Source organism: Melospiza georgiana, chromosome Z (genome assembly GCF_028018845.1).
Source record: "Melospiza georgiana isolate bMelGeo1 chromosome Z, bMelGeo1.pri, whole genome shotgun sequence".
In the NCBI taxonomy this organism is placed as follows: Eukaryota; Metazoa; Chordata; class Aves; order Passeriformes; family Passerellidae; genus Melospiza; species Melospiza georgiana.
This window is the reverse complement of record NC_080465.1, coordinates 50,024,492-50,096,580: the sequence shown is the minus strand read 5'-3', so window position 1 is coordinate 50,096,580 and position 72,089 is coordinate 50,024,492. Positions and strand designations below refer to the sequence as shown.

Genomic DNA, 72,089 nt, shown 5'->3' with positions numbered 1-72,089 from the left:
AAGAAACACAAACAAATAAACCAACTAGCAAAACCAACTAACTAAAAAAAAAAAAAAAAATAAGTCCCAGCCCAAAACAAGAACTCAAAAATATTCAGAATTTAAGCCTCTTTAGAGTGTATTAATTTTGCTTACTGAATTTCTGACCAATTAACATCTAAACAAGAGAATATTTTCCCACATGCTTCACTATGTACCCTCTAGGTTCAAGAGACTGTCACTAGGCATATTTTAATTATTGTTTTATCATTCTTATATGTTCAGGTCATTACAGTAGATGGTCTAGATCCATTGCAGAAATCCTGTGATCAGTTTTAAAGTGTTTTTTTTTTCATTAAAATAAGAAAAGCCAGTGCTTAGAAATGGAAACCAGGATGCTAGAGAGAGATTTTTAAAAAGCTAAAATTTTCTATTTTGCAATAGAGTAACCAGGGTGCAGAGAACTTCCAGGATAAATATGGGAGGGAGGGAGGGAGGGAGGAAGGAAGGAAGTGTCGGAAGGAAGGAAGTGTCGGAAGGAAGGAAGTGTCGGAAGGAAGTGTCGGAAGGAAGGAAGGAAGTGTCGGAAGGAAGGAAGGAAGGAAGGAAGGAAGGAAGGAAGGAAGGAAGGAAGGAAGGAAGGAAGGAAGGAAGGAAGGAAGGAAGGAAGGAAGGAAGGAAGGAAGGAAGGAAGGAAGGAAGGAAGGAAGGAAGGAAGGAAGGAAGGAAGGAAGGAAGGAAGGAAGGAAGGAAGGAAGGAAGGAAGGAAGGAAGGAAGGAAGTGTCGGAAGGAAGGAAGTGTCGGAAGGAAGGAAGGAAGGAAGGAAGGAAGGAAGGAAGGAAGGAAGGAAGGAAGGAAGGAAGGAAGGAAGGAAGGAAGGAAGGAAGGAAGGAAGGAAGGAAGGAAGGAAGGAAGGAAGGAAGGAAGGAAGGAAGGAAGGAAGGAAGGAAGGAAGGAAGTGTCGGAAGGAAGTGTCGGAAGGAAGTGTCGGAAGGAAGGAAGGAAGGAAGGAAGGAAGTGTCGGAAGGAAGGAAGGAAGTGTCGGAAGGAAGGAAGGAAGTGTCGGAAGGAAGGAAGGAAGGAAGGAAGGAAGGAAGGAAGGAAGGAAGGAAGGAAGGAAGGAAGGAAGGAAGTGTCGGAAGTGTCAGAAGTGTCGGAAGTGTCGGAAGTGTCGGAAGGAAGGAAGGAAGGAAGGAAGGAAGGAAGGAAGGAAGGAAGGAAGGAAGGAAGGAAGGAAGGAAGGAAGGAAGGAAGGGCTACAGAGAGACCAGCAAAGCCAAATCTAGCATTGTAAAGAAATGAAACCCCAAGATTTGTCTATAGATTTGTATGATTTGTTTTAAATACAGCAACACATGTGTGAAGGCTCTACAACAGAGCTAGAAAATAACCATTTCAGCTTGTTCATTCCAAAAATGCCTCTAAATGGGACAGCCAAACAAGGTCTTTGTTTAGAATTGTCCTACTTACTTGCCCAAGCTGGAGCTTGACAGAGGAAGTCCAGCCATTCTGCTTGTAACATGCCCTTACTTCACTGATATTTCAGTGACTTGTTTTCTCCCTGCAGTTCAGACAGTATTTTTTTTAGCCTTGACAGAATGGCTAGACTAGGTAATCCACGCAAACAGCTGCTGCATGCAATGTGATCTTTTCTCCAAACCTTTTAAACAAAGACTTCTCAACTGTTCCTTAGTTTTGGATATGTTGGAAATATCCAGAAGCTAAAATCTCTCAATATGAATGTAATTGACATATCAACTGTCTGACCATACTGCTTTTAGCTTGAGAAGTGTCCCAAGGAGATTAACAAGAGCTGCATGTTCACAAAAGCACTCCCTAATCAGAAAGCATTCATCAGGAAAATAGTTCTTCTTCTTCAAACCATTTTCACAGAGGATTTGTTTTGAATATCAGTCTTCCTGTCTGTAGTGAGAAGAAACATCCTCCTGATTTTTGTAGCATGAGTTTAGCAAACTTTCAAACTTCATCAAAGATAACGTAACTAAGATTTTTCATTTCATTACATTCTATCACTTGAATTTTTTTTGGCCTTTATGATCAGTTCTGTCTAATGGATCTCGTATATAAGCCCAAATAATATTAAAGTAAGTGTTGCAAATACTGAAGATATAAAACAGCAGTAACAGATCCAAGGAGAGTTGAGAAAGGAACAAGAGCAAAGAAATAAAGTGTTAGTCTTTAACGAGGCAAATGAATTTAAGATAAAGCACATTCAGATGAATGGAGGAATTTGCAAAACAGTAATTTTAAAGAAGTCCAGAGGTGAGAGTGGACAGAAAGTGAGAAATGTATTAGGAACATGACATAACATCCAAAGGGTATTGCAGCTGTGAATTGCATAGGCAAGGGTTACATCCTCAGTGGGCAGGAAGGCAAAAGTCCTTTTCACAATGCTCCACTACATTTTAGGAGCTTATGTCCTGAATAAAAATCAATGTGTGGGAGATGATTGAAGGAACAATGAAATAAAAGTAGGGGAAAACAGAATTTATTTTAATATATAGATAAAGTACTAAATCTGTCATAACTGGGAAAAAGGAAAAGGGACCACATGGAAAAATATTTAAAATGTGTGTGATAAGAACAGAATTATTTTAGGAGAATGAAAATACTAAGAAAATGAAAGGAGGATGCATGTGAGAATGAGGTGTATCAGGTTGTGAAATGGTCCTCTGTGAGATTAGAGAAACAATATTCTTCTAGTGAGAACAACTTTAAACAAGATTGGATATTGTCTTAGTGACCAAAGGGGCATCTGGGAATATAAACTATTTTTGAGATTTTGTAGGCAAGGATCCAAATAAAATAATTTTATGAAGGCCTTATTTTTTGCTGAGCCACACACCCTTTCTTTTTCTGAGTAAGTTCTGTTGGCCAGTGCTCTGTGAGTTTGCTGGATAGAAGATGAATGGATGAACGCTTTGCCCTTGAAATCTCTGCCTGCCCAATACCCCAAAATAAAAGTAACAAGAACAGCTGTTGCATGGCAATAACATCACTCTGCATTCTGTATTTCCACATCCTGTGATTTTCCAGGTAGTCTGTCTACTGCAAGTACAAACCGCCAAGGAAAATGGAGAATCAGAACCACCTAGGTATTGCCAGTAAACTAAACCTTTAGGCATTTCTTTGCTTTGATCCAGAGAAATGCATGTGCTGTGCTGTTTGTACCCTCAGAACAAATGGCAGTCTTGGGAACTAGCATGGATATTTAGAGCTAGTATTTAAATAACATTACTTGGGAAATTCCCGCTGCTTAAGAAAAGACCAACTAAAACAAGAGTTTTCTTTCCCAGAAGGCTGAGACAGGTATAAGGATTATCAGGCATAATTGATATAATTTCTGTATCCTAGAGGATCAAATGACTCATCTTCGTAGTCACGTTCTCCCTGTTCTTAGTACTGATGAGACTGAAAATGTTGCTGTGAAGTGTAAAGAGGCAATATAAACATACTATCTGATACAAGCAACCAGTTGCAAACAAATAAATTCATTAAAATATGTCCATAATAATTCCATACTTTTATACAGCATATTTCCTCTCCATATCTAAAAGTGCTGTACAGATGGAAAAACTCAGGAGGCAAAATTACTTGTTTAAGGTTATTCAGGTAGACAATGGCAGAACTGGGAATAAACTATGCCACAGTGCCTCACTTTGCATTATAAATGCCCCTCCTGTGCAGTCCTGGAAAGGATCATGGCAGTGAGCCTTTGGAGAGGGAGCATATATAGCTGGAGCTGAAATAAGCTTGAGTCTGATCATAAGACCACTGCGAATTAGAAAGGCCAAATTCCACCCTAATGTGCAATCTCTCCTAAAATCAACTGGAGCTTTATATTTAAGTATTTCCAAGGTTTTCTTTCCCATGATGTCTGAGTACCAGCAAAATTACATCACTCTCGAACAATCTCTGAGGATGATTCCTTACTACTTTTTCCTATTAGCCCTAAGAACCACTATGGATTGTTTTATTTTTATCACTTTTTTTTTAAATTGATGATAGCACTGGTTCTAACTTACTATTCATGGTGGAAAATGAAGGAAATTATTATTTACTAGCTAAACTATAGTATTACAGGATGCCTCAGGCCTAGAAAATATAAGAAACATCAAGAAAAGGTTCCAGTCTTAACTATGTATATAATTTTTAAAGTACAGGAAAAAATATGCAGGCATTCTACATCCCTAGTTTACAGTAAGAGAAGTAGGCAGATAATATCCACAAACATTTCATATAATAAAAAAACAAAGGGCAGAATGTGAGAAGAATCAAAACTAAATATATCATAAATTCCAAAATTATAAATCCCATTATGCCTGAAATTTGGAAGGTAGAATACTTCCTACAAATTCTTGGACGGGAAGAGAAGGCACTGGTCCTGAAGCCAAAAGTCCAGAGTTCCTTGCTTGCTCAGCTGCAGGCTTCCTCTGTAATCTTGGGCATATTGCTTTACTTCTGTTTCCTCTCCCACATTGTGGGTGTGCCTACATTGCAGTCAAAGAGGGATATTAAAGCTTGACAGCCCAACTGAAGTGACTTTAACCAAGTCAGCTTACATGTACTCTCAGCATTGTAACTGTATTGTGGAGTTGGGCACAGACTAAATTTTTAAGGGTGTCTAAAGAAATTCAGATAATAGAATCTGAAAGCTATCAAACAAATCTCATTCAAATCTATATTTCCCATTATTCTTTATTTTCTAAAAGAATACTAGGGACAAAAATCTGATTAACAGTAGGAGCTGAGCCAGGACACATAAAAAAAAAAAACCAAAAAAAACCCCAAAAAAAGAAACAAACAGAAACCAAACCAAAACAAACAAACAAACAAACAAAAAAAAAAAAAAAAAAAAGAGAGAGGGAAAAGAGGGGGGGAAAAAAGTGGTTGATGTTTTCAGAGTCATTCAAGGGATTTAGCCACATGCTTCACATTAATGTAAGAGAGCTGCTCTGGGATATAGATCTTAAGAATGAGAAGCTGTTCCTGAACTCCTTCCAAATAGTATTGTAACCAGGGTATGAAATGAGATGAGCTAGTCTTCCACAGGGGTAACACCAGCTGAGAAAAAGTGTTTCAAAACTGTGAGGACATTTTAAAGGAAAGTTGCTTTTTTTGTTATCTGAAAGTTTGGCCAGATGGTAAACATAATTGTATTAGTCCGCAATTATAGACATTTTAAGAAAACACTTGTGTATTGTGCAAGAAAAAGATTTTTCTTTCTGTATGAAAGAATAGCAGAAAAATAACTTAAAGCTGTACATCAGTGTCAAAATCAATAACACAACATGATATGACACTTCTCTCCACCCAGGTAAATGACTCATGTACTCTTAGAAACATCTTGATAGTTAAAATTAAAATAATGGCTATTATATTGAAATGATAGCTGTAAAGTACAAACACATGTAAGGGAGTTGTTTTAGAAAGTATAGTGAGGGACAGGGTAAGAGGAAAAGCTTTATTAATGTCAGAAAGATATGGTGAAACATTTAGTGCACACATGTCTGGAACAATAGCTGGGATGAGGAGCCAGATGCTCAGCTAGTGAATGTTGATGCATCTCTGTTTAAATCGGTGGAATTATGCTGATTTACATCACCTACAGATTTTGCAGCTGGTTTTGACATGTGTATGCAAACTTTGAAAGTTAAGCAGACCTACCTGCCCTCAACTCTCTGGAAACAAGGCTGGAAGTCTGGTGGGATAAGGATTCTCATGGAGACCTCTTGCCTTTCTGTGGGCTAGAAACATGGTGAAGACAAGTATTATTGTGGTTAGGACAGTATTTCTACATTTTCTTAGCCTCGTGGGAAATCAAAATGCACACTAAAAGCGAATAATTAACCTAACTTTGTAAGCCTTCAAGAAGCATTCATTCTTGTATGATTCAAGCTGCATTTTATGTGAATCAGTGTTCCCCTCCCTTCTTAAATGTAGACATGTTATTTTTGTGGTCTGGAAGCAAAGATCAGATTTCATCCATAATGATTTTAGCTGCCACACAGCTCATCAAAATTGCAATTATGAATACCAGTGTTTTTCTTTTTCTGGAATGTAGACTGCATCATGCAAGATCCTGCCAAAAGATGCAAAATTAGCACTGTGATGGATATACTTGTGGAACCTCCAGGGAAGCACAATTAGAGAATGAGGAATAAGAGGAGAGAGGGAGTTGTCACTATATAAATGACCAAAAGTCTAAATCATCTTTATATCCATCTCTCCTGCAATGGGAGCTTTTGATTCAAGTGGGAATAGTTTTAAACAGAAGGAAGGTGGGTTTAGAATAGATATGGGGGAAAAAATTCTCTACTGTGTGAGTGATGAGGCACTGAAACAGGTTGCCCAGAGAAGTTCTGGAAGTGTTCAATGCCTGGCTGGATGGAGCTTTAAGGAACTTGAGCTAAGGAAAGGGGGCTTGGAACTAGATAATCTTTAAGGTCCCTTCCAACTCAAATCATTCTATGATGCTATACCCAGTAATTTTCATTGGTGTAATGAGCACAGTGCCAAAAAAGAGACAGAATTTTCTACATTCTTTTTCATTCTTTCCTAGACAATGTGTTGGTAATGTGTCGCTAATGAATTTTTCCTCTGAGTGGATCAGGCTTTAGTTAGGACAGCTATCCAAATTTACTTGGAGGCTGTCTGTCAACAAGAACCAGTTGTAATGTTTCTCTCCTGTTTACATTCTACCTGTGCTGGCTTGTATTAGAATTACATCTTCATTGAATCTATGACAGGTGTAGCAAACATATTGTAAATAATACCAGACTCCTTAGCACGCTCACTACAGATGGAGAAAAGATAGGGGAACCATAACTGGGTCAGACAGACATACCTGGAAGTGCAGTGCTATCGATCCTGTCTCCAAGCTTAGGGCTGGTCTAGGAACCATTCAGTTCCTCATTCCATTCCATGTGGAAATCAAATATACATTTCCCATCTGTTCTCTTTGAAGTAGTATCTTTACTTTGACAGTGCTTTGAACAGTCTCCCATTCTGCATGAAAAATTCCTTAGTGTGCTCTGTTTAATCATGCTCAGAGATTTTCGGGAAATATCTGTGATTAGTTCCAATATCATTAGGAATGATAGGGCTATGCTTCTACACGTAGATGATACAACTTTTCCAGATGCACAGACCTTATGAAAAGAACAACTACAACATCACCAGGGAAGACAAGAGAATGAGAAAGAATGTTTATAAAGATTTTAACCCCTAAAATAATAAAGATGTCTGTGAGTCCCCAAGTCACCTGCTTAGTTTTCAAGTCAGATGGAAGGCAGACCTACAGAACACTACCCAACTTTCCTGATTCAGGAAAGTTTTAGCCCTACTTGAAAGGCTGTGAGGATTTTGATTTAGTCACACTACAGCTAATGGAAATTAGAGTAATGGAATACAGTTTGTGGCATTTTAGGAAGAACAAGTCTGAACTGAAATTTGTCTGAAGACTTAAGATTCTCACTAAAATTATTTGCGTAATGTCTGGCTCGCCAAGTAGTTTCAGATGTTAATTGTATTCAGCAGCTCTATTAATGCAACCAGAAGGTAAAATAGTACAGAAGGAAGGGTTCAAATATATAATCTCAATGAACCAGAGGACTCAAGTTATCACAGATGAAGTAAAGTTGTGTTTACCATTACAATTTTACTCCTTGCTTTTTGGTGACTGTGCCAGCCAGACTGTGGAAATCTAACCAGCAGTTCCATTACCTGGATTTTGTCTGTGCTATAGTCTACACTATTTTGTATTTTCTATAATTGGATGCTATTAAGGGCTTTTTTAAGAGAAAAGGTAATTTGTATTCTAAAAGTCGCTGGACAGTTTCTTCTTCCAAATCAATGTAATTTTAAGAAAATGTGAATATTCTGTATGTCTGCCTACCTTCATAAGCAATTGCTTTAAAATTAGGAGCTCTATGTGATCATTCTGAAAGAGGTTTGATAGGCTGCCGCATAAAAACTTGTGATTGAGAAAACAAGTACGTCTGGAAGACAGTTTGGAAGGATGGTCTGGGGAACTTCAAGCCAGTCAATCTGGCCTCAGTGCAGGGAAAAGTTGTGGAGAAGATCATCATGAGCGCCATCACATGGCATGTCAGGACAACCAGGGGATCAGGCCTAGCCATTATGAGTTCAGGAAAGGCAGGTCCTGCCTAACCAACCTGATCTCCTTCTGTGACAACCTGAATCACATATGGAATGGGATGGAATATGGAAAAGTGGATGAGGGAAAGGCTGTTGACTATCCACACTTCAGTAAAACCTTTGACATAATTTCCCACAGCATTTTCTTGGAGAAATTAGCTTCTCATCGACTGGACAGGTGCACTGTATAAGGGGTAAAAACTGCCTGGATGGCCAGGGCCAGAGAGTGGTGGGGAGCGAAGTTATATCCTGGTGTGGTCACTCACCAGTGGTGTTCTTTGGGAGTCAGTATTTAGGATAGTTCTAATATCTTTATTAATGTCTTATATCTTTATTAATGAACTGGATGAGCGGTTTGAATGCATCCTCAGTTCACAGCTGAAACTAAACTGTATGAGAGTGTTGATCTGCTGGAGGGCAGGAAGTCCCTGCAGGGGGATCTGGGCAGGCTGGATCTCGGCTGAGGCCAGTGGTGTGAGGTTCAACAAGGCCCAATGCCAGGTCCTGCCCTTGGGTCACAACAGCCCCAGGCAGCTCCACAGGCTGGGGCAGAGTGGCTGGAAAGGAGCTGGGGGTGCTGGTGACAGCAGCTGGACATGAGCCAGGCTGTGCCCAGGGGGCCAAGAAGGCCAATGGCATCCTGGCCTGGATCAGCAGTGCTGTGGCCAGCAGGGCCAAGGCAGGGATTGTCCCCCTGTGCTGGGCCCTGCTGAGGCCACAGCTCCAGTGCTGTGTCCAGGGCCGGGCCCTCACTGCAGGAAAGGCCCTGAGGGGCTGGAGAGAGCCCAGAGAAGGGCAATGGAGCTGGGGCAGCTGAGGGAGCTGGGGGTGTTTGTCCTGGAGAAAAGGAGGCTCAGGGGGGACCTGATCACTCTACAGCTGCCTGAAAGGAGGCTGTGGCCAGGCGGGGGTCAGCCTCTTCTCCCAAGTAAGGAGAGATAGGACAAGAGGAAATGGCCTCACTTGCACCAGGGGAGATGTAGATTGGATTTTAGGAAAAATTTCTCCACAGAAAGACACTGAACCAGGTTTCCCAGGGGAGTGGCAAAATCACCATCCCAGCCAATGTTCAAAAATTTGTGGTCTTGGTGCTAAGAGCTGTGGTTTACTGGTGAACTAGGCAGTGCTAAGTCGATAATCTTACAGGTCGTTTCCAGCCTTAATGATTCTATGATTCCAAGTGTGGTCTGTACAGGTTAAAATAGCCTGACTGATAAGCCTTAACCTACAGCTGTAATCAGAGAGTCACTGTTCCTTCTAAAGTTGCTCTACAGCCTGTTCTTTGTTCCTCTCTATTTTAACTTCTTCTATCCACAACCTGAAGTGAAACATAAAATTCCTACCATTAAAATTTACAGTCCATGCAAATATTGGAGCTGTGACAGAAGACAGAAAAGAGAAATCACTGATTGTAAGTAAATTCTGAGCTCTTTGGTACTTCATGGGTTAGAAAACTGCATGTATACAAATACAAAATCAAGCATGTATGAGAAGAACAAAGGCCATATTTAAAGATCATGAAGGCTCAGTTTGGTAAGCAACAACTTAGAAAAGATACTCTGTGGTCTTGGAAGAAAATCAGCTGCTAGGATAGACAACAGCATCCAAGTTATCTGCCTGGACAGGCTGCATACCTTTTGAGGATGACAGAAAAGCAACACTACTATAGCTGCATTACCTGCCAAATGTCTGGGACAAGCATGCATGTGCACAGCAAGTAGGCTGAGACAAGTACACACGAGAGTTTGGAGTGCTGGGCAGCTGTGCATGCAGCAGAGCTGGGAGGCACTCACACACAGTAGCATTCTGCTTCTGTGTCTCCCTGGTTAAGTCTGGATGGATGACTTGTGCCAAAGGGCTGCATGGCTTCTGGGCTGCCCAAAGAGAAACTCATGAAGGTTTACTCACCTGACACAAGATCATCTGAACATTTGCTCAGCAGAGTATATAGTGAAGGTTTGTGTAATGAGGGGGAAAATCCTACAGCATGTGGTTGTCGTTCCAATTTGATGAAACATAAAAATTATAAACCTGCCATGGGTACACCAACAAACTGGAACAAAGACTGACTCTTGAAAGCTTTAATATCCTCCCACCAGGAAAGAAAAGAAGTCAAGCTAGATTAAACATAACAATCTAAATTCTGCTCCTGACTACATGCACGCAAATCTTAAATAACATAATTTAAAGACTCATTTTGGACTTAAATCGGTGTCTCTGTAAGCCTGAATTTTGGCCAGCTTTTATTTCAGCTGGGAAGAAGAAAACATGTTTATAAAATCTGAGCAGCCTACAGTTTATCTGCCTTTAAAAAGACACACTGTAAGCAAGCCAGTAATAGACTTCCAGCTGTAGTGAGATGCTGGACTGTACTGCATAACATATTACAGCATACAGTCTGCTGGCTGGAGAGTAGTTTATTATCTTCTAACCATGTATCAGTGCCAACTCAAAGGCATCTGGGTAAGTTGGTAATATGCATAGATTGTCCTGAGTTTCATAAGACAACATAAACTTTTCTCAGAAAACAGCTAGCAGAAGCAGCTAGGTCAGTGATATGGAACTACGAGGCTGCATGTTTTCATGGCCTGCTTCAAGCCTCTTGTCAGACTCTGGGCAAATCTCAGAGATTCACTTTCATCTCATCCAACTCATAGCACTTAGAGTCCTCCTGTATGTTGATAAAAGTCAGGTACGTCTCAGGCACCTTCTGGCAAGACCTGACATTCCCTCCTGAGTACAGGCATTCCTCACACAGGCTGAGTGTCTGACTTAGGTGCTGTAAATGGCATAAAAGCAGGGTAAATCCTCCCTGGGTTGCTGGCTGATTTGATTGCTCAGCTGTACAATGGAAATAATAGGATCTGACAAGGGAAATGTGAAGATAACAACAGAGACTGTGAGACACTCAAATGTTATGATAATAAATGTTGTACATGACCTTAAAGTAGATAAATATGAAATGAATTATTCACATATCTTTCATTAGTCCATGACAGATTCCAACACAGCTGCAATGACCTACACTGCTTTCAGCTGTTCCTTCTCCTTTATTTTTTTTTTTTTATCTTGCTTGCATTTAGCATGTTTTCAGGGCTAACTTTTTGCTAAATATGTTTTATTCAAGAGTAACAAATAAAAACTGTAATAACCTTTTATGTCCAATGAACCCCAAGAAATGTACAGTTCTCCCTCTCCCCACTATAAAACCTCCACCCTAGGAGTATATGCAGCACATGTGAAGAATATCTGGATAATGAGCAATTCTAAGTCACGAATAATGCTTCCAGATTTGCAATTTTGGCAGCTGAGAGTAGGATTCCCTGTTTGTACTGCCTCCAGTGCTTTCCTGAAGCTCTTCCCCCTCAGAGGCCCTGATTCTCTAGATATATTTAGCAAGAAGGTCCTCTCATTTACATGAAGTTCTACCATTATCTGAGGATCCTTCCCAGGAAGCCAGGACACCTGCTCATCACATCAGGATGAGAAAGTTTTGCCTTCTTCTTCAGTATTTTAGCTGCTAAAACACATACAGATGCCTAAGCACCTAATTTCTCCAGAAATCAATGAAGAACAAGTACTCAGGCAAGAGTGTAGAAGCCCATATGGGTTAAAAATTTACCTTTTCTATCCCTGAGATGGGATCCCTTGTACCTTTCCTGCTGAGGCTGTCTCATACATGCTGAGGAGTTCCAGCTGATATTGAGTCGTTTGCAGTGGCCTGTACCATACTCAAGGCAGCCATGGGGACTTAGGAGTGCTTGGCAGCTGCATTTCTATTTACACATTCACATAAGCTTTTGCAAATTTTGGATGATGAAGATAAATCATTGTTGTTTTTTATGAAATAAATTGGCAATCTAGGCCTACATATGACCATAGTACAAAGTCTTCCAGAGCATTTGCTGATACAATGAGAACACACCTTTTTCAGTCACACTGCTATGATTCACACAGATAGTTGTGCTATTGTTCACAGTTTCAGTGAACAGGTCACACCACAGGCTCATGAGGGCATAGGCTGAATGAAGTACCCCTAAGTCTTGCTCCTTCAAGTCAAGCTTCTGGTGAGGAAAGTATGGAGTGATTTGCATCCTACAGTTTGTGAGTGTGTCAATACACAGAAAATATATTTTTTATCAAGAGTCCAGAGCAGCCATAAGACCTTTAAAAGTCAGTCAGCAAAAGGTTTCAAAGATGCAAATATTGATATTGGTTTGGGTGAGGTTACTGAGGGAAAGACAGCTTCAATGTGTATTTTGTCTTTGCTAAAGGAAAGTACATAATCCTTCACAAGTGGGCAAGTCTTGCTTCAGGAGAAGTTATAACAGAACCACAGAATTAATAAGGTTTAAAAGGACCACAGTGAGTTACCAGGTCCCACCTTCCTGCTCAAGTAGGGCCATCCCACAGCACATGGCACAGGACTGCATCAGGATGGTTCTTGAGTATCTCTAGTGAGGCAGACCACAATTTTTCTGGGCAGTCTGTTCCAGTGCTTAGTCATCTGCACTGTAAACCAGCTCCTCCTCATATTCAGGAAAGTCCTGTGCATGTGTTTCTGCACATTGCCTCTTGTCTTATTGGTTGACACCACCAAAAAAGGCTTGGCTCCATTATCCTGACACCTTCCCTTCAGGAACTGACAGACCTCGATGAGGTCCCTGTTCAGCCACCTGTTCTTGAGGCTGAAAAAGTGTAACTCTCTCAGCCTTTCCTCATGAGAGCAATGCTACAGTCACCTGATCATGTCTGTTGCTCTTATTTGTGCTCACTCCAGCAGCTCCATGTCTCTGTTGTGCTGAGGAGCCTAGAACCGGACAGAGCCTTCCAGACTGCAGCCTCACTAGGGCTGAGCAGGTGGGCAGGATCAGCTCACCTAATGTACTCCAGGATTCTGTTGGCCTTCTTGGCCACAAGGCACACTGCTGGTTCATGGACAGCTTCCTGTCCACCAGAGCCCCCAGGTCCTTCTCTGTAGAGCTGCTTCCCATCAGGTCATCCCCTGGCCTGTACTGGTATGGGCGATTATTCCTCCTCAGGTGCAAAACCCTATGTTTGCCCTTGTAAAATTTCAGGTCATTCTTCTCAGCCCAAGATTTCAATCTATCAAGCTCCTTCCAAAGGACTGCACAGCTCTGCGTGGTGTTGCCCAGTCCTCTCAGCATTGTATCATTAGCAAACCTGCTGGGGAAGCACCTGTCCCTTCCTCCAAGCCACTGATGGACAGGTTAAACAATTCTGGGTCCAGCATTAAACTTTATGGGGCACCACTAGTGACAGGCCTCAAACTAGAGTCTGTGTCTCTGATTACAGCCCTCTGGGATCTGTCACTGAAGCAGTTCTCAGTCCACTGCACTGCCCTCTCACTTAGTCCACACCTCCTGAGTTTTCATATGAGGATGTGAGAGACAGTGCCAAAAGCCTTGCTGAAATCAAGGTAGACAAAATTCACTGCTCTCCTGTCATCCATCCAAGCAGTGATTTCATTGTAGAAGGCGATATGGCTGGTCAAATATGACATACATTTCGTAAATACATGTTGAGTACTCCTGATCAGCTTCTTGTCTTCCATGTGGATAGAGATGGCCTCCAGAATTAGGTGCTCATCCCCTCTCCAGGGGTTGAGGTGAGGCTGAGTGGCTGGTAGTTCCCTGGTCCTCCCTCTTAACCTTTTTGAAGAACTGGGTGATGTTTGCTTCCTTCCAGCCCACAAGAACCTCTCCTGTTTGCCACAGCCTTTGAAAGATGATCATGAGCGGCCTTGCTGTGTCAGCACTCATGGATGCATCTGGTTAGTACCCATGGACTTATATCAGGTTTGTCTAGGTATTCTTTAACCCCATCCTCCTGAACCCAGGGACAGTCTTCACTTCAATATTCCTTTACCTTGGACGTGATCCCTCCTTGATCCGTGACCACGGCTGGTCATGTCAGTGGTGACTGATACAAAGAAGGTATTCCGTAACTCTGCCTTCTCTTCATCCTCTGTTACCACAGTATTCCCTCCATTTAGTAATGAGCCCATATTATCTTTTGCTTTTCATTATTTATTGATGTATTTGAAGCAGTCCTTCCTGTTGTCCTTGACATTCTTGGACGTATTTATTGCAAATGGGCTTTGGCCTTCCTTGTCTCATTTCTACTTACTCTGACATGAGCTTCTACATTCAAGTTGCCTGATGCTGCTTCCATCTCCTTTGTATTTCTTGCTTATACTTGAGTAATGACTGGAGTTCTCTATTCATCCATGGAGGTTTCCTGCCCCTTTGGCCCAATTTCTTTCTCATTGGAATGCATTGTTCTTGAGCCTGGAGGAAGTAATCCTTGAATATCATAGACTCACAGAATCTTCTGAGTTGGAAAGGACCCATGAGGATCACTGAGTCCAGCTCTTAAGTGAATGACCCATATGGGATTGAACTGACAACCCTGGCATTATTAACACCACACTCTAATCAACTGAGCTAATCTCAGTGGCAATTTGCCACTCTTGTACTCTTCTCCCCTGCAGGGCGTGTTTCCATGGGATTGTTCCAAGAAGATCCCTGAAGAGGTTAAATGTAGCTCTCCTGAAGTCCACAGTTATGATCTTACATACTGCCATGCACCCTCCTCACCCACTACTGAACCCCACAATCTCACAGTCTCTACAGCCAAGGCTTCCCATCTCCGACAAGGCCTTTCCTGTTTGTTAGCATAAAGTCAAACTGCACACCATTTCTTGTGAGACCCTCCACTGCTCGTGACAGGAAGCTGTCGTCAGTGCTTTCCAGGAACCTCCTGGACTCTTTGTGTTTCTCTGTGTTGCTTCTCCAGCAGATGTCACAGAACCACAGAATATTCTGAGTTGGAAGGGACAAACAAGCATCATCAGGATGATGTCAGGACAGCTAAAGTCCCTCACAAAAACCACAGCGTGTGATTTGGAGGCTCCTTCTAGTTGGCTGTAGAAGGCCTCATCCACTTCTTCCTCCAGATCTGGTAGCCTGCAGCAAACACCCACAACAGTGTGTGTTCATTAGTCTGCTCTTTTATCTTAACCCATAAGTTCTTGATGCACTCATCATCCACTCCAAGACATTCCAAGTCTTGCTTCACATTAAAGGCAATTCCACCACCACACCTTCCTGCTCTGTCTTTCTGTCCTGGGTTGACTATATGATGCTTTTATCCCCAATCGTCTCCTTCTGTTTATGTTGAATAATAAGTTTTGCACCTTTAAGAGTGTTCCAGAGAGTGAAGGGGGAGAGAGAAGAAGCGCGCAATTTGTTTTCAGACACTGCACTCCACTCCCCCACATTCCTTCTCCTGGATTGTTGTTGTCTGCGGACAGACAGCGGGACAGAGAGCTCTTCTTTTGCTTTTTAGTTAGTGTTAGCTAGAAGAGGCAAAGAAGTTCCCTGGACTGTTTTTTTTCCTTTTCTTTGGACCTCTTGAAACCTGCTCTGGACTGAACACCCACGGGAGCAGCAGAGCTCACATCTCTGGCCCACCAGGCCAGGCCTGGCCTGCGACATTTCCAGCACCGGAGGGACTGATCAGAGACTGAGTGAGCTGAGCTTCAACCCGGGGTTTTCTCAGTTTGTCATCTCTTTTAGAGTGGCAAGGGGTCTCACTGTTTGATACTGTTTTAGATTTATTGTTTAATAAACAGGGGTTTTTTCCACCTTTCTCCAAGGAGGTAATTTTTCCCTCCCGGACCAGTTGCGGGGAGGGGCCGATTGGATCTGCTTTTCCCACCAGAGCTCCTTTGGGGGATTCTTCCCCAAATTTGCTCTAAACCTGGACACTTTCCTAAACAGGGTGTAGCCCTTCCTGACAACATTCCAGTCATGTGAGCTATCCCACCATGTCTCTGTAACTCTGCAACTCTGCAATGAGATCAAAATCCTGTGACTGCGCATAGATCTCTAGTTCATCTTGTCTGTTCCTTATACTCCATATGTTGTACAAAGAAATATACAGAGATATTTAATCAAGTAACTCAGTAGGGGTCTAAAGAGATGCTCTATAATTCTGTCTTGTTGTTACACCTTTGTCTGCTTGCACTTGCTCAAGGTATTCCATCATAAGTCTCCTTTTGATACTAGAGTGGTCACAATAGTCCTCCCCTTCCCACACATTATCTCTGTCAAGCCTGGTTATGTCTCCATCCCCCTTAAAACCTAGCTTAAATCTCTCTCAATAGGCCTAATAACTCCTGAGCTAAGATCTTTCTTCCCCTTTGAGACAGGTGGATCCTGTTATGTGCCACTCATTGATGCTAAGAGATATGACTTCCTTCATGTGATAATTACCCTTTTGTCTAGTTGTCTGACAAAACCAGTTCATCCATTCCCATACATGAGCTTCCTGAGAGTGTGGGATGCTCTTACCTGCCACCTCAATTCCCATGTAGGCAGAAGAGCTAGCATTTGATGCTCTCAGTCTCTCCATCCAACATGCTAAATTTCAACAGGAAGAAACTACAAAAATTCATATAAGAAACCTAAAGAAGAGCTGCAGCAAAGCAATGACTGTTATTCTCATTTCAATTTCCCTCAAGAGCAGGGAAAAAGCTTATACAGATTGTGAAAGAAGGACCTTTCACTACTTGTTTTAATAGTATAATTGTATCCCTCTCTTTAAAAAAAATGGTTCATGGCTTCTAAGTAAGATTAAGCAAAATAATAATTAGCAAACACAAATTAATAAACACTCTTCATATATGTTTTAGTTATTAACTATTTTCTTCAGACTGAGAACTAAAGGGTTACTGCAAAGTCAAACAATTTCTGAATCAGTCAATTTGTGCCATACAGCAGCCCATGTATCTGCTAAAGAAAGGCAAGGTAAAGGGGTTCTGCTTCAGTCCTCACTCACTGGATACAGGCATTTAAAATATGCAGTACCTATCTACATCAGTGGGTGATGCATCACACAGGGTGAATACAAAGGAATATTTTGCCCTAATTAAGAATTTTACAGATTCAGATCTGGAGGCTGGATGATGCATCTGGATGTTCTCCATAAAGAATTTCATGTTCCAGGGCAGATCAAAGGCAGCAGACAGTATGACAACACAATACATTGTGTGCTGTACAGCGCAGGGAAGGGATGTCATCAGACATCTTGTGGTGTTGTGCCCATCATCCAGTCACCACCTTACCTTCAAGAGAGGGGTTGGAAAAACATGCCATTTGAAGCACATGGACTATGCATTTTAAGTTTCAGAGCTCATTAAATGTCACTGCTGAAATCAGCTGAGGGATTTCCACCTCTGCTTTGCTCATTCAGAAAATTAAGCAGTAAATAATGAAATAAATAATTTTGAAAATCACCTAAACCAATACTAAACTGGAAAGCAGATTTTTGCTAGGCACAATTAAACATTTGCTGTTTGTGACTCAGTCATAATGATGCAATGTGTCATACTGAAATACCGCAAAAGCAGTGTTTGCTTCCTGTTCTATTAATGTTCTTAGAACTGGGTGGGATTCAGTGATGTGTGCCTGGCTTAGGAATTGCCTACATCTTCGTCACTCAGTTCCAGGAGGGGGGATCCTGTCCTTCTAGAAAAACTGCTCATATTCCCATAAAATCAGTTAAGAGAAGTTTGGGCCTTAATTAAATATTAAAAAGAAGAAAAACTCTGTCAAGTGTTGATATGATTGTCTTTTCCATGTGCATCAGCAGCTAGTCATGCATAATGGTTGGCCAGGAATTTTGGAGGTTTAGAGTGTGTGGCAGCTGTTACTCAGAGTGTAGGTTCACTAATACAGGTTGGCCTGGATAATGGAATGAGTTTACAGGATATTCATCCTCCTTTTAGCCCAGTATAATAGTTAGTGGGAGATTCAGGGCAGAATGCTGTAGATCAGGGGCAACCATTCATTGACAAGTAATTTTGTTTACTGCACTGGAAATTCTGAAGGCCCATACAGAATTATGAGGCTTTTTATTTTGCATTAGGGGCACATTGGTTCCTTCCACAATACCTTTTGCTTGTGGAATAAAATGCAGTGTGGAAGGGCCACTAAATTCCTTCCTCTCAGGCCAACTCCTGTACCGTCCCAGCAGTCAAATGATTTCTGTTGTCTGACTGGATAGACTTTGGTTTGGGCAGTCAACTGAACCTTAACTTTAGAGGTTTTGCAGTATTTTTTTACCATGGCTTGTCGCACAGTTTCAGCCAGAATTAGTCCTGATGTTAACTTGACCCCAAACAGTATGTATTGTTTTCCATTAGCAATTTGGAAGCAACCAGTATAGTCTACCTACCAAGCTCTTGTTTTGTGTCAGGTGCAGGGGGGGATTTTTCAGAGGATCATGATCTCTTAGCTGAGTGTGGCACAGGCTACAAGCAGAGATCACTGTGTTGCATAGTTCCCTAGTCACTGGCCACCCTCTAGTGATTGCTTCTTTAAATAGATCTTGGTTTCTTGAATGGCCTTTTTTTACATGCAACCATTCCAACAGATGCTTACACTTTTCCTTTTCTCCCCCTGTTGCTACCCTAGTTAATCATGCCAGTAAGTCTGTCTTATAATTCAAGAGGTAAGCAGGATTATTCCTTCTCTGGTGTGCAGGAACCTACCCCACAAAAGGTTTTTACTTTTTTGCAAGATTTAGGATTTCTTCCAATTTTTCTCATTGCCACAATGATACTCCATTTACTTCACAATGATTCTGCTCCCAAAAGGTGACCCACTCCATACATCCTTTGTATACTGCATAAGAATCTGTGTAAATGTACATGTCTTCCTTGGTGTCTGATTCCCTGGTAAATACACTCTATACTGCTATAATTCCCCCACCTGGACACTCCCTTCTGTCACCACCCTGTTCCCCAAATCAAGTTGTAGAGCCACTGCTCAGTATTTCCATGCTTTTCCCTCTTGTCTGACGAATGCATCTGTAAATCAAACATCCTTAAGGTGAGATTAAAAAGGGGGAGCAGGTTTTGTACAGCACCTATCAGGAAGGATGAGGGGCCAAGTCAGGTTGTTTAGCAAACTTTTCTTGTATGTGGAATGTTTTTGGGGCTCCCTCAGTTATTCTGTGAGAGTGACAATAATCAATTTGTGCATACCATTTCCAGATTGCATCCCTCTGAGTCATCCCTCAGGAGGGGGAGGGAGAGAAAGAGTTGCAGACAGCACTACTTTGAAAACTTTAAAAGATCCTCACAAAATAATCAACTGTTGTTAAATTCTATTTTTTTTTTTTTGCTTCCTGCAGGGCTAAGGAAACCACAGACAGGCCCTTTTCCCATGCAGAATATGGCTTCTCAGCATTTTTAAAGTTAAAGAATAAAACCCAATGGGTGGAACTTTCTGCCACAGGTCCTCACTGCCACATATGTATGGGTAGACAAAGGATTGCAACTACCCATTCAATTTGCAGTGGGTCTGTGGGATGTATTGGCCCCAAAGTTTTATGTACACTGCCTTCAAATTAGTAGTTTTGGAGCTTCCTCATGCATGGGGGGTCCAGACCCAAACTGCTCTTTTCCATGTTAGATCATACAGGGGGCAAGCAATAATGGAGAGGTCTGGAAAATGTCTTCTCCCTAAAGTGAATAAACCCAAAACATGCTAGAACTTTTTTTTATTCACAGTAATCTTTACTTGCTCTAGGGTGGTCAAGGTTTCAGGGAGAATAGACACTGCTCCTTCTTTTCATCATATAAATATGAATTTAACCCCAGAGGAATGAAGCTGTACCTTTTCTCTGCAAATCTGAAATTGCAGACTCTCCATGTGGGTGATAATATTTGTCTGAGCTTGGCCCTCTATGGTGACATCAGACCCACCCACCAGCATATCATCAATGTATTGGTATACTTAAGTTCCTCCTTCATGGACAATCTGTGCCAACTCCTATGCTGTGTGTGATGGGCCAAAGTAGGGGAATGTCAGTATCCTTGAGGGAGCTGAGTAAAGGGATACTGATTCCCCTCGCAGGTAAAAGCAAAACAATCCCTGTCTGCCTCCAGCAAAGGAACCATAAAAAACATGTCTTTGACATCAATAGTCTCAAGGATTGAACAGGTCCATTTCTGAATTGCGGCAATCAATTTAGCTATGTTAGGCACAGCAGCTGTTAAAGCTCAGTGTTAGGGCTCAGTTGTCAGTAATCCACTTTCAGCCACAACTTCCCATTAATTTATGGACAGGCCATACTGGGGAGGAAGTTACATGGTGAGTGGATGGGGACAACTATCCCTTCGTCCTGCAATACTGCAATTACTGGAACAATTTCTTCACACGCTCCTAAAAGGAGTGAGGCAGGGTTTCACATTTGTTATTATGGAAGGAGGCAAACCCACAGCATTCTCCAAAAGAGGAGCAGAGGGAGATGGGAGGCCAAACACCCATTTTCTCTCTCTGACATCTGTCCAGCCATGTCCCTTTAATAGATCCAACTCCAGGGTGTTAGCCAGTAGTGGCTCCACAATCATGACAGCTTCTGTGGCTGAGTCATGCCCTGATAACCAACATTGCACCTGAGCTGTTCACTGGAGTTAGGATTTACCAGAAGCATTAGTTACCTATATCTTTTTCTAGTCTGGCTTAATGCCACAATCACTGCCATCTTCAATTTGAAGTGCTGACATTTGTGCTCCAGTATCTACTACCAAAGTAGCCAAGGATTTAAAAGGGCTTAGAGAAAACATGATTACCATATGTCCCTGGCTGCTTTCTCTGAGCCTTCTCATGTAATTCCACCAAACATTACTCAGCACATGCACTGAGACCAAAGAGTCCAGTTCACTCTCTTGGTGCTGGTTAAATTGGTTAGTTCAGTTTCTAGGGGGGCTGAGAGGACCACAGTGTTGGACCTCAGTGTTGACTGAGGGGAGTCACCCCTGGGAGGTTCTTGGATCTTATCTCAATTGTTTATAAAGCTTTAAAGAATAGTGATGGGTTCTTTATCCATTACTTCTTGAGGAATTCTTTTTACAACAACCTCCATCACAAACTGCATCTCTGCCCATTAGTTGACACATTTTGTCTGTAATTACCTGTCAAGGGAGGTTTTTGGACCTGCTCCAGCCTCCTCACATTCATCTTTGCCTTAGGACCACCAGTACCAGAGACCCATAGTTGTTGAACTCAGTTACTAATTCTTGGGTTACCTGTAACCAGGTTATTCCTAGTGGTGCACCCCTTCTTCCAGGCCTAGGGACTGCCATAATGCACTCTTGTAAGTGTCTAGCATGGACTCTTAGTGCATCAGGTAAGCCTCAGATCAAGATAGGAAACCTCTGTGGATCTGCCTCAAATTCCATAGACAAAAGTCATTGTAGGGCCAGTAACTGTGAGTGCCTGAATTGGACAATTGCATCAATTGTCTTTTGAACATTTTCTGCAAAGTGTCATTCATGAGGGTTTTAATTGTGTGAAGATCTTCCCTTTCTGTAGAGTCTGTCCTTGGTTACAATTCATAGCCAGAAAGGCCCTTGGTCCCCAGTAACCTCTCGGTTCAGCCTCACTCAAGAGAATCTGATCTTCAGTTAGGGAAACCCTTCACACAAATTGAGTCTGATTCATCAGCCCTTTAGCTGTATGTTTTCTGAAGTTTAGCCAGAGCTTCTCTCTTGTGCAGGGTAGCCCATGTAGTAGTTTGCTGAGCTTTCCCCAGCCACCATTACAATTTTCAGTTTTAATGAAGGGATACATATATATTACTTTGTCCTCCTGCTGTCTTTGCCTAAACTCTTCCAATTTGCTAGCAGAGTAAAAGGATTTATTAACGCCCACTAGTCAAACCTTAAATTGATATCCTGTAGTCCACAGTTTTTTGTTTCTAGCTTTTCTGCCTCCTGGAAAGCCCAATGAAGGAATAGATTAATCTTCTTTTCCACACAAATTCCTTCATGCTCCACAACTAACTGTAAACATTCCTTCACTAATTGTTCCTGCAATGCTTTCTCTGACTCTCATAAAGTTCATATCAATCATATCATATCATATCATATCAATCATATCATATGTGGATTTCTGAACACCCAGTCTCTCTTTCCACACTGATTTAAAGGCAACCTACAAAACAGCATGTACAAGTAATTCTGAACCAAGGACAGATATTTAAATGGGAAAATGCTGATTTGACTCACCCTGGGTAATCATTCCTTTTGAATCAGTCATTACCCACATAGGGCTAAGTCTTTTTCCCTGTTAACCTTCTGAGGGTCAGCTTGACTCTCTGCTGGGGTGAACCTTTCAACAGGACCAGGTTATTACAGGAAACCTTTCAGTAGGTCTGATGTGCCCAGGTAACAGCAAGAGGAGAAAAATTATTGCTATAATTTCAAAGTAAGACAACAGTCACCAGCTGACTCATCCTTGGGAGGAATATCTTTCAGCAACCCAAGGAGGGTCAATGTCCATTCTCCACCATCCCCTGGGGTTAGTTAGAATATTTACTAGGAGAAAATCCTAAAATATCTTTGGACCACACTAATCACTCCACAACATCCAGGGAGATCCCGTACCACAACACCAATAAAAGGTTACAAGACACCAAAGGCGAGGGCAGGTCAGGTTCTTATTAATAGATCCCTTAGGGTGGATTAGCGTGAATGAGCCTAAGTGATTGGTGTTTGTAAATATACACATACAAGTTTATTACAGAAAATTTTGGTTGCAAAGGAAAGCAGGTATGTAGCTGTTTCATTTATTATTGTCTATAGTACTATAAAAACATGAAAGTATTGCAATATGAAAGAGCACCAACACCACCCAAGAATATGCTCAAGGCAAAAGAAAGAGAGAGAAAGGACAAGAGAATGAAGATCTCACCACTTGTAGGCTCCACAATGAGACTTGGGTGCTTCACAGTCTTGGTCAAAGTGTGGTCACAAACAATCTGTTGGGTCATGGGTGAAGTCCCGAAGAAGTGGTGGGCAGAAAACCACAGGAAAATCCATGAAACACAAAACCTACTGGGTGTATATCCACTCTGGTTCAGGTGGGAATGCCCAGGTACCTCCCCAGAGGTGGGGACACTTTGGGAGTCTAAGACAGGAGAGCTGCCCATCACACCGGCACAGTTGAGTCAATTATGGCCCATTAGGGCTGCTAACAGAGATGAACACTCTCAGGCCACAGTCAATGTCCCAGTACTTCCCTGGGGTGGGGAGGGAGCCCCATGGCAGTGGTTTGTTGAAGGCAGGACAACTGAGCATGGCAACAGGCACCTGCCTGACTCCAGTATCCTTCACCCTCTGTCTTTTCAGATCAGAGGTTTAACCACTGCCCACCCAAAAGCTCACCTCCTCCACCTCAGCAAAGCACCTGGCATCTCCACAAATCAGAGAAAAGTTTTGAGTCTTTATCCCTAAACAGTTCTGTTTCTCACAGTAACTTTGTAAAGACACTTTTAGGAACCAAAGTCATGCAAACTTACCAGACTTCTTCAGTTACTTAAGAACACTATAGGCAGCCTCCTTCACTGTAGCCAACAGAGCAGTGTTAGAGCAAGCCATGGGCGCCTTAACCTGTCTGTGAGCAGATGTAGGCAAATGAAGTCAGACACCTGGGAAATTTGCAGATCTGTGAGGGATTATATTAATGCCCCTCAAAAGTGATGGAAAAACTGTTGCTATATTATCTGCATTGTAGTCAGATTTTTTATGCATGCTCCAGTTATAATAGGATTTTGTGTACTACCTTCTTGGGGTTTTTTATGTATATGTAAATTAAAACTCATTTAGCTAAATATATATTGTTATTAATTAATTGCATTTCCAACCACATCAGAGATGAATACACTGTCCCGGTAAACTCTGAACAAATAGCAGTGCTTATTTGGGAAAGCTTTTAATTTAATTTTAGGGTGAATTATGCTCAAACTCTTTTCAAATGTTGAACATTTCATTGTTTTTTTGGATTTTATTTTACAAATAACATCTTCAGCATAAGCTGCTTAACTGGGATACATTGGAATTTTACAGCATTATCTACTTACTTTCTCTTGAATAAAATGGTATTTAATATTGGTGTTCATATACCTCTAGCATTGTATTAATTAGGTCTGTGTTGTATAACTGTTCTCAATGCTGAAAATCACCTTACTCCATGACCATTAGTGAAGCTTTAGGAGTAATGTGCTGCTAAATATGAGAAATATAAAAATTCTGCCCTAAAATTTTTTAAAGTAAAAAAAAAAAAAAATCATGCAATTGCTGTGAAATTGCCCGAGGACCATACAACAATATTAAGCATTAATAGATCAGATAATTAATATTCAAAAACCTTGACACCACCTTATATTGAAACTATATTTAAAATTATCCCACCAAATCAAGTGGTGCAGTTGTAACTTCCTTGTTAAAACCTGCAAAATTTTTAAAATGCTCACAAAACCATAGGCTAAAAGGATATACTTTTCTGCATTACATGCACAGAATTCAAAGGACCTCTAACGCAAAAATTATAAAGTCTTTTAAATCTCTGATAAGTGTTCTTAACTTTTACCTAGAAACTATCATTACATGAATTGGTCATGAGAATTTTAACTAAGATATATTAGGAAAATTCAACTAAATATTTAATTTACTCTAGGATTCTTCTTTAACTCAAAACTTGTATAATACAAATGAAAATATTTACCTCAATCCATCATGAAACTGAAAAAACAGCAGATTTATTATTGTTCTAACCACAAGCCTTGATGATGAAAGCTATAGGAGCTTATTTCTGTCTTATCACTGCAGAGATTGTCTAGATTTCTCTCATCATTTGGTTGTGTTTGCAGTGTCTTACACACTGTGAAGACTGAACCATACTTGATCTGGATAGGTGTGCTATGTGGAAAATCAAGCAATTGTGGTACCACAGATGCCCAGTGATATTAGAATTTCTGAACATTTATTTGGTATGTCTATTGAATTTACATAAAACACTCTTTTAGTATCCAGGACATGAAAGGTGAGTTGGAGAAAATAGAGTCAGGATGCAGCCTGGCAGCAACCAAATGGGCAGCAGAACAAAACTGCTCTCCCATGCCTTACATTGTGCTATGCTCTGTAGAAGTTTGGAGTCTGCTAAGGTAACAAAAAATATTTTCCATGTTATTCTTTCCCATTTTTTAGAAAGAAGAAATATGGTAAAGTCTGTATAAAGGAAGAACAAACAAATGACAAGTTTTTTATTATTATAGGCTTCCCAAAGCACTTTGTTTATTTTTTTCTTTGTATAGAAAGGCTGGCTAGGTATTTTCAAAAGCAGTGTTAATTCCTTTAAATCCCTGAGATCTTTAGGAACTTTTTGTGTTTTGAGACGCTAAGATTCCTCCTGAATGGGAGGAATTAGAGTGAAGTTATAATAACAAACAGATTTTTGAAAAGCTTTTTCTGTATTATCACAAGTCCATCAGAAAATGAAATAAAAAATAAAAAGGACTGAAGGGTGTTGATTTGCTTTTGGCCAGAACAAAAGTTCCAGAATTAAGGCAAAAGTAAACAGATGTTAATAAAAAAACCTTACATGGTGTCCTAGCTCAAGGATAAAGACATTCTCAGAGCTATTCCATCTGCAGGGAGAGTTCATTTAGGTTTCCACTGAACTTGTGCAATTTAATTCTTCATAGTGAGAGCCAAGTCATATTGGGATTGGAGGTAAACATCACTAATAAGTGTGTGTGTCTCTGTGTATGTGTGTGTTTTCAGGAAAAGAAAGCAGGAAGGCAGTTTCAATAAAGCTTCAAAGATGACCCTTAAAACTTGTTTGAAAAAGAATATGAATGTTTTCATACAGTAACTAACACTTAATAATACAATGTCTGTTTAAAAATCAAGAAAAAATATAATCTTATTTGGAAGGGGTCATTTCACATGACTATTGATCAATAAATAGCATTTTTATTCAGGAGCTCATTTTAAAACTAAGTGTGTGTTAAATTCAGGCTATTCTGTGTCATATCTAAACCTTTGGCATGTAACGTTCTGAACTCATTTTTACTAATTGTAACTACAAGATAAGTTAAAAGGGGATTAAGATGTCCATATGTCTATATTTCCACTGATTGACAGCACTTAGATCCTGTGTCCTGGCCAGGACCCTCCTACAGAAATTATTTGTCTTCACATATAGGAGAAAAGTGTTTCCTGCACCTACTGTTTCTCACTCTTTTGTTTGCTCCTCCTCTGCACACACACTGGTTCTGTTTCCCAGAGGTGCCACCAGCTTGACTGGCGGGCTCAGCCCTGTCCTGCCATGGGTCCACTGGAACCAGCTGGGCACAGGGCAGCCCCTGGGTTTCCTGCTACAGAGGGCACCCTGAAGTCTGTTTTGAGAGAAACAAGGCTGCCAACCACAGCCCACACAATGCCTTATTGGCACAGGAAGTGATGAAAACACAGTGTGAAGCTGCACTTATTGGTAATCTTGTGTGTCATTGACTGATCAAGGAATTGTCTCCATTAACCCATGCCTTGCAGAACAAGTAAAAGGTGAACTTTAACTCACTAGATGCCACTTCTAGTGCCACTTCTTTTCAGAGGACTGCTGTTGACAAAACCACTAGAGTGAAAATGCATTAAGGCAAATTGTGTTGCAGTTCTATGGCAGACTATACAGCTGTGATCTGTTGCAGCCCTCCTTAGAAATAAACTTACTGTTATGATGAAGACTGAGTGAGACAACACTGGTGATGTTTCCTTCATATATAGAATACAGAAGAAGCCATTGTAGTCCTTCATAGTGTAATGCCAATAAAACAGCTGAAACTTGTGAGTCACTGCTCAGACCTCCAGCCATATTCAAGTTGAATGAGAAACTGAGTTAGATGGTGAAAAGCTTTTGCTGGAAAATACCTATAAATTCAATTAATATACTTACTGTTTAGTTAAAGTTTGTATGTTTATGGACAGGAATAGCCAGATGCAAGCAAAGAAGCAAAAGAGACATCAAGTACGTGAGGCTTTGAAAGAAAGACAGCTCATGGAATCTGGAGGACAGAGCACTGGCTGAAAAAAACACTTGGATCTGTGAACATTGAAAATGCTTTGTCTTGCATGACCTTTCCTGGAATCTGAAAGGGTTTTTTGTATGCCTTGTAAATAGAGAGCAACACATCAAAAAATACATGGCTATATTATGTATCTGCTCTTAAAACAGAATCTATCTGAACAACTACAAATAATGGCTAACTATTCTGCAAAAACAGTAAAAATTTTGTTAGCAGTAAAATTCTTTTTTGAAGAGGAAGTCAAGGATTTTCCCTGGAGAAGAAACTGTGAATTGAGATTCCTGTTGGGCATAGTAAAGTCCAAGACAGCCAAAGATGCTTTCAAGTCAGAGGCTGAAACTTCACATAAGTAATTATAACAGCATCTGGAAATTTCTCAGGAAGACCTTGGAGAAAAACTTAAAAGAGAGAGGAAAAATTCTTTGGTTCATCAGTGACAAATTGTCTGTGTTCATTAGGAAAATCAATAACAAATGGTCCCATCATTCAGTAGTAAAGAGAAATCAAGAGGTAATCAGCAATCTGGGTTTTGTGTATTAGAGAATTTCCTGGAAAATAGGGGAGGCTGATAAAAGTGTAGCCAACTTCAAACTTGCTAAAAATGTTGAGTTACAGCAAGGACTCAAAGAGCAGATGGTTCACACCAAGAAGAAAATCAAAAGATCACAGATCTCATTGGCAGAGAGCCACCTCAAATGGCGCTGATCCAGGCAGAGGACTGACTGTAGTAAGACAGAGAAGTCCTTATCTTTCTAGTACATCTGTAACCCTCAGAGGGGAGAATTTGGACTGTCAGATTCTTCTATTTGCCTTAACTTTCCACACCTCATCAAAAACTCTAGTGCTGACCTTTGAGGACATCATGATGGTCTTCCTCCTGGACTGGTTTGAAAGGTGCCTGATGAGAAAGCAGTATGATATAATAGTACCAGAATTCCTAACAAGTGACCAGATCTATGTTTTTTGAAGTATTACCCAGAAATTCAGACAGGACTCTTTTTTCTTGATTCCAACTAATCAGAATTTTCAAGGGACAATGAATGGCCTCAAAAGTTGGATAGCATTTGAAGCATCAGAAGTGGTGCAAGTACCAGCATATCCCATTCCTTGGTGGTTTATTAGCACCATGTTCCATCAGGGCACAAAATATACTCTAACCCTTCCAGACTTTGATTACAAGCTAAAGAACAGCTGCAGTGGGAACTGCTGGAATGGAAAAATGGCATTAGGATCATTTGTATTATTCAGAAATGTACAATCTCCAATTTTAAAGAAGTTTACAGCATTTGCTCATTGCAAAGTAGCGACAGACTAAGAAAATGACTGAGAAGAATGATACAATATCATGTAAAAGAACTAGAAATCTTGGCTTATTCCCTTGAGGCAACTGAGGCAATTTAATAACGCAGGGAATTGGGTTTGGGGAATCCTGCTCAGAAGAGCAGTAGCAAGCATCTACCCAGATCCCAGGGGTCCTTCCAGCATTGCATATCCAGGCACTACAATTGTTCATAGGCCATAGGGCATAGGCCAAGTGGGCATCAGGATCAGGAGGAGATGGGGGAGTGCAGGTGAACAACCAAAAGCAGGCATCATTCTAGACCTCAAATCACATTTTAACAATTCAGTCTAGGGATAGACTCTAAAATTATCCATAGAAAGGTCTGAGAAAGGAGCAAGGAGAAAAGAACTCCCCAGGACCACAGTCAAACACCAGAGACAAATAGAAGAGGCAAAATTCAGTGTTCTATGTTTACAAAGTTCCTGAAAGGAAACAGCCCAATTCTCTTCATGCTTACTCAGGTAAAAGTCCCAACACTGGCTACACAGAAGTGAAGTAAAATATGCAAGGCTGTAAGAGGAGCATTAAGTCCAGAAGGAAGAGCATTGACATAACTTCCATTACAGAATTTCCTTATCTTTGACATTAAGTGGTTGAATAAAAGACATAGTAAATGAAAAATAAACTGTCAATTCCTTACTGCTAGCACTCACAGTAAAGAAGGATTTTGTTTTGCAGGATATTTTGTTGTATTTTTTTAGAGTAAAGTTCTTTCTAGATCACAAACTTCTTACAAAATAGAGTACAGTTTCATGTAATGGTACAACATTGTTGGTTTTATATTCCTCTTTCCAATCTGCCTATAGAAGTCTGGTTTGAGGGACAATTTGCTGAAAGGGTCATTGTTTAGAAATAGTTTTGGTAACAGACTCACAGTTCATGAAAATGGTGTAGCAACATTGAATTACAATTGCCTTCCCAAGGTATAGTTACACAATAATTTGAAAATTGCTGCATTTTCAAAGTATTAATAGTATTTTTACATCTATTAAGCTAAATTGTTCCATTAAAAAGCTAAAATATGGAGAATTAACTTATGGATCACTTAGTTCTACATACATATTCACCTACTTCATTCAATAAACTTAGATGCTGCAGCAGCACTTTAAGAGAAAAGGACATATGAAGCAAGAATGCCAAAAAAATCTTGAATCCTGTTAGATATGCTTACTTCAGTTTATCTTTGCCTGTGCAAAGACTGAGAAAGAGAAAAAGAAAAAAAAGTCTGTGAAAGAAATAAAAACAGATTAATATGTAAAAAAATACTATTAACTTTAATTAAGTTGTGACTTGTTTTTATAGATTTTTTAGGCCTTTAAAAGTGCAAAGGGTTTTCAAAGCATCAAAGCACAAAAGCCCAACTGAAATTCTGGTATGAGTGCCACATAAGTCTTAGATATTACTAAAAAAAACAAAATAGAGCACTGAAGTTAATATCAACTTCATTTGTAGTACTCTCACCCAATCCTCAACCCTACACACTCGGTCAACATTATGCCAATTATGTAGTTCTGTGGTTCTGTTGAAAATGTAGTCAAGGAGGAAAAGTGACTTACAGGAATTATGAGCACAGACAAAACAGGCACCTAAAGACTTTAGGAACAAGAAATTATATAACTCTAACTTTGTAAGCAAAAACAGTACATGTGCAAATATGAATGTTGTCTGGACCACCACGAGCCCCCACAGACTATTGATCAGTACCACTGCCTCTATTAGCAACATGAACTTTTTCTTATCTCACTTTTATTTCTTAAATTCATTGCTAAATTCCTCATCTCTAACTCACAGAAGAAGCTGCAGTACAGCTCAAAATAAAAATGATGGCCAAGTTTCTGTATGGCTGTGTTCGGTCCTTTCAAGTCAGACAGTCTGCAACATGTAAACTTCTGCACCTTTGAAATCCAAGACCAAAGGTCAAAGTAAACAAAGAAGCTTTTTGTCCTCTTCAACCTAAAATTAACTGGACACACTCTTTTAAATGTAGTAAACCAGCCATTCCAGCCCCTTGCAGTCTTCCCTTACTGCCCTGACATTCTTCGATCACAGAACCCAAACACATAGTTAGCAAAAGTCATCAGATACTCCCCAGACAATTTGCAAACCAAGTTGTCCAGTATTTATTAAATAATTTATTACAATTCCAACCCACTTGTCTGCAGAAATAAGAAGCAGAACAAATATCCAAAGATGTAAACACCAAATATGCAGTAATTAGGTTGAATTATGTACTGACATCTTGACATATTAGATTTTGGAATAGTTCCCCTGGAGAAGTAGTTAGGTTCCTTGAAGTTTTTCGGAAATAGTGAAATAACACTACTAAAACCTACTTAACTTGAAGTAGGAAACAACCTGACAAAGCTAAGAAGTTGAAAAGTTTGAGGTAAAAAAGTCTTTCTCAAACCTAAATTGTAACATTTTATGAAAATACATTTTTAGGCATGGTATTACTATGTTGACATAATATACTGAACTGGGTGCATAAAAAACTGTAGACCACATGACCACAGTATTTTAACTAGCAGACAAGTTAGTCACTAAAAATTTCAGTTACAGAGTTTCTGGGTTTTGAGAGAAAACCTGCCTGCCTTTTGAAAAAAGTCTCTATTCTACTCACTGACTTTTAAAATATGGTCTACATCTGTATTAATGAGTGACAAGGAATTTGAGAAATCTGATGCACATGTGGCTTGGCAGGTGCTTTATATTGAAAGGCACATGAGGTTTTGTCAAATTGTATAGAGCTCCTCTAATCATAACGACTGAGCATCAGTCGTTGTTTACCTTAATTCTATCATAAGCACATCTGGGTAACTCCTTAAAATAATGGTAAGTTAATTAGTCATGAGCTGAGTTGGAAATCTGATAAAGTACTTATGACATCCATATTGGTACCAAATTAATTCATCATGGTTTACATTGTTACAAAAACACCATAGGAATTAATAATAATTTCTGCCAGTATTTGAATGTGTTGTTAACATGAGATCAAGTACAGTGAAAGCTTTTAAAAAAATAAAGTTAATACAGAGGTGTCTCAATAGTCCTACAAAATTTTATGCCTGCATTTTTATATTGATAAAGCAAATAACTCTTTTTCATGTATTACGATCCTGAGTGAAAAGGACAAGCAGGTTAATTTTGTGCATCTTTTCCAGTAAGTTGTCAGGCTAACTCTTTGAGGCTGCATTACAAGAACTGAACACTGTCTGTGCTGAACCCACAGCAAGAACTCCAAGGTGGAGGCAGCATATACAGTGTCCCACCAGAGAAATCCATAAATGGATATTTAGGACAGACCTGATTCTTTGCTGTTTTGACTTAGCACAGCTTCAACTAAAGCTGGGGAATCAATGCCTCATGGCAGCAAGAGGCTGTCACTATATGTCCATGGCAGTGCCACTGCTGTGTCAATCTAGGGAAAGGCTGACACTATAAAGTGAGCTGTATGCTTTGAAGAAATCAGAGGTCTTAATCAGGAATAGCCTAGTTTATTCCTGCTAAATGGCTACACATTTCTGGGCTGTCTGCTTAAAAACTACTGGCTAATATTTTCATCATTATGCACTAATGAAAGTTGCCTGGCACCAAGGTGGAAAATGTCTGCCACAGAGAAAACCTAGTTAGGAAAAGAATGGAAGAAAGAACCATTCCCTGGCATGTGTATGTGTGTGCAACGTGTGTGCAGTGTATATGTACAGCACTGTCCTGACACTTTCTATTTTCAGTTATGTCAGTCCTCGGCAAATTTTTAAGTCATTAGTTCAGAACTCTGCTCCCCAAGGGAGTTGCTGGACTCACTACAATAGAAAACGCACAGCATTGAAAACAGTACAGACATCAGGATCTATGTGTGGGAGGGTGGCTGGATCCACAGCTCCTCTTCCTGAAGTTCAGGCATCTCCTACACTGGTTTTCCAGCATTTCCATTTTTCTCCATTACCACACTGATACTTCCCTGATTATTTCCTGGTTTACCATCTAAATGCAGCCTGTCTTTGTTTTCCATTCACTGTTTTCACACATCTCAGTATTTTTCCTCTCTTTTGCATTCCCAGACAGGATTCCAAGCCTTCAATAAGCTTATACATTTGTAGCTCTGTTTGTATCTGAATGAGTTTTCATGTTCTATGTGTCTCTACCTGAAACCTCTTTGTAATCAAACTCCTGGGAAATCCTGTGGTTTTTGTTTTGTGCTCTCCCAGCACTTATCCTTTGTTTCTCATTTCTGCCACAAAAAGCCTTACTTGTGCCTTAGTCACTCATTATACCTGCTTCCATAATATTTTACATCAGCCTCTTTCTCTTTGTTCTCATTTGCTATTCTCACTATTCAAGAAAACAATGCTCATCCCTTTGAATTCCTCACTATCCCTTTTGTTCCAGGGCACAGTCAGCCCTTCAAAATTTGCACAATACAGCTGTGGTTACACCCCTACACTAATATCCACTGATTCTCCCTCTGTACTTTCTGCCCTGCCCAGACTCCTTCAATTTCTTTGCTGCACTCCCTAACTCCCTTGAAGTACATTCCATAGTCCAGTCACCTGCACATGTTGGAGAAGATTTGTAAATATGAACTCATCCTATTTTAACTTAGCTCATCTTGCTTCTTAAGTGCAAAAGAGTGCCTCTAAGTCAGTGGCTCTGAAAAATCTCTTTTGCCTATTTTTCACCACCCCTTCTTCCAAGACACCCACGACAACTGTCAGTCTTACCACCAGCTCCAGTCTTTATCCCTGACAGGCATATTACAAGCGCCTCTGTCTGCATTGGGTTGTGAGCTCTGTAAAGTCAGAAAATGCCTCATGCTATGCCTGTGTAACATCACGCTGGTGCTCAGCTCCCGAGAAGAATTTATTTCTCCTATTCAAGTATTCTTGATTTAAAGACCTGCTTTCTCACTTGGAATGTATTTTAACGTCTGATTTGAAATTGCCATGTAATCATAACAGTGTGTTTGTGATAGTGCATTACATTCCATGGCAAAAAAATCTGATGTCATAAACACAGAGTTTATATCTTCACTGAAAAAATCAAGCTGAAGCAGCAAATGAATGGAAAAAACCTCATTAAAATGCCAATGTTTTCTATAATTGCAGTAAAAATATCAGTGGAAACCCAGACACACATTGTTTAATAGTTTTCTTTTTATACATGTTTCCTGATTTTTAAAAGCTTGCTTCTCTGAATAATCCCTTCTTGGGGGGGTGGAAATATATTTTAATATAGCTGCAAAAAATAAGTGTTTGGAATCAAGGCTCAAAAATTCAAAACGGTTGCCTCAGACAAGTTAAATAGAATGGAAATAAAAAGGGCCACAATGGTGAGAAAATGCACATAAAAAATTCTGGGCTACATTTCTCAAAGCTGAGCTGCCTCTGCTGCACTCTATTCATTACAGTGCAAATGACGTATTAAGGATGTACTTGCGCAGATTATTTACAAGAACTAAGAAGTGATTAATAAGAGGATGGATGGATCTGAAAACATCCTCTATGTTGCTCTTGCTAACAAGTGGGCTCAGCTTTGTAATCAATGTTGTCAGGGAAAGCAGCACATCCCAAAATGGTATGAATAATTTCTGACTTCCTGCCCTCCCTCACCAAAAACATAGACAAGGAAAAACAAAAACTTCTGAAGATAATACAGCAGTTGAAGACACATGTTTGACAAAATCATTGAAATTCAAAGACAAAAGGTGTTTCTAAACACATGTCCCTAAACAACTGGTGTATTTCAAACACAGGAATTTCATAATATTATGATTTACATGTTAAATTATTTATAATAGAGATTTTTGCTGGAGTTTTCAGGAGATTTTGCAACTGTAAGTTAAACACTAGAAAATTGTTTCCTGTTGAGGAGTTGTGTCTCTAAACTAATTTTAACAAAGGTGTTGAATAGAACATAACCTGTATCCACCCAGCTTGCCTGTTGCTCCCACACATTCCATTCCAATCAGATAAATGAGGAAGTTACCCTTTCCTCACCTTTAAAGTAGGTTGGAAATAGACCACAAAGAGGTGGTTTAACATTTGTGATTGGATTAATTTGGGTTTTGTGGAAAATAAAATGCTTGAAGAGCAAGGCAAAAAGATGGAAGGCAGTACTAATAGCTGAACTTATCCAGGTCTCAGAGCTATTTAACAACACTAAAAAGCACTTGTCGCATCCCTTGATCTGGTTTAGACGGCCCTCCTATTCCTGCTGGTGCAGCTTGTATGGACCAAGTAGTCCTCTTGAGCCAAGCCACACTTGGTGGGGATCCTGTCTGGCGGTGATCACAGAGACTCCAGAGTCAGTCGAGGCTGCAATCAGAATGCTCTGTTGGTGGATAGTTTTTTAAACACCTTTTCCTTCTCATGCACTCAAACACTTCCTTTGGCTTCTCCTACCTAACAATGTGTGGGTAGAGTTCCTTATGTAGCATGATAATTTGCACTATGGACAATCACTGGTTCCTACAATCTCTGAACAATTAATTTTTTTGAAGATGATCTTAGTATTCAGTGTAGGGATACACTGACAATCAAGACAATCCAGACAGACAAGAAAATAATATTTTGGGACAATGCTGAGCACTGTCAGACCTTGCATGTGCCCAGGAAATGGATGACAAGTAGACAATAGCTGCTCTCTTAAATAAAAGTGACTATTTCAACTCTTCATTTGTTAAGTTCACCATGTCTGACCAGAAAGTCAGGTACGTGATTTAAAATGCAGAAATACTGTTTGAGCTCAGAGAAGGAAGTCCTCTTTCTGAAACAGGAAACAATATATTCAGGACTCCAGGCATTTTTTTCAGTGTGAATACACATGGATTTAGTTACAATTGTGCCACCCACAAGAGCTGTGAGAGACAATATAAAGACCTTACAAGATTATGTATAGATGATTGCACAGTTCCCATCAGCCAGATCTACAGCACTTTCAATCTGCAGTACAAACAGAATCATATGTTTCAGTGGAACTAAATTCAGAATAAGAAAATTTTGTGTGGGCTGATTTATTTTTTTTTTAATGCTGACTTGTGATTTGAGATGTTCCAAAGAATGGCATTTAAAAGTTTTGCAAAATTGTGTCTAGCGTGTCCTTAACGTTTGATGTTCCCCTCAATACAAATCTTTATTTGCTTACCTATTCAGATCAGCACTCTCACAATCCTCTACTGGATTAACAGAGAATCCTACACAATCAGCTAAAGGCCAAACCTCAGAAAAGGTTGCCTGGGCTTGTGACAACAAAATAAACTATTGTAGAGAGCTGATGACAAGCAGTCCAAATGAGATCCAACTGGCCTGATGACAAAGTAGTCCACAATGGCTTTCAGAAGATGGTTTTTTGTAATGCTCTGATGACTCTACAAAGAAATAAACACCAAAGTCAGTCAAACTGAGGTATAATATGTTTTACACACTGCTGGCACACAATTCATTCAGAAATGTAAAAAGTGGCCATACATCTTTATGTTACAAACATTTCCTACCTACATTTGTACAGATATAAAACTGTTAACAAAATGGAAGCTATTTGAGGCTTGTAAAAGAAAGCAGACCATATTATCTGGATTATTTCCATTTTGGACATATTTTTTTACTTAGTTGAGAATGAATGGTTTATATTAATACCTTTAAATACTGAAAGAAGTTTGGGTTACAGACTGATAGTAGTTCCATAAAAATAAATTATTTTTCCATTTCTACAAAATTGTATTAAAAATGTGAAAACAAATATGTTGTGTAATATTATTCTTCTTTGCCTTCAAAAATAAGGCAGGACCTCAGTAATCTGCTATGGACAGATTTCTTTTTGTGTCTGTATGGCTGGTACCCCTTTGTGACATACTTCTGCATATTTTCTCCTTGCTTCCCCTCTCACTTTTTTGCTATTTTCAACTTAAAATATTTTCCCATTGGAAAGAGGAAAAGCCTTCTGCAACTTGAGAAGTGACACACTAGTATTTAGTAACTTCTAATCAATTACCGATTCAAAAATTGATAGCAAAGCATGCAACTTAATTATTACTGCAAAATTATACTACAAGTTACACCTAAACTTCAAGAACCTGCCTTGAAGCATGACAAGCAGATGAACAATCTCAAGCTTTGTCCATGCCCCTTGCATGTAGACTTGAGACTCTGTACCTAAACCATTGACATTAACTGTAATCTCTCAATTAGTTTGACTGAAAAGGGAATGCAACATCTTGACTTAGAGCTGATGTTTGGCATTGTTACAGATACTTCCTACCCATATTTAGTTAAATGAACCTGGATGTCTCAGTACAATTTGAGATCCAGCAGCTTGAGATAAATTCATGTATGAAAGGAAATTTGCAGCCTCTCAGACAGTGTTCCTCTTCAGACCTCAGTTCACACCATTTATCGCAGTATGTTCTCTTATAAGGGCAAAGTATCAGAGTCATTTGTCTCTTTGCTGTTCTTTTGGAAACATTGATTTCAGCCATGCCTTGTTCCTTCCGGATCCCCCTTCACCTTTGCTCTTTCATGGATGAGTAAGAGGTTTGTAATATTGCATCACTTGCCCTCCCATCATCTGGCTTTTTGAACTACAACATCTTCATCTCCTCTTTTGCCAGCTGTCTCCAAACAGTCATTGGTGGGGGTTTTGCCTTATGTTTTAGCAATAGCTCACCTGAAGCAAAAAAAATCACCCTTTCTTCATTATAAAATCACACCAATACCAGAATTTCCTGTTTTCCTTCATTTCATCCTGTTTGTTTACACACCATTGTTAAAACACCAGCCAGCATCTCCTAACTCTGCTGTATTGCCAGGACTCCAGAAAATCCAAGCTCTATTTTACACTCAAATCATGGTTCAGTCTCATTTGAACACTGCACACATAACATCAGGATTTAGTGTGCCTTCCATTCCTCATACATATAGTCCTTTCTCCCTTCTCTCCTGCTTCAGTGTGAATGCTGACATGTCTTCCTAAATATCATTTCTCTTTTCAATTTTTCCTGCATCTCTCCTCCCATGAAACTCTATATGTTAACTCTGTCTGCCTCGCTGTTTTCCACCAAAACATTCAAAACATGCTTATCTCTGAGGTCAGATTTCTGCTCTCTGATTTTACTAATGTTCATTGATTCTTCCAGAATATTCTTTGTGTGTCAGGTCATACAAGAGGAGACAAGAAGGTCAACTCATTTGCATCTCTTCATCTCTTTTAAAGGCCCATGGGCAAATATCCTAGTACTATTGTAACTGTTTACTAGATTGGAATCTTGCAAGATAGATCTCTGAATTGTCACGAACCCACTTACAGAGCAGTTAGCATTGATTTTACTGTCTGATAAGGTATTGAGTTCCATTTCTGACTTTTCCTTCTTTTTCTTTTTAGGAAATGGTTATTATAGTCAAGATGCTACATAACTTCACAGGACTAAATAACATGCTCATTTTCTATATCCACCTGGATGTAGAATACAGCAGGGAACTTTTATCATGGAGTGCCCAAAAATATCTGACAATAAATTCCAACTTTGAGTGAATTTAAATAAATTAATAAGTCTAGAAGACAGATAGAGGAGTGAAGAAAACTCAGGGAGAAGAAATTAGCAAGTAGAGTAAGCTAGTTTTGCAGGACTGATTTTGCTTTAATGTAATGCCCTGAAGACAACTGTAGGACAACAGTACGGTACAGTTAAATGAACAGATGTGTGCACCAACCTTCATAAAATAAGATGTAGCCTTTTTACATACATGTCTGCTAAAGGAATAAGAATAGAAAATAACATCTTTCCCATCCAGGTAAGGGTAGAATATTCAACCCATATGGAACGGCTGGTCTTTAACTCTTCTTCTTTATTATTGTAGTAGTAGAAATGGAAAAATTCAATTTATCATCAGTGGTAAGATTACCAGTCTGCTGTGGTTTTTACAAGCTTAATAAGTGATATGCTATTGTTATTAACTTTAGTTAAGTTTATTGTAAATTATGTGTTAAATGATGTTTCAATTTTACTTGCGATGATCCTTTAAAAGAAAATACAGAAGATTTGATAAAATGCCTATAAAATAAAGACACTATTATTCTGTCTGATTTTAATAACTAATAGATCTCACTCACTTTTTAGACAAAGTTCAGTTTTATGTTTGTCAGCCTCTAACCACACTGAAACTTCACATACAAATGGCATGAATCATAAGACAGAAATGTAAGATGGATGTTACCTTCTGTGTGTTGTGTAAAGATATTATCACCATCCTGTAAGAAGATTTATGGAACCATCTAATGTGAAACACTGTTTAAAGGACAGACAATACTGTGACAAAAACCAGCCTCTCAGAGTTTCCTCACTTCAGAACTCTTCTTTGGGGAAAGTACTACCCAGCCTTCGTATCTATAATAACATAATAGAACTCTAGTAACACTAGGGTATCGTGAATATCTTGTGATGTGTGACCACTAAGCTACACACCATTAGCTACACAACAAGGCAGAACATGCCAGCAGCATTAACCTTTTCCTAGTGAAACCAACCAACAACAGGAATTCTTCCATTAGCAGCACTTTGCAAATCTCTAAAAAGGAATAAAATCCCCAAGTTCAGGATAACTGGTAGGTACTTTGTAAGCAGTAAGAATTTTCAAGCCCAATGAGACATAACAATTTCTGGGAAAGACCTTTTTGATGCAGCTGGCCAGGCTGTAGGTGATATGGACCTTTCCTCGCATCAGCAATTCAAATTCAGCATATCTTGCTTTAGCTACTAGTCTAGGCTAACTACAAAGGTACCTCCAAAGTGCAATTTTTTATATGCTGAAATCTCCTCTAAAATGACTACTTAGTTCATTTTTCTTTCCCTCTGGAGGCTAGCTAGCAAATGCATACTAAAAACTTGACTTCTTGAAATAAAAGCCAGGTGATACTAATTCCATTTTAAACAATTCCTTAATAAACATTTTATGAAGTCTGTCAAGGATCAGTCTAGGAAGAATGAAAAGTATAAGCAAGCAGTATGAATGTTAAAATCAGAAAGCTAATGTTCTTCTCCTGCTTGGTATCTGGCACAAAGTATCATCATTCCACTGAAGTTCCTGCGAAATGCTTGGCCTCCAAAATTATTGTGTATTCTATAATAAAACCGTCCATAAATGTAGTCTTGTCACACCACTGATGGTTACAGCAGAATCCCTTACCAAGATTCCCATTCTGTTCATCCTGTTGGGTTTGACTGACTGTTCACTTATACCACTGTGAATAAGACAATGAATGACATTGAAATTATTGTGGACACGTCAATATTAATTAAACAAACAAAGAAACATAGAACATAAGCATCAGTAAAATGAGATCAGAGTAAAGTTTTTGTTTATGTTACAGAACTTACTCCAGTAGTTTCACCAGCTTTGTTCCTCATTCCCTTTTTGATATTTTGGCCTCCTTCATTTTAGGCGTACTAGCCTGTCTGTGGTGTGTATTACATACACAGCGCTCTGTGTATGTGTGTCTGCACAAGTGCTTATGCATTTGTGTATTTGTCACTCACCAACTCTGGCCATCCCTCAGAGCTTTTGAAGCCATTATCCCACTCAAATAAGTCACATGGCAGAGCAGAGTTACTTTCAGAGATGTTAAGTGTTTATGAGCTTCACAGAAACAGCCGGAATGAGAAAATAGCTCCTATCAGGGTCCCTGGAAAGGCTGTGGCATGAGTGTCTAAATTATAAGTCACTTGGGAATCTAACCACAAATCACTGTTCAGTAAGAAAGTGTATTTCACAGTAGCTTCACTGTTCATTGCTCTACTAGGAATAAAGTCTATTACCTGCTGTTATGTTTCTCTTGAACTTCTGTGGAAATGCCTAAGCGACTACAGATGCACAAGCTCATTTAGAATAAACACACTGCAGAATAACCTACTATCTTCTGAGAAGTCAGAAGTGGATCAATGGATCAGACTGGCCACTCGGGGAGGGCTCCTTAAGCCAGCACCCACACCAGCAGACTGAAAGCTCAGAGTACAGTCTGCATAAATATCTTTTCCAGCACAGACTGGACTGTCATGTAGGTAAGGACCATATCTTCATTTTCCATATAAAATAAATCTGTTGCTCTATATATAGAAAAGTTGGATAATAGCAAATGTTAATGTCATAGCCTGTTTTTAAATTAATTCAGATCACCAGATGAACACAGTACAACCTCAATGGATTTCAAACTAGTTCTCTGCAACCTAATCACCTTGCAATTTAAGACATCCTTCAAAAGCACAGGAATAAACTGCAAATCAGGGAGCAGAAGATTAACTTATACTGCCATATTCCAATGTTGTGGAAGAGATTCAAAACATTCCCACCTTGGTCTATCTGCATATGTGCTTTATCCTTCCCAGCTCAGGAAAACTGAGTGCACAGGAATATGAGCAGCAGGAGGAAGCAGAGCTTTTTGAAAGATGTCTGGCTATTCTCCACCCCATTCTCTTTGCCATGACACTGTTTCTGACTGTGGCTTTTCTATGTGGAGGGATAAAAATTCATAAAACAAAAAGGAGAGGGGAAAATAGAAAAGGAAAAAAAGGGAATAAAGGAGCACCACCTTGGTTTAACTAATATTTCCTTTTCTACTTGTTTTATATTACACAATCAAGTGTGCTAGCACTAAAACACCACATCGTCCTTGCAGTGTGAGTTAGAACAGCTGTAGCCACAACATAAGTGCCCTTGAACATGCTGAAATTTTCCAATGTATCACAATTACTGAAACACCTGTGCTAAACAGCTTTCTTCTGATCCTCTATAAAAGTTCACAAAGCCCTCAGACTTTCTCATTTCATACAGGTCTGTACTGCCTTGAAGCCAGCTCCATGCATCTCAATATAGGACACTGCAGCTTTGTTTCTTTTCATTGTGCCTCAAAATGTAAAATAAAGGGTACGTGCAGGTGCAGAAGTCCACTTGTGATTCTGTTACTTGACAAAAAGTTGACACACCACAGTTACTTGACACACCACAACAATACTGATTTTCTTGATAAATAATTTCCACAAGCAAAATTCTTTTCAAGAAATTAGAAGTGCAGGTACTGTGCCAACAAATGATATATAGTGCTATTCTGTATATAATACTATTGTGCTCTACTGTATTCTTGATCTCTGCAGATCAACTATCCCACAAGTACATGTGAGCTATTGATTTGATGCATTATTTTGGGGTTTGGTGAGGTAGGTTTGAATCACATCTGTACATAGTGACAAAACCTGAATGCATTTGGCATTGTTGTTATTTTACAAACACTGTCCTTTGGTTGTTTTAGCTTTAGGAACTGCTGGCTGGAGTCTATTAAATTATTTACATTTATACTGCTCAAAATGTCTGTTTAAAAAGGGCGGGAAGAAAGTCACCCTTAGCAATCGCCATGGAAAGTGTGGCTGATGATCCCCCAGGCAAAGATCCAGAAGAGGGAAGGGGAAGTAGAAGTCAATTACCAAGCCCAAGTGTTCTTTTTATGCAGAATGGCAGTCTGTAGATGAGCTTGTCTTTTGAAAGAGGAGGGGTATGTAATAATTACACAACCTCCCAAGTCTTGGCTCTCTATAGCTATTCCTTGCTATTGGAAACTTCTCCATGTCCAAAACAATGCAGCAAAGACAGTTTTAATAATAATTTAATAATAAATACTGCCTGTAATAATAAAAATATCTATTAGAATAATAACATATTCATTAAAAAGGGACCATTTTTACAGTCTTAGAGAGGGGAAGCCTTCCACCATTAACAGGGCGCATTGTGGAAAACATGAGGGTTTTTCACAGAGCATGAGCAGACAATAAATAAAATTACTACACGAATTCAGGAAGCAATACACAATGGCAAGCATAATTTGAACCACTTTTGCATTGCTCATACACTCAAGAAAAACAGCTAGATGTTGTTGTGTACAGCTCAGGGGAAACATCTGTTCCAACTGCCTTGGTCAGCAAGTAATAAGGAATATTACTGAAAATATCTGAATGTTTTTATGCAAATAAGTGGTGTGTCTTCATGTTGCATATTATGTTTTGTTTTGATTACCCCACCTAATGAAACATTTAACAAAAATAGAAAGTTACTGGAGACAACTGATAAGAATGTTACAGCCACAAGAAGGATTCTATAGCCTTAATATGTTAGGATTATTTAGCCTGGAAATAAATAAAACCAGCAGTCACAGTGCCAGCACACACCATAAATTAAATGTTATTAAGGGTGTAAATTGAATACTCCTATTTGCTTGCATTTTCTGCCACTTTTCTTACCCTTCATCTGTCTGGTCTATTTAAATGCTGCTATATGAGCACTAGGAGATATCTATTACTCTAAATTTGAACCATGGCTGCCATAATGAGGCTCACAGATGGTCACTAGGCAATTCCATAACTAACAAAAATAATCTTATTTACCCTTTGTCCTCGTAAAACAACAAGGAGACCATTACATTTAAAAGGCAACTCATTTCTACAGGAAACACTCCTATCACATAGCCCTAAGTGTGGCTTTTCAGGGGCTCAGGCATCTCTGGGAAGCAATCCCTGCTTGCTCAGGAAGGCAAGAGGTCTGTGAGCCAGTTGGCCTCGCAGGTGGCTCACCCACCCCTGCTGCAGCCCAGCCTCCTGCCAGCTCCACACACCACTCTGACACGAACATGGGTGGGCAAGGAGGACAACAATGCTGTCTTTGGAAAGGACTTTTCCCTCGTCACTGGAGCACTGCAGTCCCTGTGCAGAAAGTAGGGCTGAAGATCCCTCTGTTTTCCCCCTCCATCACCACCACCCTGCCTTGGCACACAACCACGCTGAGCAGCTCACAGTGACAAACAAGCATCACTGAAGCACAGAGCTCCAAATGTTTCCAACTAATACCCCAAACATTTTGTGCCATACATCATAGCTTTCTCCACACTCCTTTCTGGAGAATTCAATGCTGGAAATGATCAGAGATAAGAATCTAAATGGCTATGGTCCCAGATTACATGTTTCTAATTCACATTTCTATCAAAAATAAGAGTTATTTTTAGGAGTATTGAAAAGACCTGCTTATTTAAGTGTTAAATTCACTACTACAAGGTAAAAAATTAGGTAAAGAATTTAGGAGGATTCAAAAGGCTTAGACTCTGTGACAAGTCAAAGCCACCACAGTTACATGTGGCAGACAGACCCCTCTGTAAGAGCCAGAACACCGATGCATAGCTCAGACACAAGACTCATCACTGACTGACTACCCCCATGGACAATCTTCTTTGTGGTCACATTATTCCATATTTGTCTGCTCTGGGGCCTCTTGATCCCTTTAGAAACTTCTGGTAGAGTTGATCTCTGTCAGAGGTATTCTACTGCAGGCATCAGACCAGTCAGAGTCATAATTTCTGTGTACCAGTCAAAGAACTGGAATTTTTTTTACCTTCTTTTAACCTTTTTCTTCATGTGCATGAAAGACAGAGAGAGGAACAAAAAGACGGGAGAAAATATGCTACCTTTTTATGCTTTTACATATTGAAACAGGACTATTAGAAGCAGAACATCTGAGATAGGAATCTTAATGGTGGCAAAGATCAAATATAATCTTCCAGCTATAGTATTTATGGTTCCAGTTTTAGTTTTAGTGGATAGAAAATTTATTCCAGCATCACAAGTTTGCTTCCATTTGCAGTCTATTGCAAGCACTGGCACATACTTTTACTGTGGATATTGTGGACGCAGTCTGTGACTACATGTTGGCACAAGTTTCCCTCCAGCCACGGAAACACCTGCCTCCAAGTTAATTTATAATCTGCACCTATGGCCATGGGATGCTTACAAGTTTATTGAAAAAGGTCTTGTCAAACCATATTGGAAGGACTCTGTTCTTTCTCTTCCTGTTCCACATGACATAAGTTTGGCATTAACAAGTCACATTTTTATGTCCAGCTTTATAGATTGTTAATAATACATAAAGATATTTGATATGTAAGATCATGGGTCAAATATTTCTCACTCTACTCCCATGAATAGCCCCACGAACTTTATTTATACAACTAGTCTGAGGAAGACAGTCATGTTTTACCTATCCTGTAAAATTGTTCTGCAGTGTTTTGAAGTGGCTCTCAGCACTACTTAAGGGTGTTCTCATTAACTTTGAAACACAATGCATGTTCCTCTCTTGAGCTCTTCAGATGAAATCCTGAAAGACAAAGCAGAGTTGTTCATACATAAAAAGGAATCTGATAATGCAGTCAAGATGCCCTGGTTCTTCTCAAATATGATTCAGTACAGGAAAACATCACATCCCCTCCACTATTTCAGGGTTTAATGTATTCCATGTCACTCTGTATAGGAAGGATTATGAAAATCCATTCAACCACTATTTCCTTGACAATTTTTTTTCTTTTGTTTTATTAATGACTATGGACAACAGGTCTGTAAAGGAGTCACTGCTTTTTGACTCTAGTGTAGTCAGCTGGCAACTGCATCTCGGCCCTGTACTAGACCTAGGTGGTTTGGTTTTGGGTAATTATCATGTAAGTAATCAGGAAGTGGAGCATCTTAGGATGTTTATAAATATCACAAGGAGATATTATTAAAAGTATCAGATAGATTATATGCGATGGTCTGAAAAGCACAGAGACATTCAGATTGTAGTCATTTTTCTCTACTAGTTTGTATAGGAAAGAAAAATACTCATGAAATACAGAGGAAGATAAACAACTCATTTCAATTCAAATCTGGATCCAAGCTGGAAGCTTAGTATGTAGCACTCCATCCATTTCAACACAGAACCAGCATCAGAAAGTTTCCACAGCATTTGTAGTTTTACTGGGAATCAGCAGATGGTGCTTCCACAAGGCCCTTTACAAGTTCACATAAAGAAATATATAGGTGGCTAGGTCATGCTGAAATGTTAATTATAACTGTCATGCCTGGCTGTGCATTGCACCTGTAAAGTACATTGACCAATTTTCTTGCATTTTCCTAATTGCTGACCCACCTGCAAAATGGGTGACATATGCCAGACCTTCATTGTTACACTTCTACAGATGACAGCACAGGTACTCTAAGCCTGTCATTCTACATCAATGAATGATAAGAAGAAATTGCATAGCTGCCTTACAAGGATCCTTGAAATCTAAAAATCCTTACTTAAGTTAGACTGAGAAGCAAAATCCTGAACAACCTTGGAATGAGTGTCTCACAGGGAGAGGGAAAAGAGCTGTGGGTATCAGTGGCCTGGCACAGAAAACAACCAGTGTTTTTAGAACAACCTAGCACTGACATGCCCAGGAGTAAAAGCATCAACAGCAGAGTTGTTGCAGCTGCTTCTACGGCCACAGTCTCTCTCGACTTCAGGGCCAAAAAGAAAAGCCACTCCATACCCCCACCTGCTTGGCTTGGAGCCTCACCTACACAGAAACTCATACTTCTCCAATTCCCTTCTGCCCCACTGTTGGCGAGTAGCTTAGGAAAACAGTCACAAGGCGAAAGTTGTTTGAGCAGTCTTTGAGCATGTGCTGCCAGGACTGGATGGCACTGGGATGTGACAGCGCGTTCCTCCTCCCCGCAGCAGCAGGCTCCCTTTGCACCACCAGCACTGCACTCAGACACATCCTCCCTCACCTGCGTTAGCACACAGACAATCCCAGGGTCAGATCGCATTTTCCCTGCAGCTACCTGGTGCACACTCTGTATTAGACAAGAGCACTTCAAAATAGACCAGGACCAAATATTTAATTCACACATACACTCCAATTATGACATGAAGGTATATTATCATTAGCCTAAATTTTCAGTGACCTAGAACAAAACAAATGAAAGTACTTTCTTAGAATGACACAAGAAAGACCAGTAGGGATTTTCCAACTGTTATATTCTATTTTAACCCCAAATCCATCTGTCTTCTCTGCAAATTGACATTATGTATACAATGTTAGTCCATTTATATCCAACACATTATTGCTTAGCAGTGGATTCCTGAAGGTTTTCTTGCAAAATACTTAACTGCCTGAGGCCCAGGAGAAATAAAACCCCTTTCCTTGTTTCCCAGCTATTTCTAATGAGATGAATAAACTCTTTAACTCAGGTAGTAGCTAACATGTCCAGCCAGAGGTAAAAATTATTTCCTGAAAAGCAACTGATCTGTGTACATCAAATTCCAGCTTTCCTTGGAGCAGATACCTGGGGAAAGGAAGGCACTGCATGAACAATACAAGATGTCATCATAGTGTGAAAATGTGATTCAGTAAAATTCATGGAAAACGGAATCAAAATGAGTACCTACTGACAATCTGAATTGTCAGGAAAACGCCCTGCTGCACATCTCCCTAAAGAAATCCTCTAGAATTTCCACTTTTCTTGGGATCTCTGCAGGTGACTTTATACAAGGAATTCAGCTGAATGAACATTTGCTATTTTCTGCTGTCTCCACAAAAGAAAAATGGCCACCAAATCTCAGAAACCAACAGCAAAGCATGCGAGGCTTCATTAGGGAATGGAGCCCAACCACCTGTAGCGTGACATGAGCAGGCCAGGCTGAGGCAGGACATGGGAGAGGGCAGCACACGTGGTAGACCTGCAGCTCCCATGAACTTCCCAGGAACACTCCTCAAGGGACACACCAGATCTGGACTGCTGCCTCATCTGAGCATCTTCTTCCTGTAAATCCTTCAGCGTGCCAGAGCTCAAACGCTGCCAGCGTGGTCTCAGGGGACAGCATCCCTGGTGGCACGCTGCCCAGGGAACACTGGAGGCATTTCCACAGGTGACTGAAATCCCTGCCAGTTCCACTAGAGGGTAATGCCGAAAGGACAAGCCTGAGCGGCGGCAGAAACAGGCAGTGTGCTTTGTTTCATTGCAGTGCTAATTGTCCTTCTCCAAGTGCGGGGGTACGGCCTCCCGTTTACACCACTATTTTTTCTTGCAGGAGTAATATAAGAGTAATATAAGAGGCATAAATCCCCTAAATGTTATCCTTTTCTCTGTCTGTGTCTCTGAGCCTCCAAATCTCCCCCTACAAATCTTTCTCAGCCTGAATTTGCTGCCTATGGAACATGAATATTTGACTGATTCTAATATATTAAAAGAAAGTGCTGAATAATGTCTCTTCTCCTCTGACAAAAAAAAAAAAAAAAAAAAGAGCCATATAAGAGAAAATGTATTTACATCCTACAGAAGGAACTATTGTAGAAAATATTACTTGACTATAAGGCCGGGTATAATAACCACGTAACTGAGAAAAAGATGGGTCCTGATCTAGTAACCCACATCACTTCTACATGTGCATCTTGTCTGGGCAGGAATGTTCTAAAAAGAGACATCAGATTTGAAGATAATCTCGTTTCTGCATCTGAAAGAACATTGCTGTAATTGAATCACAAGTGTTTTATCATTTTAAGTAAAATATTAAAACTATAAAGACAGAAAAGTAATTGCAAATAAATCCCTTTCTATCTTCTCTCCCCACATTCAGGCATAATTTATCTGTTATCATTCATCTATGTGTCAAGTTGTTACTTTTCTTTAATTTGGGGCTGAAACTTGTCCAGAATTTAATCTCACTTTTCTGTGAAAAAATTATGATACTAATTCTGAGAAGCTACAATTTTTGGAGATTTTCTGCTTTCTTTTTTTTTTTTTTTTAAACAAGTTCAATGGAATCAGCACTCTCAAACTGTACTCTTATAATAACCTAGAATAAGACAAGAATTACTTGCTAGTGTCCTGCTGCAGGATAAAACAAAGTTTTTAGGAGGCTTAAAAAAATCTTAAAAATTATGTGCATCTTTAAACAAGACAGGATAAAACTAGTACATTTATTTCATTTTAAGTGGTTCCAGACACAGCAAGTTACACTGTTGGTATGGTGTTATTTTCCTTAGAGTCAGTTACTTCACTTGCACTATTGAATTTTGGGATATTGCGGTTTGAGCCAAATAGCATACAGAGTTTGATGCTTAAATTACTCTCTCACTGTCTAGATTTGTTATGTCTTCATCTTTGAGATACTTCAGAATGAATTCTTTTAAGCATTTGTGTTTTACTAGTAGCAGGCTACTAAAGCATACTTCAAAATTTTGTGGGTAAAGCCCTAACTGGGGTATAGACTTTCTTTCCACCTAATGGATGCAAAATCAGTTTTGACTTAGGCCTTCTCAGGAATGCTTTTCTTTATTCTCTTTCCCTTTTATTTTATCAATAGGTAAACTACACATGCATCAAAGACATCTAAGAACCACCAAGCTATTGGAATTCATTCTAAGTCCTCAAGAGGTCTCTCTTATTTTGTGAATTCTTTGTAGCTATAAGTCAGTTTGGAGTAGTGAACATTGTTTAAAAATACTACACTTTCAGGTTGTCAATTGTTGTTCAAAACCTCCCTTGTGTTTGCTGCTAAGAACCCTTTTAATTTTTTTTCCTGCTAAAACTTCATGAACATGAAATGAAACCTAATAGCATGAATTTGATTTGATTCTTTGACTTTGCAATCCTCTCTAGAGACTCTAATTATTTTGTTATTTATCCCATGCTATCCATTCCCTTCTCTCTCCCCTGCTCCTCCACCACAAGCTCTTATGTTTTGTAAATGAAAATGAAGAAAAGTGTCTTTCTCTGACAATCATATTTCCACAAAATAGGCTGCTTTTGCTATTGTGTTTTCACACCTTTTAGGGTCAGTGTGGCCCCACACCTTGCAGGTCTAAATTTCCTGGTTGGAAAACCTCGTGTTTATGTCAAAGATGTTCTTAAAATGCTAGATAGTGGAATCCTGAAAACATATTACAGTCTCCGCTTTAATTTTTAAAAAGTTACTTGAAAATGTCATTGTTTTGCAGGAAGTCTTAAAAAAGTTATTGCCATCTCAGAAACCAGAAAAATAGACAGAAACCAGAAAGAAAGATAACTGGATTTAAAACTACTTACTTAAGCTGATTTGTTTGAATCAAGCCTTGTGACATGTACATTCAGAATATTTGACCTTAGCAATCCTGCAACTCACTGAGATGAGCAACCATGAAAAACTTGTGAGAGCCTCTGGTCTGAGCTGTGGGACCTATTTAACCATTACTGTCTTCATTAGAGAGAAGCAGGGACCTGCCAAGCCTCCCAGATTTGCTGGTTATGACCCTACATAGCAAATAGTAATATTTTGGCATTCAGGTTAGAAGGCATTTGGGAGCTCTGACAGAACAATTTTGTGACTTTTTCCATTTGCAGACATGGCCATCATACACAAAGCTGGAAAGGATTCCACACTGCCTTCTCAGCATCACCACCACAGAATTTCATCTTTCTTTTGGATACCAAACGATGCTCAGAAAGCTCCATGAGCTCTACAGCACATGGTCAGTGAGTGAAGGACTAGAAGCAGACTGAGTGTTGTCTTGGAAATGGGACTTCAAGATTGTACAGTTAGGGGGGAACTAAGATGCTAGGAACAAGGAATACTTGGACTCTGGGCCTCACTACTGCCACCTTCTACTGCCTGCAATGCAAGAAAGTAGGACAAACTTTGTGACCAAACCTCATCATCCTTTTATCTTAAAAAAAAAAAAAAAAAAGAAAAACATGAATCAATGGTAAATGTAACGGACATAAATAAAAAGAAGACACCTAATATAGACCAAATCCTCAATGTCTGAATTTTATGAGGCATCAATGAAACAACTTTTAATAATCAGCTTTTCTTTATTATTTCACATTTTAACATGTGGGGCCAAACCAAGGATTTCTGCATGCATAAATGAGATAAGGTAACACAGCAACAAGAAAGAATGGCCAGTGGAGACAGATTTAGTTAAGATTTGGGGCTTATCCCTGCTGTTCCACAGGGTATCCCTAGGCCTTTGGGATGTTGTTTTGTACCTGAGCAAAGATATTTAATGTCATTTGTCAAGGCCAACTGTACCCAGGTTACTTGTACAAAGCTACCAGACATGTTACCATACACTTCTGTAGTTGCAGCTGGAATTACATAGAATAACTATATAGTATGGGAAAAGGGAAAAAGCCTTTTTCCTGCCTTTACCTCTCAAACCTTCTCATCTGAAATGTAGATGATCTCCATGTTTAACTCTTCCTGCTCCCAAAACAGTCTTGTACAATAAGAATACCTGTTAAGGATGAGCACATTCTCAGAGTCTGAAGCCCCACAGATATCCCTCCCAGTGGAAAACAGAGTTGTTTAGGTTGATCATGAGAACTGGGAAGGGTCAGTGCAGAGGCAAGAAAGCAGAAGTTCAAACCCATGCATTCTGGACTGCCTTGCCAACCTGTACCTAAACTTGCTATCTGGTGTACAGGAAATGCACCTCTTCTCCCACACAGCCAGGGAGAAAGGGTGCTGCAAGGACTGGCAGTCTGGAAATATATTTTTCTATCCATAACTTGTGGCTACTCAAGTCACCTCATGATCAAGTGTATATGAAAGTGTATGCAAACTAACCACTTTAGTGGACAGAACAGGAGCCACAGGGATCACTAGATGCCCTTCTGAGGGGAGTTTTTGGAGGACATAACACAATTTTAGTGCTACTGAAGGGAGACAATTCCCACAGTATGTACTGTGAAGCCAACAAACTCTTAAGTGATCCAAGCAGGGCATCCATTGCAAAGAAATGTATGCAATAAGACCCAAAACAGGGCATAAATAACCCTGGGGTCTTCATCTTTCCCATACTGTGAACTAATATTTGTATTTATTTCATAAAAGTCTTACTTCAAAATAAGACTTTAGATGGTCTCTGCCATAGGACAAATCTACAGAAGCACATGCAGAGCCATGTACTTAATATAATACAATAGTTCAAATTTGTATTTAAAAAATAATTTTGGAAACTCACTGTTGTTTTTGTGATAGCAAAAATGTACTTTTTAATGGACCAAAAATTTGGATTACCTGTAAAGGGATACGATACATTTGTGATGATGCTCCAGATCCTGAAATATGCTCCTTTTCTGCTCGTAAAAATAAAGCAGCCCAACACAACTGGGATAAAAGCCTTTCTTGGCTTCCATCATAGCCATGACCTTATCTTCTCTAAAATTCTTTCTCACAGTTAGTCACATTTAGATCTTCATTTTTGCTGATATCTAGTTCATTTCTCTTCTGACCAGCACACTTAGGGCAGTACTAGAAAGTGACATCAGGAGCATTTGGAATTTACCAACAGGTACCATGCAGGACAATTTTGATGACGTCCCAGTACGCTGGCACTGACTAAATACCAGTCTAAAATCCATTTGGTACCATTAATATCTGAAAGTAAACCATTAAAATTGATCCCCTTCCTAGATAGGAAATAAAGTAAATACAAACCTCACAACAAGACGTTAATGATCTGTCCCTAACAAGGCTGCAACTTTGACACAGTCAGGTACTTACTCAGTCTAGAAACAAGATCCAGTACATCACCAGATATATGCATTGAACTGGAAATTCTCCATTTATTACCCTTTTTGCCTTGCTACATTCAGCTTGTCAAAGTTGACTACCATGCTTAATAGTGATTTTTTTTCCATTAAGCTCCAATCCAGGACCTACAGCCAAAGGCTGCCTTTTTTTGTATTAGAGAATTATGTGATTCCACACTTACAAATAATCAGATATGCCCTTCACATTAACTCTAATAAGAAGACAACAAACCAACAAAAAGAAACATAAAGTAATGGCAAAAACTGACTTAATTTTCACAATAGCTGCTTACAAACTATGTATGTCCTCTTTATCTTTGGTTTAGTCTCCAGTCCAGGTTCAGCTGCAACTGATAGCCAACTGACATATCTCTTGAAGCCTGCCTTGCAAAATGTTCCAGACCTTAAAAGCACAATACCCACACATAACCCCATTTAGCCATTCCTAAAGCACCTATAATTACAACTTAAAAATTAGAAGCTTTGTCACCAAGAATGACACAGCTTCATTTCGAATAGTTGTGGAAGCAGAAAAGGCAATTTGCCTGTCAGGAAGCTGGGCAAGAGCTGTTTGGCACTTAACACATGACTTCAGAGAGCCAGAGGCTGAAATGGCCTTCCAGGGGCTGAGCTGCCTGACAGTACTGCTATCTCCATGCTCCCTCTTACCATGCCATTTCTTAAGCCTTTATGTGGAAATGGGTTGTCTAGAGCTAGCAGCGCTGTTCATCTAGCATTTCTTTACAGTAGTAGCATCCTAAGAACTGTGAAGAGCAAGTTTCTCACAATAACTATATTTTCTTTCCTTTTAATTTTTTTTTAAGTTTTAAAAGATTAATTTAGAATCTACACCAGAATTCTTGTTGCTGTTGAAAACACTGCAATCCCAACAAGTTGAGATACTTGCCCTAGAAATTCCATGGTCTGTTGCACATTTCTAGTTGTTTAATATTGTCTGAAAATATACAGAGAAGTACCTCTTCAACAAATCAAGAAAGCAATAGATCAATAGACTCCTTTATAATTTTTTATTTCGCTTCCTCAGATAGTTAAGGTTTTCAAGAGCTTCCTTACAGTTCTCTCCAGTACCATTTTCTAACAGAAATTTGCACTTTTGTCCAAGCTTTCAGTAATCCAGAAAGATTTTTCAACTTATTTAATAAGCTGTTTTCATTCCACTCGCACATTAAAGCTCGTCTTGCCACACCACATCCCGTTTGCAACGGGTACTGAATACTAAGACTTGCTGCAGTTCCTCAGTGGTGGTCTGTGGCACTGCCAGCACAAGACAAGAGAGCACCTTTGGAGTGTCTAAAATGGCTTGACCTGTTTGGACTTCCAGTAAGAGGTAGGCATCCTTCAAACTGTAAGGGGATGCACAATTCTGTTATTACCTCCTGAACCACCAAAAGGAGGTAAAGAAGGGGTCAGTTTGGCTCATATTACATATACGTCAATTTTATCTGTCCTAAAACATGAATGACACCTGCCTACATGACCTTTCCGCAGTATGAACCAGAATGAAACATCCCTACTACCTCTTTACCAGTCCATTGCCCACCACCTGACAACAGACATAACCTCTTAGGTCAAAAACTAGAAGAAACAACTGTTCAACATCAGATAATCACAACACTCCCCAAGAGCATGCACTGCAAGTTCTATGTTTAACAGTCTCACTGATGTGCAGGAATAACCTCAGTGGAATAGAACACAGAGCCAGTACCTGATATTAGAATTCAGTTCACATATTTTAGGGCTTAGTTTTATCAGGAACTAGTTTACTTGTTTTTCACAAAAGGTCTGGGTTAAATCAAGAAATCAAATCTTGTAATACAATTTTTTATGCTACTTTTTGCTGAGAAACAGCACACGAAATTTCTACAGAAAAGTTCTTGAAGGACTGTAATTCTTCTTCTCCTATACTTAAAAAAATAACAGAGGGAAAGCTTTTCAAATGGTACAATGCAATGGTACTCAGAAAAGTCCTTAAATTTAATATCTGAGATGCAAATGAGGGGACCCTACATTAAATTGCACTTTTCCAGAAACAGGTCCTTCTTTCTGTGATAATCAGTGAAATTAGATGGAAACAAAGCAAGGTAACAAGTTTTCTCTCCTACCAGAAGAGGACGTTCTACCTTTATTGAGTACTTGCTCAGTGGGAGAGGCCACCGAGAGTTGTGTGAGAAACTGCATGGGATGATGCATACATACATCCAGGACCACAGGAGGGTGTCTGAGTCTTTTTCCACTCCTTGAATGTTAGATTGCCAGGATAGGCCTTCCCATTTGCTCAAAATCCAGATCCATTCCAAATAATCAGTTTTGTCCTAGAGTCCCATCCACAACCCAAAAAAATTTATTGCAGACATGTTCCTTATCAGAGAGGGGGTTCCAAGCTGGTCCACTCCTGATAAAAGCAACCACTCTTCTAAAGGGCAACAGAGTGAGGGGAAGGGCGATAAAGGTAATGTTATACTAGTACAGTGAATACTGACATCACAAAGTCAATATTCCATGTATGTGTATGTATGTATGTGTGTGTCTGTACTGTGTGTGTGTATGTTAATAGCACATGTTGACAAGGTAACTTGCTCATTAATTTTCTTCCTTCTCCATATTTTGCTGCTATTTTATTCAGAGGCCAGACACTAAATATTTTGTATTATGGAGTTCGCTATAGCTGTAGCTGTGGCTATAGCTCTATTAGAAGTAGAACACAGAAATATGTAAATTGAGAGCCAGATCTGAACTTTCTGAAAGTCTGAGATGTAAGTATATAAGGGTTTTTTTTTTTTTAAGACTCTATTATTCCAAGATCAGGGCCAGCTGCAAAGATTGGATTCACATCCAAAAGCCTATATTAAAATGCATATATTTCTTGGTAGAAAGAAGTTGTGAAACCTGTCAGACTGAAAACAACACTCTTTTCTTGTGCTGCCTGACAGTTCAGTTACAGATCGACGCTATTGTTTTTTTGGTAATTTAAATATGATTGTTGGCAAAGCAGAAAGAGGCGGGGGAGTCATAAAGAGTGGCACACACAGTGAGAAAGAAGAAAGCATTTCTAATTACATAATATGTCCCTGACATGTTCTTACTCAAAAACTCACTGTCTAGCATTTTAAAAAAGGAAAATTAAAAAGGGAAAACAATGAAAGAAACAGCAGCTGTTTCTAAGTGATGTCAGAGAACAGGTGTGATACAAATCTCCATACCACCGCAATCATATTGATCTCCCGATGATGCATGCATGAAGCACGTGTAAACCTTATCGACCCATTCTGTGTTTCATTTCCAGGAACGCAGCCTGAAAACGCCCCTCTATAACTGAAAACATTTTCAGGATAAACACCGTATTGGCCAATTACTAAAAAACATACACAAACGGAACACGGGAAGGTGAGCCTGACCCCGCAGCCCTCCAGGCAGCCGGACAGTGCCGTGCCGGGCTGCGCAGTGCTGGGCCGGGCCGGGCCTGGCCGCCGAGCTCGGGAGCAGCCGCCTGCGCGCCCCGCGCTGCCGCCGGGATCCCCCGCGCCTCTCCCGGGACTCCTCCCGGACCAGCCCCGGCACCGATGCTGCCCCGGCGGGAGCCGTGCTGCCTCCCGAGCTGTGTCCGGAGCCCCGCGGGGACAGCGGCCCCCGGAGCACCTTGCGGCCGGGCTGCGGCGCCGCCCGGGGCCCGTCCCCGGCGCGGGCAGGGCGGGCTCGGGGCCGGGGCCGCCGGGGCGCTGCCGCTGCGCGGCGCCGCCGGTAGAGGGCAGTACGCACCCCCGCATGAGCGCGGCCCCGGCAGCCGGCGGCAGGGGCGGGGGGCAGGGGGAGAGTGGCACCAATCTGGGAAAAGATTAAAAGGGATGTGGAGTCCCGGAGCTTCTGAAGTGCTCAAAATGCCCGGGCGATGCTCAGGACGAGGATCATAATACTAGTAACAAAACAAAACGAAAAAGAAAAAGAAAAAGAAAAAGAAAAAGAAAAAGAAAAAGAAAAAGAAAAAGAAAAAGAAAAAGAAAAAGAAAAAGAAAAAGACCCCAACAACAACAACATTAAAAAAAAAAAAAAATGCAGCGAGGTCAATCATTTACCAGTCTGCTCCTTAATGCGTGTGACCGCAGGTGGTACCGAGGGACATTGTGATTCATGCCCACTTTCAAAGCGGGAGTAGGGCCCGGCCTGAGGCACCCAAACAACTGTCTTCTAATATTAGCACGGCTGTATTTCTGGATCTATTATAGTCTGTCCAGACAGATCCCATTGTAATGGGATCTTTTATTAAAAGATTAGCACTATCTCCTGCAGTTGGTGGAAAAAAATCTGTTATCACTGAGTTATTTGCAGTTGTGGGGAGGGGGCAGTCGGGAGGGGGCGGCGGGGGGGCGGGAGCGGGAGGAGGGGTGTGGGGAGGGCCGGGCGGAGGGCGCGGGCGGCCGCGGCGCACCGGCCCCTGACCCGGCACTGTCCGGGCATTCCTGTCTGCATACTTCGCAGTCTGTTGTGCTTTGGTGGCTCAGAAAAGCGAAAGAATCGAAATTTAAAAGGCAGCTTTTGAATAAACAATACCATTTTCCGTTAAGTAATCGTTTTGTATAAAAGGAAATATCGCCTACTCAGTTTCATTCAGCGGTGCCAAAAAATGTTATAAATGAGAGACCGCCAACTTTTCTAAGGGGAGAATAATGCCAGACTGTGCTTAATAAACTAGTGCCCTAGAAGTTCATTATCGATGTTGCAATCTTTCTGTTTCTGAAAGGAGACCGCCTACGTCGCCCCCGTTCCCGTTTCGTCCTCCCGGGCTCTCCCAGTGAAAACCCTATCACCCGGGAACGGCCCTAGGTATTAAACTTTTAGCCGGTTCAGTCTTTTGAGGGTTTGGGGTTTTTTCGGGTTTGGGGCCGGTCGATCGGGGTTCGGCGTTTCTTTGGGCCGAGCGATGTGTTTCGCCGGAGGTGCGGGCGGTGCGACGCATCCTCCGCAGCCACCTCGCGCGGGGACCGCGCCCGCGGAGCCGGCTCCGGGCGGGCGGGCTCCGCTCCGCTCCCCCGGCAGCACCCCCGGCCCGCCGGAGCGCCCCTGGGGCGGCGCGACCCCCGCGGGTCTCCAGCCCCGCGTGGCGCTTGCGCGGCCGCGGCGGCTCCGCGGCGGGGCCGGGGCCGGGGCCGGGGCCGGGGCCGGGGCCGGGGGTGCTGCCGGGGCCGCTCCGCCGCTGCCCCCGCCGGCGGCGCCGCCGCTCAGGGGTGCGCGGGTGCGCGCCTGTGTGTGCGTGCACCTAGAGCGGATAATTGGAGAGGGTTTCCAGAAGGTGGAAAATGTCACCTGATTCACACTGAACTTTTTAAATCTCCCCACCCCCGAGCAGACACACACACACATTAGGAGACCGCCCACCGCAGACAGCTAGGACCCCCGTATAGATTTAAAGAGAGACTGCATTCAGAGCCTGACGTTCATTCAATAGAGCGATCATAAGCAGGCTGGCTAGTGCTCGCTCCCTCTCCCTACTCCCCCTCACGCTGTCTCTGCGTCTCTCTCACTCCCTGCTATACTGAGGATGTTAAATCAGAGAATCCACCCGGGCATGCTCTTAATCCTGATGTTTCTGTGCCACTTCATGGAAGATCACACTGTGCAGGGTAAGACCAGACTGTTTATTCGCAGATACGTTTCTATATTATTTCTAATGTTTTCTGTCTTTCGGGCACGGTTTAGTTTGCTTGCGGTGTTAAACACCTCTCTCCAAGGTCCGGGAGAACAGAAGTTAACTGTGGGCTTTGTAGCGAGGTGCAGAGGTGTCATTTAGATCCCTTTTTGATCGGATCTTCGCACTGCTCTGCAAAGGCACAGAGAACAGATAGGATGTTTCTTGTTTTTTATTGTTATTATGCAGCATGAATGAAGAGCAGCATCGTGAGGGAACTTTCCCAGTCTCGGCTGCCGAATGAATGCACAAAGTTTGTTGGTAATTTAGTTCAGATTTTTATCTCCCCTGACTGACTGAAGGAGAGGTGGTGATGGAGAACCCCACGATTACAACTGACATTTTTAGAAACCAATAAGTGGTTATTTTACTGACTTTAATATTGGGATATCCTCCTCCTCCTCCCTGCTCTTTTTTTTTTTTTTTTTTTGGGGGGGGGGGGGTGTGTGTCTGAGTAAATATTAGAGCTGTAAATTCTGCTGCACTGAAGAGTATGCTTAAATAAGTTGGTGGTTGGGTTTTTTTCTTTTTCCTGCGAACAAAACAAACCCGAACCTGATATTGACAACTCTTAAGAGCCCTCTTTCGACACAAGGGAATATTGATCTTTAGTTTGGGGGTTTTTCCCCTTTTCTTGACCATGTTCCAGCCACAACCTGGAGGTCTTGCCATTGCTTCTTTAATAATTTTTTCTTTTATTTTTCCCTTCCCCAGTACCGGTATAGATATAAGTCAATCTAACGTAGGCAACCGTAAGACACAAAACTTTTTTTTTTTTTTTTAATAAAGGAATTGTGTGTTCAGTGATTTTTTTTTTTTTTTTTTGGGAGGGGGGCGAGGGGGGTCTTGCCCCGCGCCCAGCAACATCTCCGCTGGCCGATCCCGGCCCCTCGCTGCGGTACATTGCCATCGGAGTAAGGAGGCAGGATCGAGCCCCGGCTGGATTAGCAGCAGAATCAATTGGTATTGAGTTGCTGGAGAAGTCACATTGGTTATTCACGAGAGACTCATCTCAACTAAAATGCTTCAGCTAAAAAAGGGGGAGTTGCTTGGACTAATGTTCTTGGCTTGACTCCACAAATAACAGGGATACTAGAGGGGGAAAAAAAGGCAAAAAATAACCCCAAGAAAACCCACTCTATCCGGTGTAAGGATAGTGTACTTTCCTCTGAAATATTTGCAGGAGAGATGGCACCTATAACTTTTCCAGCTTGATCGATTTTTAAAACTCTATAGGGACCCCCTACTATAAGTGCCCCTGTATTTTATGTATTTTACTCACTTTTTTTTGGAACTCTGCTGAACTATTTTACTGAAGGAGACATTTGTTAATAGAAACAGCAAAATGTGGCGATTTCGAAAGACTTCGCTAACAGCAAATGTTCCCAATTCGTGCAGATTGCAAAATGGGCTGGGAGTGAAACTGTGCGGCACTAAAACAATGCTGCTGTGCAGCCGCGGTGAGGAGGAGAGGGCAGGGGGAGGAGGAAGGAATTTGCAAGCGCGATTTTCTTTTTATTCCCTTTTAAATGCACATCCTTTTCAAGCCTCTGTCACGTGCCGGCAGTGCTCCTTCTGCTCTACATATGGAATAAATACCTCCCAAAAAACTCTCGCTCTGTTTTGGTTGGGTCTTCTCTTTCGTTCATTTTGTTTTGTTTTGTTTTGTTTTGGATTTTGTTTTGTTTTCTTGGTTTCGGTTTTTTAGTTCTTTTGTGGTTTTGGGGAGGATTTTTTTGTTTGGTTCGCGGGGGGTGGGGGGGGGGGGGGGGGGGAGGGTTTGTTTGTTTTTTAAACTGCGCTTCCAAATGGGCCGTAGTAGCTGCGGGTTATGAAACGGGACAAATAAAAGGAAACAGTCTAGTAAAAGTCACGGCAAGGCGCACGTGCTGTGTCTGGGTCACTGGTGGCCGCCACTGATCCGTCTGGGTGTCCCCCCCGCCCCCCGCCCCACAGCTGGGAACTGCTGGCTGCGGCAGGCGCGGAACGGGCGCTGCCAGGTCCTCTACAAAACCGACCTCAGCAAGGAGGAGTGCTGCAAGAGCGGCCGCCTGACCACGTCCTGGACGGCGGAGGACGTCAACGACAACACGCTTTTCAAGTGGATGATTTTTAATGGGGGAGCCCCAAACTGCATCCCGTGCAAAGGTGAGGGGGTGCTGGCGAGCTGCTCCCCGCCGAGGAGCGGCTCCGGCAGGGCCTGGGCGGCGGGAGGAGGAGCGGGGCGGGAGTTGCAGGGGGGCAGCGCTGTCCTCCCGCTTCCTCCCTCGTCGGGGTTTTGAGGGACGTCTCGTCCCAGCCCCGGGATCGCGGGGGGGACCCCCATTTCTGCCCGCCGCCTTGCACATCAGGAGGAGGCGGGGAGACACCCTCTCTGCCCACTGCCTTCACTGGCGGAGGGAATTTACCTCGAGCGGCGTGTCCTGGAACGGGAGGGAACGGTATTGTTGCTCTGTGCTCTGGGTTCACGGTATCTTTTTTTCTTTAAGCAGTTTTGACACCAGGTCTCTTCTGCACGCTTGGTACTAAAGTGGTGCCTCTTTCCTTCCATCAGAAACATGCGAGAATGTGGACTGTGGACCCGGGAAGAAATGTAAAATGAACAAGAAGAACAAACCTCGGTGTGTTTGTGCTCCGGATTGCTCTAATATCACTTGGAAGGGCCCCGTGTGTGGCTTAGATGGGAAAACCTACAGGAACGAGTGCGCCCTTCTCAAAGCCAGATGTAAAGAACAGCCCGAACTTGAAGTCCAGTATCAGGGCAAATGCAAAAGTAGGTTTGCAAATCTAATCCAATCTCCCTCAAATGCCAAAGGGTGTCTGTCTAAGAGTAGGGAGGAGTTTTTGGATGTACTTCCTCACACGAACCAGGCTGGGGGAGAGTAACTAGACCATGCTCAGTAGACAAGGATGTAGCTGAACTGAGAGTTCCCCATAGACTGGCAGCACTTGTGCTCACACAGCTCCCCTGAGATATGAAGGCATCCTCCAGCAGTCCTTAAATGAGGAGAGCTGCTGAAGGCTTTTATGTGGTCATTTGTTCTTGTTGTCACCTATATGCTCCTCACTGGGATCCCAGTATCTTCTACTAACCTGTGTGTTTCTGTCTGTATTTCAGAGACCTGCAGGGATGTCTTATGCCCAGGCAGCTCCACATGTGTGGTTGACCAAACCAACAATGCCTACTGCGTGACATGTAACCGCATCTGTCCAGAGCCTACCTCCCCTGAACAGTATCTCTGCGGGAATGATGGCATAACTTACGCCAGTGCCTGCCACCTGAGGAAAGCTACCTGCCTCCTGGGAAGATCCATTGGATTAGCCTACGAAGGAAAATGCGTCAGTAAGTATCTTTGGAGGAGACCGAGTATGGAGGGCTTCCTCAATCACCTCTTTCAGAGTACCCAGTGTGTGTAACTGGAGGGATGTAGTTAGTGCAGGGGAAGGAGACGTCAGCAGCTTGGGCCAGTGCTCCCCTCCCAGAAGAGGAGAGCCTGGGGTGAACTTAGTCCTGGAAAAGATTGCAGTAGGCGTGAGGAAGAAGAGGGCCTGATCCTGCTATGGCTGTGAGTGCTGACATTAGTATCCAATGGAGAAATAGCCTCCCTGAAATAGATGATGAGATGGTTACGATGTAATAAGGTCACCGTATTCAATGGGTCTGTATTCCTGGAAACAATTGTCTTCAAGTGGTCTTGGCAAAGACTACGTTAACTTAATTGAAAACATCTGATCACTTTTTCCTCTTTAGAAATAATTGTGGGCTTTGGAGACAGTGGGTGGGTGAAGATAGGCAAATAATTTCTGTGCAACCTGACAATCTGTGTTAGAAGTGATTCCAGAAAGGATTGATAGCACAGTGTATTATGAAGAAGCACCTGCATGGCAGCCTCTGCTCCCCAAAACTGCTGGGGGAATTTGGGGGAGTCTCAGGTTGCTTTAAGTTTGCATAGGTTGAGGTGAATTCCCTTTCAAATCTTGTAGTTGTCTAACTGCTGTCTGTGGGTTAGCTTAAAAATAATAGATTTAGAAATGCTGGACCTGTTGACAACTCCTGCATTTACCCCTAATTTGGGGAGCCAAATTTCCACTGACATGAAATGGAGCAGGAAAGTCATGTACAATAGGCAAATGTAATTCTGTATTCCCAGGGCCAAGCTTTGCTGGCACAGCTGTCTTTCCTCCCCCACATATAGACAGGCACTGTTGTCCAAGGGAATACTTGCTTGAGCAAAATCAGCAAGTAAGATCACATCTACTATATCTGAGCTTTCTTTCTTCACAGTTCACAGGGGAAAGGGAGGTTTTGGGGGTTGCTTGTCTTTGCTTTGCTTTTTGCTTTGTCTTTTCACTTACCTCTAGTATTCTGTGTGCATTTTTAGAAGCCAAATCCTGTGAAGACATTCAATGCAGTGCTGGGAAGAAATGCTTGTGGGATTTTAAGGTTGGCAGAGGTCGGTGCGCCCTCTGTGATGAGCTGTGCCCTGAAAGCAAGTCAGAAGAAGCAGTGTGTGCCAGCGATAACACAACTTATCCAAGCGAGTGTGCCATGAAAGAGGCAGCTTGCTCCATGGGTGTGCTTCTAGAAGTTAAGCACACTGGATCTTGCAACTGTAAGTGAGATTTTTAACTCTGCAGACACTTAAGGCTTCTGAAGGCGATACCTAGGTAATGAAGACTTACACCTTTAAACATAAGAAAGATTGATTTATTGATTCAAGGTACAGTAGAATATAAGTATCTATCTTTCACGCACACACTTTGGTTGCTGATAAAATGCAATAGATCTCCAACAACGAGCTGGCCTTCAAGTTGGAGTTTTTTGGGGATGTTCCAAGGACAAGCCATTCTATCAGAAAGGGGTTGCCCGAGGAGTGTAATTCTAGTGACTTTTTTTGTACTTTGTCTGCTCTCGTGTGCTTTGCTGATTGCTTTATTAACACCTGGATAAACTCTTAACTCGGTCCAAAAGAACAAGCCTAAAGGTAGTACGTGGCACCTGGTTTAGCACAGTTGCCTCTACTAACTCTGAATGAAGGACACAAAGCAATTAAACTAAAACACCAGAGCGCTTTTTATTTGATTTCAGGAATCTGCCAATAAAACCTGAGCCATTGATTCTTCAGAACTTTCTGCAGTTATGACTTCATAGATTATGTGTAAAAAAACCTTATTGCATAACAGCAGATGCCAAAGAGCATCTCACTACAAGTCGCATAAAATGCAACGCTGTATTGTGGCTGTTCAGAGGGCTTTCAAAACATGCACTGAGCTGCTTCTGCGCTGTTGTTGTCCTTATTTAAACAACAGCTCCCCTGTATTCCCCCATATAGCAATTAATGAAGACCCAGAGGATGAAGAGGAAGATGAAGACCAGGACTACAGCTTTCCTATATCTTCCATTCTAGAGTGGTAAAACCTCCATCACTATTGAAACAGCCATTGGGCACAAAATCAATGTCCGTACTGTAAATAAGTGTATGCTTATTTATTTTGGGGAGAAAAAAAAAAGTATACATATAGTTGAGTCTCGTAGACATTTATTTATACTGTGTCATGTTTTATAATTTATACATAAAATGTCTGGTTGACCGTACACCTTGTTTTTTGAAGAAATTTATTCGTTACGGGAAGAGCAGTGTTATTTATTGTGAGGTCTCTTGCTTGTAAAGTAAAGCTTTTCTGTTTTCTTGCAAACTATAAAAGTCCATTCCTTAGAGCCTACCCACATGATCTCATCTCTTGGTTTCAGTGATGTTAACTCTTTTCCACTTTAACAAATTTGCATGTCAGTTTCTGTTACACTTATTTATTGGATTTTCTTTTTGCCGGTTCTGTATGTAAAAGATCCCTGTGTTTTTGTTTACAAGGAATCTTGACTGACCAAAAGGCATTGTAACTGGCTAAAGTATACTGTCAAGGTGCAGTGAGGCAATCTTTAAGGAAACTTCTTACACTTAATCTTCTCTACTTCTCATGAAATTGTGTACTGAAATGATGTCAGTGTTCTGAGAGTTTATACTGAACTATACAAATTTTGAACCCAAAGAAATGGGATTGTGAAGTTGGATAACATCTACAGGCCTAATTGTAATAAGAATAAAGGTTTTATTTTATTTTTATTGTTTTAATTTTTTGTCACATGCATAAGTCTTTTATCAGGTGTTTCCTTTAAGATGGTCTTGCAGTACCACTTTCAAAATTCTCTTTCCCAATCGATGTGTTGCTAAAAGTTATATCAAAGCTTTATCAGTTCAAGTTTCTTGCTTTTCATAATACTTTTTTTCTGATGCAATTTTATATTTTCAAACATGGCGAGTTAAATATAAATTCATTTAAATATATAGTTTTGTACTTTTCTACCATGTAAATGTGCAATGTATATAAAAGTTATAATGTGTATTTGTAAATAAATGATGAGTGAAAAAAAAATAAAAAGTGGAATTTTCCCTAGAGGCAGTCCTCAGTCTTTCATTCTGAATGGTTTTGGTCCTCTGGATTCTTTCGCACCATGCGACACCACTTAAGGCCAAAGCTCTCAGCCCACATTGATATAAGAAACCCTCTTTTCAGATGTGAACAATGTCCCCAGTTCATTACTGTTTAAGCACAGTGATAGAAGGGATTGGTCCTTTTTTTCCCACTCTCAGGCCTCTTAACAGGAAGTCTGTAATTTCATAGAATCACAAAATGTTTTGGGTTAGAACAGACCTAAAACTGTCTAGTTTCAACTCCCCTACCATGTGCAGGGACATCTTTCACTAGACCAGGTTGCTCAGTGCCCCATCCAATCTGGCCTTGAACACTGCCAGGGATAGGGCATCCACGGCTTCTTTGGGCAACTGTTCCAGTATTCCACCACCCTCAAAGAATTTGTTCCTAACACCTAGTTAGGGGTAGAACTCCTCTCTCATCTGCTGGCCAGTGCTGCTTTGGATGCAGCCCAGTATTTCCTTGGCTTTCTGGGCTGGGAGCACTCGCTGCTGGCTCATGGTGAGTTTTTCATCAGCCACCACCCCCAAGTCCTTCCTCGTGGGGCTGCTCTCAATCACTTCCCTGCCCAGCCTGTGGGTGTGCCTGGGATTGCCCAGTGCAGGTGCAGGACCTTGCCCTTGGCCTTGCTGAGCTCCCTGAGGTTTGCAGGGTCCCACCTCTCAGGCCTGTCCAGGTCCCTGTGGATGCCATCCCTGCCCTTTGCTGTCCCACACTTTTTTAGACATCTTTTGCTTCCATATTTCTAGGAGTATTCAAATATGTGTTTGGATTTTTATCTATTGGTCATCTAAATGGATAGATTTGGTCATCCATCCATTTAGATGACCAATATTAAAAAGCAAAGCAGGATTTACTTGCTCAAATTCAAGATGTGTAATAAATAGCAAAGGAAATAAAAAGAAATCTAACAAACAATCTGAGAGCGCTCTATCACTTGGAAATTATTTTTCTCCCAAGAGGAAATTTAATTCAGAAATTCTTTTTGGTCAACCTATATTAAGACTGGACACTTGAGATTGGCTACTACTGCAGTGAATTGAGGAAAGGTAACCTGCATAAGTACAGCAGGAACCAAAATCCTATTCAGTGCCACCTGGTCATGTTGTTATCACAAGTAAGGCCCTACTTACAAAAATTTCTCTATCCTATTACATAAAACATAAAAAATTATTTATGCATCTTATTCAACAGTATTTTAAGTACTTTTCTAAACTGAGGTCTGATTTACCCTTTTAGCTTAAATACAAATATTTGAAGAATTTCCTGCTATAGTCTTCTGCATATTTTCTACTGTATATAAGATTCTAGTTTGTAATTAATTGTTTATCATTATCCAAAGCAAACATAATTTATTCATCTCTGAATATATAAAAATTACAAGCATGAATTTATAATATTGTATTCACAGTAACAGCAAAAATATTTGCCCTTCTGTTACCTCATATTACCTCCTGTTACCTTATTTAGACAAGTAGTCTCTTTGGAAGGAAGAACATGGTGAGTAGAGTAAAGGGAGCAGGATTTTGGTCTCCTGAGGGAATAGAACCCAAAATAAAAGAGAACAGGGGCCAGGAGAACAAAGATATGGGAAAAGAATCTATTGGAAAGCCACTCAAGGAACATGTCAATGACAGAGAAACAACCTGTTTAATAGACAGAGTGACTATGAGAGAAGATTTTTTCTATATTCAGTTAGGTGCCAGCTACTTCATTTCCAACAAAACAACAACATTAAAATACTGGTTTTAATTGTAAATATATTTACATATCTTATAGAGAGACTGTAGCAGAGCAGGATTTCTGGGTTCTAGTTTTATGTCCTGCTGATGGTTCACAAAATACCTTGGAGAACACCACCAATGGACAAATTAAAAAAAGAAACAAAAATTCCAAGAAATATTTATACAAGTACATGTATGCTAAATGGCCACAAAATACTACCTCAGGTTTTTGCTGATCAAATTATTTAAAAGTTCTGAAACTGCATCTCTCATTGCTACTGCTATTTCTGTACAGCTGAAAATCTTGAAACCTACTTTGCACCAAAGCCTGATTGTCATGTACAGGTGTGGCATATCCTGAGAGGCTTCTGAAGTAAGCATCTTCTGAGCATGCCTACCATAGACCAGCCTTGTCATGAATCACAACAGCCCCAGAGACTTTCTCCCAGAAACACGTCCAGAGGTTGTGGAAGCACCATAGCCAATATTTTACATAATATCATACTTGTAGATAAGGCACTTGTTCTTGAATTGGGAGATGCAGGTTCACTGCCAGTCTCTTTCTGAAATCTTTCCCACATCTCCCAAGAGTGCATCCAGCAGCAACTCAAGGTGAAACTCAGGCCGGAGAACTGTCTGTCATGCCTGCCGAAGCCATACTTCTGTATTGGACAGGAAGCAAGATCCATTGAGAGAGGATAATTTGCAACCCTAAGAGTGCTCCTTTTCAAGAGGAAGTCCTGGGTTATTGCCCCAGGGGCTGCCTACACATTTTGCATTTGTAATTGAGTAACATGCATAAATAGTGCTTGAAGCAGGAGCCAGAATCCAGGTTGCGTCCCTTCCTCCTTCCCCCAGCAGGTATGTGTCTCCATCCTTGAGCTATGAAATCATGTTTAACTCTCTGCTTAAAGATTAAAAATCTCAAATCAAGATTACAAATCTCAAATATTTTTCAACATTGAGTCATAGTTACAGTAGGAGTGAGAGGCTTTACTTTTTTCTTCCTCTCTTCAAGGCTTGTACATGGGGAAGTTTTTGGGAAATGGAAATGTGATTTTTATTTCCTCAGAAGGGGCGGTTGTGTGTGTGCATGCATGTGTGTGTATTTGTCTTGGTATGTTTTGTTTTGCTTCTTCTCTTAATGCACAGGCTACCCTGGCTGTTGTTTAAATGCCGAAAAAAGATGTCTGGATGTTTAAGTACAGAAAGGCATAAGAAGTTCTGAAGCCATGAGGACAAGTTCCTAAAACCAGAAGAGAAATAAATTTTCAGAAACATCTTTCTCTTCAGTATTCTTTTATTGTCTGACATACACATTCCCCTTGCTGTAAATTACACTTCTGAAACTCCTGGATCACCATGAAGTATACTTTTGTACTGAATCCCAGGTCTGTGAACTCCATTCACAAATGCAAGCAAAGTAATTTGGAGCAGAGTGCATGTGTTTGAAAACAGAACCCCACATTCTGGCACTAAAGTAAAATCACCTTAATTGTAAGAGACTCAGCTTGAGGAATTTGAACAATACGAATATTGCCTCTAAAGCCCTGGATCCCAAATGTATTTGTCTGTGCAACACAGGCAAAAGAGTGTACTCAATTTTGGTCACACTCAAATGCATTTCTGATAGCTGCATTCTTATGAGGGACTTAAGGACAGTATTATAGACCTCTTTTGCACCTTAACGTCTTTGCTTCCTTCTCCCTGCAATACACATCAAATAAGGCTACATTCCAAGCCTCTCTACAAATTTTAAACAGCTGCTATTTCCTTCCTTCCTTCCTTCCTTCCTTCCTTCCTTCCTTCCTTCCTTCCTTCCTTCCTTCCTTCCTTCCTTCCTTCCTTCCTTCCTTCCTTCCTTCCTTCCTTCCTTCCTTCCTTCCTTCCTTCCTTCCTTCCTTCCTTCCTTCCTTCCTTCCTTCCTTCCTTCCTTCCTTCCTTCCTTCCTTCCTTCCTTCCTTCCGACACTTCCTTCCGACACTTCCTTCCGACACTTCCTTCCTTCCTTCCTTCCTTCCTTCCTTCCTTCCTTCCTTCCTTCCTTCCTTCCTTCCTTCCTTCCTTCCTTCCTTCCTTCCTTCCTTCCTTCCTTCCTTCCTTCCTTCCTTCCTTCCTTCCTTCCTTCCTTCCTTCCTTCCTTCCTTCCTTCCTTCCGACACTTCCTTCCGACACTTCCTTCCGACACTTCCTTCCGACACTTCCTTCCGACACTTCCTTCCTTCCTTCCGACACTTCCTTCCTTCCTTCCTTCCGACACTTCCTTCCGACACTTCCTTCCTTCCGACACTTCCTTCCTTCCGACACTTCCTTCCTTCCTTCCTTCCTTCCGACACTTCCTTCCTTCCTTCCGACACTTCCTTCCGACACTTCCTTCCGACACTTCCTTCCTTCCGACACTTCCTTCCGACACTTCCTTCCGACACTTCCTTCCGACACTTCCTTCCGACACTTCCTTCCTTCCTTCCGACACTTCCTTCCGACACTTCCTTCCGACACTTCCTTCCGACACTTCCTTCTGACACTTCCTTCCGACACTTCCTTCCTTCCTTCCGACACTTCGTTCCGACACTTCCTTCCGACACTTCCTTCCTTCCCATGCATATTCCAGATCCAAATTTTAGCCTTCAGTTTTAAAATATTTTTAAACTATTAAATATAGAAAATTTAATATTTCAAAATGTTGGACTATTTTAAAATGACTTAGCAATTAAGTGGTATATTTAATTGCATTTTAGAGATCCACAGCAAGAGCAATATTTTTTAAAAAATCATTATTACCCAATGTATCATGGTTATATGCAAAATGTTTTACATAAGAACAGTTTTAATACATTTTCTAAGATTCTAGCAATTTGAAGTATTCTTACTCAGGTAACAGTGTTTCTATAACCTTCTGCTGAGCTCATGAAATGCACTTATATTAATTTCAAATTACCTTCATATTTTAAGAGGCACCCGGAACTACAAGGCTGATGTTGGTGAGTGGCCACCAAAGGTACCAAAATGTGCTTCCATCTTATTTCTGAGCTAGAAGCATTGCTAAAAAAGGTCGCAGGGCAAACCACATAGATAAGAGAGATAGGTGATTATGCAACTCATTGGATAATGGAGACAGAGGTTGCACTGATGAGAAGTGAGCTCTGCAGTGTCCCAGGGACTGGGGCACTGGCCCTGCTAGTGCAGTCTGAGCAATGGAGCTGCTTCTGTCTGCAGAAAGGAAGCACCTCAGATCAGCCTTTTCCACCTACAGTCAGGTCATCGTGTGGTCAGAGCCAGCCTTGCTGTAGCAGCAAATGCAGCAGGACAAGGTGTGCATAACCTTGAATAGGAGAAGTTCATGCAGGGTTTAAGGAAAAACTTTTTTCCACATTAGTACAATCCAGTAGATGATCTCCTGACAACCCTTCCAAGCTGGATTATCCTACCATAGTATGAAAAGACATGCCTACCTACATCCAAGTCATGCAGACTCCAAAATCAGAAAGGAATATCCAGTTGAAAATAAATAATTCCCTCAAGAAACCTTGAAGGAGCAACTATATCACCACATATCTAGGAAGCAGTTGTCAAACGAGAGAAACAGTTAACATGCAGTTTAAAATTATGCTATTGTTCAGATTTACAATTTATTTTTTTTTAGTAGTGACAATAATTCTCAAAGAAACAATAACTAGTATGAGCTAGATTGGTCAAGACAGCAAGGAAAGCCAAAGAAAAGCCAAGCCCAAGACAAGACACTTGGAAATATAATAGATAATACCAGCTGGAGCAAGTAAATAAAACTCTTCAGGGATGTTTTCCATAATCTTTTCCCACCTACAGTGGTTTAGTCAGATCAATTCAAATCCTTGTTTCAAATGGTGACTCCACCCAAACTGCAAAAAGCCTAAAATGCATGACATTCAAGATATACAAATAATGAGTATTTCCACATTTGGACTTCAACCTTAAAGAAATTAATTTTCATTCTTTTTATGAGAAAGAAAAAGGGATTGAGCCCATCCCTATAAATATACAGGGCTGGAGCTCCAAATTTACACAGCGCACAAACTCTAGAGTTTGTGTACTTCTCAACCCAGCATGCCTGGAAGCTGTGACAATTCATTTATTAATCTCCCCAGCATTCCCTACTTACAGGCTCTGATGGAACTTCAGCTTTAATTGAGAGGCACTTGCCACTGTCAGCAACGTGGCGAGCAGCACCACATGAGCTGATGGGGCAAAACCCAGCCACAGCCCACAACAGGAGCCCAAACAAAATCCTCATTTTCTATCTGGAAAAAAAGCCAGAACCTGAAGTGTGTAGCCGCAGCTGGTGTGCAGCAAGGGTAGTCTAACATGCAGAGTTGAGTACATGTAGTGTGCTTCGCAGATAACACTGCAAGTTAGCAGAGAGGTCTTCACCTCACATGGCAAAAAAATACATGCTGAGTCGTCAGAACATCTGAGAGCTAACCTTACTGCTTCCACTCATCACCACCCAATTCTCCTTAGTAATGAAATAGTCAGGAACTAGATATCTCTTTCTGAAAAAAAAAAAAAAAAAAACCTGAAAACCAGCGAGTCATATTTCTTTTCTTAGATTTGATTTTCTTTCTTTGGTGTTTCTTTGGTAGTTTTTTGGTGGGTTATTTTGGGAATTTTTGTGGTGGTTTTTAATTTGTTTGTTTTGTTTTGGGGTTTTTTTTGGTGGGAGGTGGGTTTTTTATTCTTTTTTGAATCAGACATAGCAAATATAAAAAGTTGAGAGAAATGAAGAAGTAACAGGAAGTGTCACAGCAAGGTAAATGAAAAAAAAAATACGATGGCAGAGCAAAGCTACAAGGAAAAAGACCACAAAAGCAAAAAGAAATAAAATTGTGCTAAAAGTTGCATGTGAAGTCCAGTTGTAGTAGACGCTCAGATGCATGAGCAACGCTATGAACGCTGAAGTGCCATCTACTGGTATATCTTGTCCTAACCATGTTGCTTGGAGTCCACCATGGGATTCCACGTGGAATGGGAGATCCATGTTTTTCTCTGCCACTGACGTTTTGGTGACTGTGGGTAATGGACCTTGTGTTGTAATCTCTCTGCTGTAAAAGGCAGATATTGAGATTTTAATTAACCTGTGTGTTTTCACAACCAGTGCAAAGCTCTTTGAAATGTAGTGGTTGAATGTTCTGCAAGACAATGAGAAAATTTTGCATGTCCACATCCAAACCCAGCGCTTCTGAACAAGATGCTAAAAAATGAAATGTGAGACTCCTAAGAAACAGAGAGCAGAAGACAGATGAGGAAAAAGAAAAGAGAAGAAGGTAAAGACCAGTAGGAGTTAAGGAGGAGGAATCAATAGAATACAGTGTAAGTGATTAATTGCTAAGGACAATACAATTTAAGAGGCAGTTTTACCAGATGTGTATGTGTTGCTCCAGCTGTGGGAACAGTAGACTCTCCAGATCTTGTTTCTGACACACAATAACTGTGAACTCTATTATGTGCAAATAATAAATCTAAGCAGCACCTCCAACATATGAATGAGCAAGAAAAAGGAGGTCATATTTTCAGAAGTGTTAGCACATATTTGTCAACACCATGCTTAACTAAATAGCACTAAGGAAGACTACAAGACAATGGTAACACATACACAAAGCAGTATCTGAGCTCACAAGTAGATACATGGTTTTGAAACCCCAGGTTTAATAGGTAAGGCCCCTAGGGATGGCAGACAAGCAGGGTCTTGGGCAGACTGGATGGGCTTGTTTTGCTGATGTATTTACTGGCTGGTATGTTAATTTTTTCAATGTGTTATAGAGCAGTTCCCAAGTTAGGGTCATGATCCCACTTGGGGCCCACAAGTCTGGAAGTGAAAATGAAAGTGGGGTTGCGACCCTGGAAGTAGGGTTGCTAAGGGAAAGCTTTGGGAAGCACTGATGTTGTGCTACTAGATGAGACCCCTAGATGGACGGTATGTTCAATCACTGCTGAGGCACCAAGGTTTTACCAGGGCCTATATTTTTCAGAGTTAAGTCTCATTTCTGACTGATTTATTGCCAGATTCGAGTAAATGTCTCAGGTACATGAAGAGAGATTCTAGAATTACATTCAGAATTTTGAGTATTACATCTTGAAAAGAAAAGGCCCATAACACAGTAAAGACATCCACCATTTTCTTTGAAATATCCATTAGTAGCTACAATCTACATACTAGAGCCCTTCTCTCACAATCCTTGGCCAGAAGAAATCACTCTCACTTTTGCCATTTTTCAGAAGTATGATTACACCACCAGGTCATCATTGTGGCATGCACTAAAGTCTTTGGGTTTGTTGAA

At 40.8% G+C, this 72,089-nt stretch overlaps 1 protein-coding gene across 1 annotated transcript; it reads left to right on the top strand.

The window, feature by feature from the left end:
• The first annotated feature begins 57,412 nt into the window (after positions 1 to 57,412).
• FST (follistatin) lies at positions 57,413 to 63,054 on the top strand. Its single transcript, XM_058044024.1, has 6 exons — positions 57,413 to 57,494; positions 59,516 to 59,707; positions 60,114 to 60,332; positions 60,678 to 60,902; positions 61,942 to 62,172; positions 62,893 to 63,054. The coding sequence occupies exons 1-6, from the start codon at positions 57,413 to 57,415 to the stop codon at positions 62,973 to 62,975; spliced, it is 1,032 nt and encodes a 343-aa protein (XP_057900007.1). The 3' UTR covers positions 62,976 to 63,054.
• Positions 63,055 to 72,089: the final 9,035 nt, after the last annotated feature.

Coding starts and splice junctions, on each gene's coding strand:
- FST (XM_058044024.1), top strand. CDS start 57,413: ATGTTAAATCAGAGAATCCACCCGGGCATGCTCTTAATCCTGATGTTT. Junction 57,495..59,515: donor GGAAGATCACACTGTGCAGG/GTAAGACCAGAC, acceptor CCCGCCCCACAG/CTGGGAACTGCTGGCTGCGG. Junction 62,173..62,892: donor GCACACTGGATCTTGCAACT/GTAAGTGAGATT, acceptor TCCCCCATATAG/CAATTAATGAAGACCCAGAG.